This window comes from Peromyscus leucopus, chromosome 1, assembly GCF_004664715.2.
Source record: "Peromyscus leucopus breed LL Stock chromosome 1, UCI_PerLeu_2.1, whole genome shotgun sequence".
NCBI lineage: Eukaryota > Metazoa > Chordata > Mammalia > Rodentia > Cricetidae > Peromyscus > Peromyscus leucopus.
This window is the reverse complement of record NC_051063.1, coordinates 58,416,433-58,487,342: the sequence shown is the minus strand read 5'-3', so window position 1 is coordinate 58,487,342 and position 70,910 is coordinate 58,416,433. Positions and strand designations below refer to the sequence as shown.

The following is a 70,910-nucleotide window of genomic DNA, read 5'->3' as shown; positions in this document are numbered from 1 at the left end:
GCATCCTGGAGGCACATGCTGTTCCAACATTCCCTAACACAGCACATCTGTAGATCCCAGAGTGTGGGAGGGATGTGATGGCAGAACCACTTACTGAGATTAAGTAAAACAGAGGGCTGGGGAGACGGCTCAGGGGGCAAAGCCCTTGCCTGGGAAGAATCAGGGCCCAGGTCTGGGTCCCCAGACTCCACATAGAGCTGAACAATAGTTCGCATCTGTAATGGTGGAGCTTCTAAGGTGAGATGGGAGGCTAAGAGAGAAGCCCCAGAAGCTCACGGGCCAGTCACTCTGGCACATGCAGCAGCGAACAGAAGATCCTGTCTCAAACAAGTTAGAAAGGTAGACCATGAGGACCAACTCCTGAAGTTTCCCTCACCTGCACATACGCACAGCATGGCATGCACACAACTACATTCACACATTGAAATGGGCATGTGCACATACATACACAAAGATAAAAAGTATTATTCTATTATATATTTTAATTACTATCTCATTTATTCTTATTATATTTTAACTATATTATTATTGTTGTTGTTGTTCAAGACCAGCCTAAACAATTTGAAACCCTGTCTCCAAAAGATAAAGTAAAAGCTAAGGGGTCTGGAGAGATGGCTCAGTGATTAAGAACACTGGCTTAAGCGTCTTGCAGAGGACCAGAGTTCGATTCCCAGAACCTACATGACCATTCACAACCACTTAAGACTTCAGCTCCAGAGGATCCAGTGCCCTCTTTTGGTCTTTTCAGGCACTGCATGCATGTGACACACACAGATACACAGATACAGGCAAAACACCCATCCACATACAATAAAAGTAAGTAAAACTTTTAGGAATAAGTAAATAATACTTAAAAAAAAAACATAAACCAGTGCACCAAACAAAGGAAAACAAACAAACAAACAAACAGCAGAAGAATGTGTGACTTTGTGTGCCCAGACAGGATAGGTGGTCACACAGCCTTTGTGATTTCCTGTGACCTAATCCCTGGGCCTCTTCACATAACCAGACATGGGAGCCTGGTCCTGCCCTTGCCTATCTCGGGGCAGAAGTGACTTAGGACGTCACCTTGGGTGAAGGGCTGCACACGGAAGTCCCTCCAGCCCATGAGTCTACCCTGCGAGAGCCATCACCATAGATGAGAGCAGAGGGAGTCTATGGTGATCGGGGGGCAGAGTGCATGGGCTTGGACCCAGGCAGGACTTTCCCTCAATGCAAAGTGCCAGGCAAGTGGCCAAGTCCGCAGGAGGAAGCTGCTGTTGACATGTGACAGCAATGTTTGCTTACTCGGGGCCACCCATCAGAAGAGTTAATATTCAACTTCCTCTAGACCCTGGAGCTGCATCAGGGACTTAGGTGGGTGACAGAGACATGAGTCAGCTCTTGCCTTCTCGAGTAGGTGGCTCAAAGCTCACAGGAGTCTCTCATGAGTTCCTTATCACTGTTCCAGAAGAAGGAATCTGAGCTCCAAAGTGGGACATGACCTGCAGGCGCTACTTCACAGACCTGCTGCAGGCCTGAGATCTGATGATCTCTGTGGGGCCCTGGTGGGTTGGGGCTTGAAGTGTGGTGCTGGTTGAGGTAGATGCGGAGCACAGTCCTGAGACCACCCAATCATAAAGGCCTTTCTATCGCTGTTCTCTGACTGGCACCGTCTCAGTATCACTTCTGAACCATGGCCTCCCACATCTCGGGTCTTTCAAACCCACTCATATCCCTCCACTCAGTTGTGATATCACAGGATACACAGAGTCCTTTGGGCCTGGCTAGGGCTGGGCCCAGGGAAGCCAAGGCAGGTTGGTACACTTGCATCAGGATACCTTCACTGAGGAAGGAAACCCCCAGCTACCCCAGCTATCCCAGCTACCCCAGTGTCTCAGCACCGTAGCCTGGCAGGGCTCAGAGAGACCTGGAGTTAAAGCCTCATAGGTACATGGTTAAGCTCCCTGCACCTACCATTGCCCCTCTGTCCCAGGGAGGGAGTGGTTCGGAAAGCCATCCTGGATGAAGGACTGTGCCCAGGACTCTTTCCAGCCTACTGAATCCCAGCAGAGGAGAGGTTGGAAATGGCCCGAAGTTTGCTCTGTGTTGGGCCCTGAGGATAACTTCCTGCTTCACACTGCCGCTGGCACAGCCCTGGGCCCTGAGAGCGAGCTTGGAGGGAGTGGGGGTTTGGAATGCAGTGGCCTCTGTTGGCCCCACCTCGACATAAAGACGCTTCTTTCCTGGGAATTTCACAGTCTCCAAATCACTGAGCTTGAAACCCAGCATCGTCCAACTACAGGGAACCCTCTGGGCTTGCCTGCCTCTGTTTATAGCCAATAAACACAGAAGGGGAAACTGAGAGCAAGGAACGGCATGCAGCAAGTAGGGGCCGAGCCGGTGGCAAACCTGCTCTCTATCCTCGGCCTGAATCCTTTCCCTGAAGCAGGAAGCAGGGAGTGTGGTTTTGTATTGGCAAAGCTGTAGGCCGTGAGGCAGGCATGGCCCTCAGGCCATGGCCCTCAGGCCCTCGGTCACTAGGTCAGGTAACTAGAATGCAACTGGGGTGCAGAATGTGATTGCCACATGATTCCCAAAGTCACATGACTTCCAAAGGCCTCTGTGTCTGCTGGACTGATGGGAACCCAATTAGACAGGCTGACCTTGGGGATGGCCTCAGGAACTGCAAAGGACAGGGTTCTCCCTCTCCCAGCTTCTGACTGCAAAAGCTACAATTGCCTGAGCTGACGCTGTCAGCAGGTGTATGCAAGTGTTCCTAGGCTTGCGTGTATGTGTGTGTGTGTGTGTGTGTATGTGTGTGTGTGTGTGTGTGTGTGTACACATTTGGTGATGTTTGGTGTCTTCTTCCATCACTTTCCTTCTTGTTTTTTTTTTAAGACTTATTTATTTTAAATATGCGTTTATTTATGTGTATGTGTTCGTGTGTGTTTATGTATACCACATGTATGCAGGTGCTGAAGGGAGTTAGAAGACAATGTTGGATCCCCTGGACCTGGAGTTACAGGCAGTTGTGAGGTACCTGATGTGGGTGTTGAGAAAGAATCCGGGTCCTCTGCAAAAGCTGTTCAGTGCTGTTACCCGATGGGCCGTCTCTCAGGCTTCTTGGTTTTATTTATGTGTTCGAGCATTTTACCTGCATGTGCATCTGTGCACCATGTGTGTTCAGTGCCGGGAGGTCAGAAGCGGGTGTTGCATCCCTTGGACCTGGAGTCACGGATGGTGGTGAGTCACCCTGTAGGTACTGGGAACCAAACTCAGGTCCTCTGAAAGAACAAGTGCTCTTAACCAGTGACCCATCATCCCTCCAGCCCCTCCGCCTGCACCGTGATCTCTCACTGAACCTGGAGCTCACGCACTCTGCTGGCTCACATGTCCGGTGGGCTCCAGGGATCAGCCTATCTCTACACCCCCACCCCCACTGGTATTACAATCATGCATGAACACCCGGCTTTTTATGGGGTTCTAGAGATTTGAACGTAAGCCCTCATATTAGTTTGACAAACATTATGTACTGAGCCATCTACCCGAGCCCCTGCCTGTAATATGTATTATCTTACTCCATTTTAGTGCTGTGGGCTAAATCCAAGGTCTCAGGCATTGGCCTGTTAGGTCACTGAGCTGCATCCTGTCTTTGGATGTCAGTTTTGCTTCTGTGCATGCCAGTGGCTTCAGCTGTGAAACAGATGCTTGTGGTTCTAGGTGAGGATGAAATGAGATGATTCACAGCCCCGAGTTTGGCATCTGATCAGCTGGTGGAGGTCAGAGAGACAGGCAGCCAGGGAGGGTTCTCATTCATAAGGAAGGAGACAGAGTGTCCCTTCCTCAGGAGGACATTGCTTCTTCCTGTCTCTTGGACTTGGCTCCAGACCACACCGCGCAAGCTGGTAAAGAAAACAGGGTAGCCACAATTAGCAGGGCTGAGGAACGGAGACTGGCTCCCAGCCTGACTTCTCTTTTGGGTCTTGATTCCTGGGCTCCCCCTCCCCCTTCTCTGGAAAAGTCACAGCATCATTCTCTTGATGTGGTTTGGAGCAGACCTTCCCACATGCTTGGCTTCACTCCAGGGCTGGCCAGTGGGTAGGTGTATCACTTAGGCACCATGATTAGTCCAGGGTTGAACAGATGACCAACATGGGCTAAACAGATGCTATCTTGGGACTTTAGCAGGGCCTCTGAGGCAGCAGAACTCTTTCCTCCTGGGGTTCTCTGCTTCCTAGCATTGAGCCTTGAATGCCACCACCAGGGAGACCTTTCACCTGTGTTTGCAACCAGCCCCGGTGATGGGATTCAGAAGCCCAAGATCGGCCATAGGCCAGCCTAGATATTGATTGTCTGTGCAGTTCAGAGCCAGGCAACGTCCTGCCCCGAAGCTCTGTCAACAGTGGTCTATGGCCCTGTCCTGTGGAGTACACAAGGCTCAAAAGGCCTGGGTGAGGTGCGTGGACTGGGGCTTGTTGATGTTCCCAAATAGAAGGAGGGGATAGGGAGAGTCAATAGCTCCTTCCTAAAGCCAGGACCAAGGTGGTAGCCAGGTAACAACATTTTGTAAGCTCCTTCCTTTGGTGGAACTGTGACACTTCACATCATTACCAGTGATTTACTATCTAGGACTAAGGGAGTTTTTCTCTATATTCTTGCCTTTCTGGCCCATGGAGCCCTGGTTTAAGCCATCACCTGGCCTTCTGAATACTCCCTGGTTACCCTAGCAACAACCAATGTGGATCAACAAAGAAATTTTTCAGCCTCCTTCCCTGCCCCTATTTCTCTGGATCTCTGCAACACGCTCTGCTGCATGGGCCTGATTCCTCTGCAGCTCCCCAGCCATGCTGCTGGTTGCCTGCCTATGACGTTAAACTTATTACTAATTAGAATAAATTTCTGATGAAAAGGACAGTGCGGGGCTGGAGAGGTGTGGCTCAGGGGTTAAGAGCACTGGCTGCTTTGCAGAGGACCCAGGTTCAACTCCCAGCATCCACATGATGGCTCACAGCACCTGTGTCTCTACTTCCAGGGGATCTGATGCTCTCCTCTGGCCTTGAAGACACCAGACGCACATGTGGTATGCATACATACACGCAGGCAAAACATTCATACACAGAAAATAAAAATAAATAAAAAACAAAGAAAGAAAAACCCGAGTTTTTAATTTTTTTTTTTTAAAAGAACAATCCTTCTCAGTGTTCCCCTTGAGCCCTAGGCCCAGAACCTTTCATAAGGACTCTGATCATTTAGGGTAATAATCCACAGGAAGATTCCACCCTGACAGAGGTCATAGGCATAGTGTCACATCTGGAAAGGTCCCCACTTGCCCCCTCTACCACCCATCTCCGGCTTTCCAGGGATCAGGCAAGTGCCTCTGGATAACGGGCTCTAAGAACACTGCTGTGTACTGCAGGGGATGCTGGGAAGTGTGGTTCACTGGCTTCCAGGCCTTGCAACACCAACAGCTACAGAGAAGTTGCTAACAGATCGTCTGGCTCTACAAGGTCTATAAAGTGTCCTCCATCAACCTGGCACGTGAGTGTCTCCTTGTGTTCCCTACACTTGGTGTCCCGGCCAGGTGGCCAAATTCTTCTCTATCTGTCTGGTTATCGGGAAAATCAGAATGGCAGCCTGCCCTCCCCACAGGGCAGAGTGAGGATGGGTGTTTAACGTGTATGGCAAGCTGAGCGCAGGGCCTGGTGCCTCCTGGGTGCTCAGCACACACCCACTGCTCTGCTGGTCAAGTGACCGAGCGCTCTGGCTAGGAGCCTCCGCTGCTTTGTTTGGCTGCCCCACTTCCAATGCCCTTGCTGCCGTGTGGAATTCTCCACTGTGCTGGCTTTGGGGGTGAGGACCCAGGGCAGTCAGACTTTGATCTCTGCAACGCAATACTGGCGAAAAACAAGGCAAGGGAGGGAAGGCTCCTTTGGCTCATGGTCTCAGAGATGTCTGTTCATTTTAGTTCTGTTGTTCTGGAGACAGAAACAGGGTATGGGCACACAGCTTCTCACTTTATGGCACCCAGGAAGCAAGGGGGCAGGAGGGACAGAAGGGTCGGGGCAAGATAAACCCCTAAGGACCATGCCCCAGTGACCTACTTCCTCCAGGTAGGTAGGCCCCACCTCCTACTCTCCAGATGCTCCCAACATAGTGCCAGAGGTGGAGACCGAAGTCTCAACATGTAACCTCTGGGAGGCATTTCGCACGGAAGGAAACTCCTGCAGGAAGCGACCTGTTCCTCCATTCCTGCTGGAACCAGGACCAACAGACAAGGAGAGTTCTTGCTGGAGCTGCAGATGCAGTGGTCTACAGGCCTGCTGTTGTGGTTTGGCTATGGACCATCCCCAGCACACCGTTCAGAGGTCGTTAGTGCCTCGGTGAAGGGCCTGGAACCTTACTGCTTCAGGTTTGCATCGAGACAGGATCTCACACAGTCCAGGCGGACCTGGAACGCAGGGTTCCACTGGCTTCTGCCCCCTCAGTGGCCGGATGAAAGGGGTGTGTGGCCACCCCACGCCCTGGATTCCCTTTATAACTTGAAGAGGAACAGTTTTTATTTTGCCTCATGGTTTCATGGGGCTCTGTCCTTCAGGGGAGGGAGCACAGAGCCGTTCACACCGTGGCAACTGGGCAGCAAAGGGCTACAGCAGGTGGCAGTGCCCAAGGACACACGTCCTCCTTCCCAGCACCTACTTCCCCTCGTAAGTTTCACATCTCTGGTGTTTTGTCTCGCGGCAGCAAGCCGACTAACACACAGTGTGTAGCAACCAGGGCAGTGTGAGAACCACACCAAGTTTCCCATCAAAACTAGGTACAACTAGAGCAGGCATCGTGGTGCACACGGGTCTCTGTGAGTCAGAGGCCAGCTAAAGTTACCTGGTGAGACCCTGTCCCAAAAACAAACAAACAAACAACCCAGTAAAGTAAAACTAGTTTTAACTGGTTCTAGCACATTCTCCAGGATTCTCTTTTGGATTCTCAGTTATCTTATTGATTTATTAGCATTTTACCAGGGTAGACTGTGAGCCTTGGCAGCTGCGTGGGGGAGGGAGAAGGGGTAGAGGAAGAGAAGGCCATGTTGTTCATCAGCAGCCACATGAATGGGGGTGGGGTGGGATGATAGCTCCAGGGAAAGAGGGAGACAGCCCGGAACACCAGGGAAATCACACTTCGACTTCGAGAGAAGATCAGAAAACAGAAAAGAGAGAAGGGTGAGGTGTCTTTGGGAAGGTGAGTCTATGACCTTACTAGGGGATCGTTATTCTTGCTGTCTCCTTAGCATGTGAGTCAGCCTTCCTGAGGAGTGGTTTCCTAGTTAGGTGATTGACAGGCCCAGATAGATGAACCTAAGAGATGAGACAACAGTATGTAATGTTCTTTTCGGAATAGGTCAGAAGGTCAGACCTGTTTCTACACAGGGCCAGAGGTAGTAGATTCCTTTTTTTTTTTTTTTTTTAAGACAAGGTTTCTCTGTGTAACAGTCCTGGCTGTCCTAGAACTCACTTTTGTAGACCAGGCTGGCCTCAAACTCAGAGATCCACCTGCCTCTGCCTCCTGAGTGCTGGGATTAAAGGCATGAGCCACTATGGCTGGGCTGATTCCATTCTTTTGACTTGGAGGAAACATCTTTCCCTTAATGGACCTCTACAGAGCCCTGTTATTCATCCTCAGTGATCTCTAAGACTAACAACACCCCCTCCCCAAGAGAAGAGACCCTAGGAGATGGGCTGAAGTTGGGGGAAATATATAATTTATTTCTACCACGACAGTTTAGAGACTCAGTTCCAAAGCTGTACACCCAGAAGGGACCAGGGACTGCACTTTTAATCACACCTTTGCTGAAAGCCTCCAGGCAGAATGCTCACTTGGACAGCAACCAGGGCTTCCTTTTAGCATTCCTGGCCAGAGAAATAAGGACATTTCCTGCTTTTCCCCCAAGGTCAAAAACAAAACTGAGGGCTGGAGAGATGGCTCAGAGGTTAAGAGCACCCACTGCTCTTCCAAAGGTCCTGAGTTCAATTCCCAGCACCCGCATGGTGGCTCACAACCATCTGTAATGAGATTTGGCGCCCTCTTCTGTATGTAGTAAATAAATACATCTTTAAAAAAAAGAAAGAAAGAAAGAAAAGAAAAAGAAAAAAGAACAAAACTGCTCACTCTTAGAGTCCCTGTCTAGACTGCCTGGCCAGTTTCTGTTTCCTGTCCTCTTCAGTTGAGAAGGCAGAGAAGAAAGCAGACATTTCACCATGGGGCCAGGTGTGCCAGGTGGGCGTGGCAGAGGAGGGAATCCTGTGTCAGTGGAGATGGGTCAGCTAGTGGAACTGTAGCCAGGAGCCCCGGTGTTAGTGGCTGAATGCCACAGACCTCTGCTTTGGCTCACCCAGAATCTCTGCAGACGCTCCTGGCCGGGTATCTCTCCTCCACGTGGTGACTCTGAGTTTCCTCATCATGACGCTCATTCCCTTCATCTTGTAGCTGCCTAGGCCACCTAGAAAGGGAAGAATTAGGGGAAGCATAACAGCTCTTGCCCCTGAAAGGGCATAGGTCACCTCTCTCCATCAGTCCATTCAGATGGTGAACGGGTACTCTTCCATGGGGTGGGCCCTGGGTTCTCAGGGCTGCCAACTCTTAGGTCCCTCCTTTCCCACCCTCACTGGTCCTTGCCATCAAACACAGGGTCTGGTGCATGCGTGCTAGACAAGCACTCTGTCGCTGAGCTATACCTTCGATCTCTGTTGACACTAGAGACAACAGAGTCAAGAGGGCAGAGGTGTCTGCCAGGAGAGAGAAGCTGACCCACACAGCAAGCCACGTGGTATGTATGTATGTCTAGTTCCCTGCAGGCTGGGAAGGGGGCCATCCTCTGGTAGGCTCAGAAAGGAGAAATGCACCCAGAGAGAAGTCCCCACAGCATCTCATCCGGGAAGGACGACGGTGTTTTTCAGAATGGAATAAGGATGTGAGGAGGACAAACGGAGACAGTGTGGGAGTGCATACCTGTAATCTCCAGTATTCTGTAGTCACAAGCTGGAGACCGGCTGCATGGTGGAGGGTCGGTCAGGGCTATGTACAAAACTGTCCCATCCCTCCTCATCCACCCAGCCCCCCTGAAAAGAAAAAGAAGAAGTGCAGAGTTGAAAAGGGTCAGAGAATCCTAGCCAAGGAGAGACCTGGAGGATCAATGGGCAGGGGAGGGGAGCTTGAAACCACATCAGGCTGGGGGTACCTCTGGAGGTGAGGACTGCCGGGCATGGCAGCGGGGCTCCGTGGATGAGTGTAACTTAGGGTATCAAGTCAATAGGCAGGGTGCAGCCTGGAGAATGGCCTTGAGTTCCCGGTCCTCCAGTCTGGAAACAGCAGGGATCCTTGGGTAATTATGCACCACAGCGCCTAGTTCCTTTTCTTCTTTGGGCACTTACAATGCTTAGGTACTGAGGAAGGAAGAGGGACTGGGGGTGGTCAGCAGGGGTGGGATTTGGGTCACCGCAAGAGTGCTGGGGCCCGGGGGAGAGGACTGGCAGGGGTTCTTGGTCAGTCTAGGGGGGCTTCTTCCAGCCTCTGGGGATGGAGGGGTGGCCAGGAGCACCTTGCAGGAACCTTTGCCCCAATAAAACAAGCTGCCGACCTCATCAGCCTTGTAAATGCATACTCTAACAGCAAAGGCCCACCGTTAGTCCCTCCCCCAACTGGGTCCTTAAACCGCTCAATCTGACTCTGCCCTTCACAACTCCTCCACCCCCATCCCCCACCCCACCTCCTTCCGCATCCCCAGTTCTTCAGTGTCCACTCTACAAGATTTCACCAGTCCAGTAGCCCTCAGGGAATTGGAATCCGGTTGGACCGGATTCCTCCTCTCTGCCATCCTGCTGGCTTTGGAATTCAGCTTTGAGAGTGAAACCCTTCCCTTCCCCCATCTCCTGTGCCCATCTTCCCCTCCCTGCCCTACAGGGACTGGCCTAGGTCACACAGAGTGGGGAATGGCACTGACTCTTTGGCCTGCTGCCTTGTTTGACTCTAAGAGTTTTTGAGGACAGGACTTGAGTGGGTTAGAAGTCTCCCCACAACCAAACCAACAACGGCAAATGTCTTTGGGATGTTACAGGGGAGTTCACCAGAGATGACCACACACACACAATTTATAGCCAACTGCGAGTCTCTATTCAACCGGGCGGTGGTGGCGCACGCCTTTAATCCCAGCACTTGGGAGGCAGAGCCAGGCAGATCTCTGTGAGTTCGAGGCCAGCCTGGTCTACAAAGCGAGATCCAGGACAGGAACCAAAATTACACAGAGTAACCCTGTCTCGAAAAAAGAAAGAAAGAAAGTCTCTATTCCAGCTTGCTGGGACTACGCCCAAGTGTTAGGGGACCTAGTTGTAGCCAGAGCCAGTGTCTAGCGCACAGGGTTTTTTAAGACAAAAATCACTTCCTGGCATCATGGCAGCCGGAGGGGTTCTGCACAAACAGAAGCGAAGCTAACTGGGACATCCTGACCTTTGGTTCCTAGAATAGGGCTGGGTGATTTTCCAAGGGATTCTCCATCAAGGAGATCAGAGTGTCATTAAACATGAAATGACCCCAGCAAGAAAACAAGATGGAGGAGCCCCTGCTCTGTCTAGCCCTGCTGCTGACAGAGAAAGCAGATGTCCCCAGGGTGGGCCAGGGCATTCCGGGTAAGCAATCATTGCCTCCTGCTTACCCCAAGACTCAGCTTACCTATCTGTACAGGGGGTTCTCTGCCGTGGGAGGACCATCTCAAGGGCACCAGGCCAAAGACAAACCTGTAGGGCCCATGGCTGACTGAAGAGAGAGGAATCCAGAGCCTGAACTAAGATTTTTCCATTTCCAGCCCAGAAGTCTCATTTCCCAGTTTGACCTCATGGTACCTGGAACCTTTTTTAAAGTTATATTTATTTAATGTGTGTGTGTGTGTGTGTGTGTGTGTGTGTGTGTGTGTGTGTGTGTGTACATGGTGTGCATGTGAAGGTAAAAAGACAATTTGTAGGAGCTGGTCCTCTCGGGCCACCACGTGGGTTCTGGGGACCAAGCTCACGTCAGCTGGTTTGGTGGCAAAGGCTTTACCCACTGAGCAAGCTCATTGGCCTTCGAGTCTTCAACAGTGTGCTTGCTCTGTTACAAGGTAAGGTGAGCTTAGCCAACAAAATCCTAGGCAGACTCTCATCTGATTGGACACAGGCAATCACTCCAAAGGACTCAGGGCTCACCTCCAGTACAGGGACTGCCCTTATTGCCCAGGGTCTGTTGTAGGGGTCTTATGTGTCCCAGGGGCCTCAGATTTAGTTTTTTCGGCGTCATTTCTCAGTATAGGTAATTGAAGTGCCACCAAGATGCAGTGTCTGAAGGATTTATTACCTAGGAGCCTCGGGTGGACTGAGAAGCTCTGGACAGGAGAGCTGATGTGACTGACAGCCCCTGTGGAAACTTCTGATCAGGGACTCCACATACCTCACCCGCTGGGATCTACCACTTCCAGGCTGGAGGGGAACTGACCTCAAGACGGACTCTTCCCGTTCCCAAAGTTCTTGCTTTTTTCATCCTGGAAAACCCCAAGCCCCGACCATGCGGCCCCGTCTCCCTTCAGTTGTTCTGAGGATCAAGTCTGTTCTGGAAATGCCTGGCTACTTTCTTTTGTTTCCATGTTGCCTGCCTTAATCCCAATCCAGCAATGTTGAGCATGAAAGATGCTCTTCAAGCCATACATGGAAGGGGCACATAGCCATCACTACCTTAAGCTGATGGGACAAAGATCACTACCATTCATGCAGCCTTTATATATGTGGAAAGCATTTGCCTATTTACAGGGGTTGGTGGCTCACACCTGCAGGATGCAGGATCCAGGAGGGTCAGGGGTCCGAGGTCAGCCTTAGCTACATATTGAGTACAAGACCAGCCCAGGCTACATAAGACACTGTACCAAAACAAAATGAAACAAAAGACATTTGATTGGTTTAGTTTAGACCCTTTTAGCATGCCCCAGTTGTAACCCTGTTTATTCATCTGCATTTGAAGGTGCCAGGACCTCAATGAATGGATTGGTCTCTTAAAAGGCCACATGGCCAGGGCTTCTACAGGCTTTGCTTCTGCTGACACTGGGGATGAACTGCTTCAGGGCAACTTTAACAGGCCACAACCATTCAGTCAGCCTCCTGGAATCCTGCAGAAAATAAGTCGTTGGGTATTGCTATCCTTCATGGAGCCCTGGATCTGCACCCAGCCCTCTCAGGGCACCTTCCCAACAGCCTATGGGTAGGAAGGCATCATTTTCCTACCTGGTGCTGAGGAACATTTGACACAGAGAGTTATGCCTGTAACCCCAATACGCAGTAGACACAAGCTGGACAGCTGCTGCCAGGTGGTGGGTCAGTCAGGGCTACGTATAAAACTTGCCTCACCCCCATCCACCGATCCTCCCCCAAAAAAAAAAGAGAAGTGGAGAGTTAAACAGAGCCAGAGAATCCTAGCCAAGGAGGGCCTGGAGGAGAGACTTCCTTGTGAAGTCACACAGTTCATGCAGGGTCATGGTGGCAGACGTCTGCCTTTAATCCCAGCACTCAGACAGCAGAGGCAGCTGAATCTCTGAGTTCGAAGCCAGCCTGGTCTACAGAGGGAGTTCCAGGATGGCCAGGGCTACACAGAGAAACCCTTTCTCAAAACAAACAAGCAAAACAGAAAAGAAGTCATACAGCTCATAGGAAGGAGTATGGCCTCCAAAGACAGATTTATCTACATAATATTATGCTTGGGGTTCATGCAAATGAGGTGTGAGAGGAGTAAGGCCCCCTCCTACAGACTTCTGGGCATCATGTCACGTGTATTCTTTGAGTTAGCCCTGGGCCCCCGCTGTGGTACCAAGATTGTGTGTATGGCAGGAGGATACCAAATAAGACCATACTTGGGCTCAGAGAGCTGCTGGTGCCCAACCTGAATGCTCAGCAAAGGGTCCCTGTCGCTCTGCTCGCTGGGGCTGTAATTCAATCCTGAGCATATGGTATTCCAGCCTGTTGGCCTCTTTGTGTTCTCATCAATATTTGAAGGCTCAGAACTGGCGCGGTGCCTGGTCCTATGTGACCTGGGCCAGGGCTCTGGCCCTCTGGAGAACCTCCTGTGCCAAGTGTCTATGGCCAGTGTTGCTGGACCAGGAATGCAGGGAGATAAGGCTCCTTGAAGGAGGCCTGGTGGGGCCCGAGGATCTGCTGGCCTTGGGCAAGTTTCACTCCCCAGTGAGACTCCTTTGTGGTCAGGGAAACAGCTAAATAGATTCAACTTTTGCTTGTCAAGGAAAAGAGCTCAAAGCTGCTCCTAGAGGCAGACTCACAGAGCCCTATCTGTTTTTCGTGTTTTGTTTTTTTCTTTTTGTTGTTGTTATTTTGCTTTGAGGGTGTGTATGGGAGGGGGTGCAGAGATCAACATTGGCTGTCTTCCTCGATCTCTTTCCACTTTATTTTTTGGAAATATGGACTGTCACTGAACCTGGGATCTTACCAGTTCACCTAGGCTGGCTGGATTGCCAGCCCAGGCATCTTCCTGTCTCCATCTCTGAAGCACTGACTGGAATTATCTCCTGGCGTGCCGTGTACCTAGCCTTTCAAATGGGTGCTAAGGATCCAAACTCAGGTTCTCCACGCAGGTAGCACTTTGCTGACTGAGCCATTCCTTACCTCAGCCTCTACCTTCAAAGAACTTTTTTTGGTGGTGGGGGTGGGGTGGCACTCTGTGCTGGGAACAGAACACAGGGCCTGTGAATGCTAGATGAGACAAACACTCTAACTCTGAGACACATTCCCAGCTCCCAGAAAACCTTTCTGGGGGGTAGGCCTTGCAGGTGGAATTGCGAGCAGAGGAAAAGCTCTTGGGTGGACTGTGTGTTCTAGAGAGTACTGGTCTTCCCCAAGACAGCAGGCACTCCTGTCTGGCCCTCGGTCTGGGACAGAAGAAACAGTCACAGAGTAGTGAACCGCACCCATCCCCCACTTTCTGCACAGTCTTCAGAATTCAGCCCCCATCACAACCCTGGAAACACTTCTTTGGTCTTTTTGTCCCAGAAGAAAAGGTCGTGTAGCTTGAATAACCTCTTCCCAGAGCTAGAGCTTGAACAGCCAAGCGTCTGCCAAGCCCTGGTCACTTGTGTGGGGCACTGACACTTGGGTAAGCAGACCGACACACCACGCCGCCGCCGCCGTGTACCTTCCACTTCTTTTTTTCCACAACACTGTCTCCCTTGCCCAGGAGATGCTATAATTGCATTCATTATTCATCTTGGAACACTGGCCCTGGGAGGCAGGCGGCACTAGCTACACTGTAGGTAACAGCAGCAATGTTTTCATGTTCACCGTGCACTTGGCAAGTATCCCTGCTTGGTCCTCTGGACCACCCTGCATACCTGCTGTGCTAATCCCCACTTCAGAGCTGAGGAAACAGCCATAGAAAGAGTCTCAGCCATAGAAATTCACGGATTTATTCAGTCGGCAAGTGTCGCTGAGGGTTGGCAAACATCAGGGCTCCTTTGCTTTCTCAGAGGCTCCAGTCTGGTGGGAAGACAAGATAATATACAAACCAGGGGTGAGGAGAGGGGTGAGGTGGGCACTTTGCCCATCTAGATTAGAGCAGGAGCCAGAAGATCTGCTTCCTTGTACCTATGCTGCCAAGCCCTAGGGTGGGCACACAGAAGCCACAGAGACGTGTGGAAAGTGGCCCTGCGCTCTGTTCTTACAAAGTGACTTTAACCTGGCTAAGCAGCCTGCAGGGGCTGGGCTTTTCGGTTCACTTCTGGCCAATTAGAGATGATGTGGCAATGGGATATTTTATGCATGGGAAAGTTTGCTTTTGATAACTTTTCATTCCTAACTCTAAAATACATGTTTACTTAAATCTGCTTGTTTATTGTGGGAGAGGCGCATGTGGGCCATCGTGTGCATGTGTGGGTCGGTCAGGGGACAACCTGTGTGAGTTGATTCTCTCCTTCCATCTTGTGAGTCCTGGAGTTCAAACTCAGGGTGTTAGGCTTGGAGGCATGTGCCTGCATGTGGCTGCTGAGTCACCTAGCTCACTGGGTTTTTTAAACAGGGTCTTTTTGTTTCCTTCCCCTCCTCCTCCTCCTTCCTCCTCCTCTCCTCCTCCTTCTTCTTTTCATTTTTTGAGACAGGGTTTCTGTGTGTAACAGCCCTGGCTGTCCTGGAACTCACAGAGATCTTCTTGCCTCTGCCTCCAGAGTTCTGGGATTAAAGGTGTGCACCACCATGGCCAGCCTTTTTAAAGTTAAAATGTTTTTTATGCGTGTGGGGAGGGGCCTGGAGGGGTTTCTGTGATTGGTATGTAGGAGGGAAGAGGGGGATGTGTGATTGGTATGTAAAGTGAATAATAAAATTTCTTAATAAAAATGCTTTTTATGCCGGGCGGTGGTGGCGCACGCCTTTAATCCCAGCACTCGGGAGGCAGAGCCAGGTGGATCTCTGTGAGTTCGAGGCCAGCCTGGGCTACCAAGTGAGTTCCAGGAAAGGCGCAAAGCTACACAGAGAAACCCTGTCTCGAAAAACCAAAAAAAAAAAAAATGCTTTTTATTAGTGTGGCATGTATACGTGTGATAAAGTCAGAAGGTAACTTTGGGAGCTGGTTCCTCCTTCCACTGTGAGTTCCAGGGACAGAAGTCAGATCTTCAGGATTGGTTGCAAGTGATTTTATCTACTGAGTCATTTCCCTGGCCCAAATAACACTTTTCCTTGGGTACAGAGTTTTCAGTTCAAGCTCTATGAACATGCTTGAAGATGTTGCTGTAATCTCTGGAATGTTCTGACTGCCAGGTGAATGCCTTCTCAGCCTTTCAAAGGTCTCCAAATGTGCCCCAGGGACACTTCCCAGTGTCTGGGGACATGGTTACCTTTTCGTGCAAGCCCATTCTTTCAATGTTAAAGTATGTCAAGTTCAGGCGGAACTGACCACCTGTGCTAAGGATGCATTAGGGTGTCTATTGCAGCGATAAATACCATGATCACAAGCAACTTAGAGGAAAGGGTTTTTGTTTGTTTGTTTTATCATCTTACAACTCTCAGGTTTCTCTCCATCACTGAAAGTGGAGGCAGGAACTAAAACAGAGACCATGGAGGAGCGCTGCTTACTTGCTCAGCTCATTTTATATACAACCCAGGACCCTGCTGTAGGGGTGGCAGGGTCTAGAGTGGGCTGAACCCTGCAACATCAATCAAGAAAATGACCTATAGACATGCCTACAGGTCAATTTCATAAAGCCTTTTCTTAATTAAAGTTTCTTCTTCCCAAATGACTTGTTTATGCTTTTAACAAGAAAATTTATTACAACCCTTCATCCTTGTCATGAGCTAGGCTATTATAGCCATTTGATAGACAATGAAAAGACCCAGACAAGGCCTGCTGAAGGCAGATGCCAAGGAAGTAAAAATGGCAAGATTTGTATCAGGCTGCCAGACTCCAAGGCTGTACCTCTCCTTCCCTGCGGTATGCAGGTTCTAGAAGGGGGCGGGGTATACCTCCAGGGTGTGTTTGTGACAGGAATGAAGAACTTGGTCACACTGGCCTTCTTCAAAGTAGGGATTTGTGTGTGGCACAGGTCTGTTACGGGAGCTCCACCTAAATTCAGAACTGCCCCAGGTACTAACCGTAGACACCTGTCCTGGAGCCAGTCCACAGTGTTCCGGCAAGCGAAGCTGGTGCTAGCCACTTGGTGCTAGTTGATTGGACTAGGCCTGGGCACCTGACTCAAGGGCACTGAGTGTTGGTCTAGTCACACATACCATGACAGGACATGCACAGAGGAGCTGGAGCTGGACCAGACAATCAGATATTCATTCTCTCTCTCTCTCTCTCTCTCTCTCTCTCTCTCTCTCTCTCTCTCTCTCTCTCCCTTTTATCTCTCTCGTGAATTGGAAAGCCTGGAATGACAGAGGGTAGAAGCTGCTTGAAGTGGCATTGACTTGATCCTGTATTCACACTGCCTAAGTTCAGATCCAGGCTATCATTTCCTAGCTGTGTGGTCTTGGGTGAGTTTTGTGTGTGGTGTGTATGTGTGTGTGTGGTGTGTGTGGTGTGTGTGGTGTGTGTGTGTGTGTATGTGTGTGTGTGTGTGTGTGTGTGTGTGGTGTGTGTGTGTGTGTGTGTGTGGTGTGTGTGTGTGTGTGTGGTGTGTGTGTGTGTGTATGTGTGTGTGGTGTGTGTGTGTGTGTGTGTGTGTGTGTGTGTGTGTGGTGTGTGTGTGTGTGGTGTGTGTGTGTGGTGTGTGTGTGTGTGTGTTGTGTGTGTGGTGTGTGTGGTGTGTGTGTGTGTGTATGTGTGTGTGTGTGTGTGTGTGTGTGTGTGTGTGGTGTGGTGTGTGTGTGTGTGTGTGTGTGGTGTGTGTGTGTGTGTGTGTGTGTGTGTGTGTGGTGTGTGTGTGTGTGTGTGTGTGTGTGTGGTGTGTGTGTGTGGTGTGTGGTGTGTGTGGGTGGTGTGTGTGGTGTGTGGTGTGGTGTGTGTGTGTGTGTGGTGTGTGTGTGTGTGGTGTGTGTGTGGTGTGTGTGTGGTGTGTGGTGTCTGTGTCTGTGTGTGGTGTGTGTGTGTGTGGTGTGTATGTGTGAGGGGGAGGAGTTGTGCTCACGTGGGAGTGTCCTCACATGGGTGCATATGTGTGTAGAGATCAGGAGGCAGCCTCAGGTGATGTTCCTGAGTGCTGTTTGTTCAGCGGGAAGCCACACCTCAGTCCCACCCCTCCCCTTCCCAAGCCCCACCCCTCTCAGAAAACCCACCGAGGGAACCCTTCCCTGGAGCTGTTCAAGCCCGAGCCTACAGGGTATTTAAACTGCCTACTTGAGAGCGGCCACTTGATCGCCCCCCACCTTAGTCTCCTCTCCCCATCTCATCTCTGGGGGCCGGAAAGGTCACCAGGGAGCGTTTTGCTCAGTAAACCTGGTCTTTTATTTTTAATTCCACTTGATTTGGCTTACTGCGTAGTCAGAGAAACTTAATATTGGGGTACCGGAACCTTTCACTGTCCACCTTGTTTTTTGAGACAGGGTCTCTCCCTGGCCTGGAACTCAACAAATTGGCTAGGCTGGCTGCTGGTGAGCCCCAGAAATCCACCTGACTCTGTCGCCCCAGCACTGGGATTTTGATCTAAGCACATGCCACCACACCAGCTTTTTGTTTTAATGTACATTTGGGGATGGAGCTCCTGTCTTCATGCTTGTACAAGAAACACTTACGCTGTGCGTGCCTTTAATCCCAGCATTGGGGGGTGGGGGGTAGGGGAGGCAGAGGCTGGCTGATCTCTGTGAGTTCAAGGCCAGCCTGGTCTACAGAGTGAGTTCCAGGACAGCCAGAGCTATCACAGAGAAACCCTGTCTTGAAAAACCAAAAAAAAAAAAAAAAAAAAAAAAAAAGGCACTTTACCTACTGAGCAATTGAGCAATCTCCCCCGACTTGGGTAATTATTAGCTACTCTGAGCTTCCATTTCTTGACCTACTAAATGGAGATTTCAAAGCTGAATTGCAGTTTCTTTTTCTTTAAAAAAAAATTAAAATTTGCCGGGTGGTGGTGGTGGCGGCGGCGGCGGCGGCGGCGGCGGCGGCGGCGGCGGCGCACGCCTTTAATCCCAGCACTCGGGAGGCAGAGGCAGGCGGATCTTTGTGAGTTCGAGGCCAGCCTGGTCTACCAAGTGAGTTCCAGGAAAGGCGCAAAGCAACACAGAGAAACCCTGTCTCGAAAAACCAAAAAAAAAAAAAAAAAAAAAAAAAAAAAAAAAAAAAAAAAAAAAATTAAAATTTATTTTTATTTTCTGTGCTTTGCCTGCAAATAAATGCACTTGGCTCATGCCTGGTGCCCTCAGAGGCAAGAATCAGGCACCAGATCCCCTGGAATTGAGTTAAAGTGGGAATTGAACCTGGGTCCTCTAGAAGAGCAACCAACGATGTTAACCACTGAGCCATCTCTCCAGCATCTTTTTTTCTTTCTTTTCTTCTTCCTTTTTTGTTTTTGTTTTTGTTTTTGAAGACAGGGTTTCTCTGTGTAGCTCTGACCATCCTGGAATTTGCTCTATAGACCAGGCTGGCCTCAAACTCAGAGATTTGCTTGCCTCTGCCTCCCGAGAACTGGGATGAATGGCATGTGTCATCACCGCCCAGCCTTTTTCTTAATTTTAAAAGCTAATATCAAAGTGATAGTCTTCATTACGGCAATTTTATACATGTGTCATTAGGGTCCTCACCCCATGTGTGTGTGTGTGTGTGTGTGTGTGTGTGTGTGTGTGTCCTAATGTCTTACTCTGGCTGGACTTTGTATGTGGCCCAGACTGCCCTCAAACTAGAAAGCATCACTCTGTCTCAGTCTCTCAATCTACCAAGCTTTAGAGTCACATGCCTACCCATGCCACCACTCCCAGCCAGGCTATCTGTAAATTATACAGCCATTCTTTTGGTTTTGACACAGGGTTTCATTTTGCCCAGGCTGGCCTCAAATTCGTTATATAGGTGAAGATGGCCTTGAACTCTTGATTCTCCTGCTTCTGCCGCCCACGTGCTGGGATTCCAGACCTGTGCCACCCAAATGGGCCTAAGAGCCATGTTATACTTTGACTACCAAGGACTGTCCACTGGTTTGCCTTAAATTAACACCAAGGACTTAGGCTTCTAGAGGGGGAAGCCGAGCTTGCAGAGGCTTCAAATTGTGCTAGTGTCTGTACTGCAGTCTCAGCTCCGTGAATCCCACAGCCCTCCCATCTATCCCACACTCCAAGTTCATGGACTTTCCAAGCTTTGAGTCCTGGGAACCTTTCCAACCCTTTTACTGGGGCGACCTCTTACTGCCACAGAAGGCGCCTGTGGGTTCTCATAGTCTAAACCAGCAGAGGTCAGAGAGAAAGTTACTTCAAATTACAGAGCTCTCCTTTCTTCTGGAGCAGCTTCTCCTCAGCCAGCTCTCCAACATTCCTCTGAGATTATGGGGATTGGTATGAGGACAAAGGGCCAGTCACCTGAGCTGGCCAGGGACAAGGCTCCGCCTCCTTCCACATGGGCTGGTGTTTTCAAAGTCCTTGGCTCCCTTATCTAAATGCCTTCCTGAATGGAGACCTTGATTTCTCAGCCTTCCTAGCAGCCAGTGGAGCTCCCACTTCAAGCTAGGCCAGGCCTCCTTTTTCCCCTACTTCTCTGGAGTTCAACTCCAGGCCTGCCAAAGTCTTCTTTCATTTACTACGCCCCCACCCCACCCCCCACCCCCCACCCCCCACCACGGAGCTGAGGACGGAACCCAGGACCTTGCACTTGCTACCACTGAGCTAAATTCTCAACCCGATGTTTTCTGTTTTTTTTTTTTTTTTTAAAGACAGGGTCTGGCTATGTAACTCTGTCCGGTACTCACAGAGATCTTCCTGCTTCTGCCTCTTAAATGCTGACATTAAAGGTGTGTGCCACTATGCACAGATCATTTGCACTCTTTTGTTCAATAAGATCATTTTTTGGGGGGAAGCATGTTCAGATATGTACCCACTCTTTTTGAAGACTGTGAACCCATTTAAAAAAAAGCCATTTTCTGCATGCTCGGGTCTGGATTTCCTAGACCTCTGGCAGTTGGGGAAATCTTTTTCCCTAGTTATGTCCCACCACACAGACCTGTAGTTTATATTTTCTACACTTCAAATTACTTCCTGGAAGAACTGAACAAGGAGGCCAAAGAATGAGGCAATGTGTGGGTATACAGCGAAGGGGCCTTGGCCCCCCTCCATGCCCTACAGCAAAGGTACATTAGTCATGGTCACGCGATTGGACATCCGGTAGAGGAGGGGGGGCAGATGACAGCGTCCGCAAAGCCAGGAATCGCGAAGCAAGCACCTTTGTATATTAATCCTGGCGGCTGCCGAGGCCAGGCTGTTGGGAAGATGTCCTGAGATCTAGCCGACATCCTCAGCACCACGGACAGGGAAACTGAGGCTGCAGGCGTGTAGAGGGAGGCTTCTTCGGAAACAGGGAGTGCTTCCAGTTGGCAATGATGTGTGTGGCCTTGACTCAGTCACCTCCCTTTTGATATCTGAACCGCGCATAGTAATGCCTCCGGCCCTGAGTTGGACCTGGCGTGGATGCATCTCGCACAGCTCCTGGGAAATGTTGTAGAAACACACCCACGGAGCTCCTTCAGGAGCTGCCTTGCCCCAAGGTCACGCGGAAAAAGCAGACAGCCTCCAGACACCAATTTCCTGCCAGCCCCTGTAAAGCCCCCGGATCCTTTGAAGTCACCGCTTTCAGACGTGGGGGCGTCTAAGGAAAGGGTCCCTCTCAAGGCCCACTCTAGAGTCTGCCAAAGCTGCAGAGGCTTCTCCTCTCCTGCCTTGGGAGGCCGGAGTCCGCAAAGACGCCGCCTGGCGAGCGCCGACACACGAGATGGCTGGTCTTTCCCGGACCCCCGGGACCCCTGCACCAGGCCCCGCCCCTTGGTGCGCGGGCCCCTCCCTCACCGTGGGCTCACCGCCTGAGTCGAGGAGGGGCTGTGCCGCAGCCAATAGGAGAGCTGCGTGGCGAGGGCGGCGGCGGTTGTGATGCGCCGCAGCGTCCAATCAGCGGTGAGCGCGGGGGCGGGCGGTGACGCTTGGCGCTCCGCGTGCGGCGCTGTAAAGGAGCGAGCGCCGCGGCCCACTACAGCAGTCGCCCGCCGTCAGCCTTCCGCGCTCGTCCCTCGCCACCGCTGCCCGCCATCCATTGCTGCCTCTCCCCGCCGCCACCGCCACCGCCTCCTCCCCGCGCGCTCCCACAACCGCCGCCCGGCCAGCCAACGAAGCCGGGGAGCCATTTCCCGCGCCCGGCCCCCCGAGGCGGGCATCCAGTCGGACCCTGAGCGTCGCCCTCTCGCGCTGCGGCCGTCCGCGCCTTCTCGGCCGCCTGTCCGACATGAAAACCAAGTTCTGCACCGGGGGCGAGGCGGAGCCGTCGCCGCTCGGGCTGCTGCTGAGCTGCGGTGGCAACGCTGCCCCGTCGCCCGGCGTGGGGCAGCAGCGCGACGCCGCAGTCGAGCTGGAGCCCAAGCAGCTTGGTGGCCGGACCCAGCCTCTCGCGCTGCTCCCGCCGCCGTCGCCTCCCCTGCCGCTGCCCCCGCCGCCATCGCCGCCGCTAGCGGACGATCAACCTGAGCCCCGGACGCGGCGCCGGGCCTACCTGTGGTGCAAGGAGTTCCTGCCCGGTGCCTGGCGGGGCCTTCGCGAGGACCAGTTCCACATCAGTGTCATCAGGTCGGTGGCTGCGGCGCTGCGCGGGGGGCGGGGGGGGGGACGACGGGGCGGGGCGGCGGCCGGGATAGAGGTGAGCGCCGCGGGTCCGCAGCACAGTCCCGGAGCGCGGCAGGCGGCCTTCAGGAGAGCTTTGGGGAAATGTATGCTGGGATGCCCCTCGGTCCCCTGCGGGAGAACAATACTATGCAGTCACACAAGTACATTCTTTACGGAAGCTCAAAATAGATGTGTCTAGGAAGCCGTTTCCTTATGGAGGCCTTGAATGAAAAAGGGATGTTGTGGCTGGGCTTTAGAAAGAGAGGGGGCGAATCTCTCGCCGGGTACCTTTCCCTTAACGTACCTCTAGTCTGTTGTTTGATTACAACCCTCTCCCCACCAGAAATAATCCTTTGGCACTTGGGAGGCCGAGGCAGGCTGGTCTCTGAGTTCCAGGCCAGTTTGGCCTACATAGCGAGTCTCAGGCCAGCCAGGGCTACATGCTGAGACACTGTGTCCCGAAGTGAGGGAGAGGGAGACAGGAGGTGATATGTGTTGATGGAAGGTGGCAGTCACCTACTCATCTCCTGAGGTTCTTAAAACTTCGTGTACCTGTGTTACTGGCCAGTGTCTGAAGGCGTGGCCCCAAAAGTAAGTGTGAGGTAGAAGGAATTCCTCCTCTTTTGAAAGATAGGGTCTCTTGTAGGCAAAGTAATCTTGGACTTCCTAGGTATTGGAACCTGGCCTTGAATCACTGATGATCCTGCCTCTCCCTCCCAAAGTGCTGGATTATATGCTCCACCATGCCTGGTTCCTCACTCCCTGTCGGAGCCGTCGGGGGTCTCCCACCCCCCCTCCCCCGCTCCACTGTAGCTCTCTGGCAGTCCTGGAACTCACTCTGTAGACCAGGCTGATCTCAGACTCACAGAAATCCGGTCTCTGCCTCTCGAGTGCTGGGATTAAAGACATCTGCCACTCTGCCTGGCGTTCCTTACTCCTTTTAAGTTTAAATATTTCATCTTAGATTAAAAATACATAGATTTTTATGTACTCAGACTTAATAGAGAAGTGTAGCTATCCCTTTGCCATTATTGTACAAGTGCTCGGCTTTCAGTATTGAGTACGTTCGGGTCCTTTTGTTTGACCTTTAAAAACCCATTTGGTCATTTTCTACTAGCTTCTGTTTGGTTGACCCGGTTGAGTGCCAAGTGTCTAGAAACTGGCTGGCTGGCTGGCTGGCTGCCATCAATAATCCTCAAATCCAGTTCTAGTCATTCGATTCCTTTGCCACGCCCAGTCTTTCACCAAGAGTCATGAATGCAGCAAAATTAACTCTTTGTGTTACAGGCCCCTCATGGATATGTGGATGTGTCAGATATGTATGTCTATGACCACAGATGTTCAAATCATTGTTGAGTGTCCTAGAAAAACTTGTCCCCAAACTTAAACCCTGGCAGGCCTGACAGTTCTCACCCAACAGAATGGTAGAGATTACTGTGGCACATTCTCTTCCTAGAGAAGTAAAGCTGAAGCCGAGCATGGTGGTGCAGGCCTTTAATCCGAGCACTCGGGGGAGGGAGGCAGAGACAGGCAGATCTCTGTGAGTTTGAGGCCAGCCTGGTCTACACAGTGAGTTCCAGGACAGCCAGGACACAGAGAAACCCTGTCTTGAAAAACCAAAAAAAAAAAAAAAAAAAAAAAAAAAGTAAATCTGGGCCTAATGTTTTTGTGCTTATCCCACCACTGGGGAGGGGGAGGTAGAGTATCAGGAGTTAAAAAAGTTGGAGGCCAGCCTCGCTTACATGAAACTGTTTCATCAAACCCAAAACTCTAGTTGAGTGATTTGCCTGAGATCTGTTGACTTCTCTCTGGTGTTCCCTCTTACACACTGGCCTAGGGTCTGTTTGGACAACTCTATCCAGCCCCAGGTCTATTGGTAGTTCTCTCCAGGGAGCTTTCACTATCAGTTAAATCTGCTTTGTTCAAACCAGTCAAAAGCACTGAGAATGTCTTGTTTTTTTGTTTTCTTTTTCTCTACAGCAGTTAGTCATTTTTTTGGAGTGGGGCATGTTTCAAGACGGGGTTTCTCTGTATTGTTGACTGTCCTGGAACTCACCCTGTAGACCAGACTGGCCTCAGACTCACAGAGGTCTGCCTGCCTCTGCCTCCTGAGTGCTGGGATTAAAGGCCTGTGTCCTGCTCAGGGGTTAGTCTTAAAGAGAGGGCTTTCCTTTTGAATTTCAGTACCTGTTAAAATGTGGCATGCTGCTGGGCATGGTGGCTCATGCTGTTAATCCCAGGTAGATCTCTGAGTTCAAGGCCAGCCTGTTCTATAAAGTGAGTTCCAGTACAGCCAGAGCTGTTACACAGAGAAACCCTGTCTTGAGAGGAAAAAAAAAAGAAAGAAAGAAAAGAAAAAAGAAAAAAACTGTGCTTGGGAAAGACTGTAGTTATAGAACATGTTGAATAAGGAGAAAAAGTGATTTAAGATGTGGGAAGTGGGTGGGAACTACTTTTAAAACAAGCTTAGTAGTCTGGGTCTAGTTGAAGCTTTGTGCTTCAACTCAGTCCATTTTGCCTGTCCCAGGTTTAACCCTTTGGCTCCTCCCCACCTCAGAATGTACTTCTTTCTGTCTGTGCCTTAACAGCAGTCTGGCTTCAGTCCCTCCATCTTCTTTACTCTGTCCTCTCTACTGTGGTCTCCAAGGCCTAGGGACAGCCCAGAACTACCTGTCCTTGCTTAGACACATGGTAACAGGAGGCCCCAAGGGATCTAAGCATTTTATGTGTTCTAATCTCTATCTAGTTCATTCTGTAGCCTGTTGCCAGGTGTTTCTCAAATGTCATCAGTTGCTTCCATGGCTTTTGTAGCTGGAAAATAAAAGTTAAACTTGTTTGCAAGGTCTAAACTTGGGCTCCAGTCTACCTTTGAAAAGAGCTGTTTTGTTACTCTTTTAAAACGGTCCCTTCTTCCAACTGCAGTGACTAACTGAGCCCTCTCCATTGGGCCCAGTGCTTCTAAGTGAGCTTTGTGTTTCAGTACCAGGCCTTTCTCTGCTCAGCAGTTCTTTTCCTGACTACTGCTTTTAAAAAAGAAGGAACCCCTCCCCCATCCATGTTTTCTCCCCAGGACTGCAGAACTAGTCCTTGAAATCAGCCCTTACTTACCATGCTTGGGGTTAAGTGTATTTCTACTTTCATGTGTAAGGCTGGTTTCTAGAGAGCATTTCATGTTCATTCCATTTGGGGTTAGGATTCTCATGTACTGAAGGGTGACCTCTAACTTGCTGCAGCAACCGTTCTGCTCAGTGTGGCTTTCTTTTCAGTCTTGAAGGAGAGGGCAGAGACTCATTCTGTATAGCTCCGGCTGGCCTCAAACTCGTAGTAATTCTCTGTCCCAGCCTCCAAAGTGGTGGGATTACAGGTATGGACTTCTGAGCCTGGCTTTTCTTTTTTTGTCTTTATTTTTCAGTGTCAAGGATTGAACTCAGGTTTGAGCATGGTCTCCTTGCCTATCCCTGGATCTTGCCTTCATTGTGTTATCTAAAAAATTATCACCAGACCTAACATCATCTAGATTTTGTGTTGATGTTGAAGTTGATGTGCAGAAATTTGTTTTGCATTTTACATTTAGGTTTGTGATTCCTTTGAGGTTTATTTTCTTGGAGGTGTAAGTCTGTTTAGATTCTTTTGTGTGTGTGCATGTGGATGTCCAGTTACTTCAGTACTAGTTGTCAAAAGTACTGTTTTACTCTTTGGTACTGCCTTTGTTCTTCTTGTCAAAGATTACTTCTGTTTATAGGCTCTCCATTCTGTACTTGTATTGATTTTTGTGGTCTTTTCCAAATTTACTTTTATTAACATTTTTTTTTTTTGTTGGTTTGTTTTGAGACATAGTCTTGCTTGTGTATCCTTGACTGGCCTGGAACTCACTATGTAGACTAGACTGGCCTTGAACTCACAGAGATAGTCTCAAGTACTGGAATTAAAGATGTGCTCCAAAACACTTGGTTTATATTTATGTTCATTTATGTGTATGAGTAGTTTGCCTACATGTATGCCCATGCATGCACTGCCCATGGAAGCCAGAAGAGCTGCCATGAAGGTGATGGGAGCAGAGCCTGGGTCTTCTGAAAGAGTAGCAAGTGCTCTTAACTGCTAAGCCATTTCTCCAGCCCTAATTATTGTAGTCTTAAACGTTGATAGTGTTAGCTCTCTGATTATCTTCACTTTCAAAATTGTGTTGGCTAATGTGTGGCTTTTTACTTTTTATAAATTTTATAATTCATTTGTTGATAACCATGAAATAACTGCGGGGGTGGGGTGGTGGGGTGGGGGGTGGCGTATCCTACTTTACTATAAAGTCTTCAACAGTACAAAAGAGGAGCTTGCAACTCTAGAAGGAGATAGGATTCTCTTATTTTATTTATTTATTACTTTTTGTTTGTTTGTTTTTCAAGACAGAGTTTCCCTGTGTAGCTTTGGTGCCTGTCCTGGATCTCGCTCTGTAGCCCAGGCTGGCCTTGAACTCACAGAGATCCGCCTGCCTCTGCCTCCTGAGTGCTGGGATTAAAGACATGCACCACCAACTGCCCAGCTGGATTCTTTTATTTTTTTAATTAAAAAAAAAAGATTTTTATTTTATGAGTGTTTTGCCTGAATGTTATGTATGTGCACCATGTGCCTATGATTCTTTTGTTTTAAATAAATTTTTAACTCAGGTCCTACATGTTTGGACTCCAGGCCCACTTGGCAGAGATGCCTTGCTTGTGAACTTTTAGTAGGGTCGTATTCTTCCCACAGAATTCAGACATGTAGTCAAGAGGCCAGTGATTGAATATGATCACAAGCCCATTTTTTTTTTTTTTTTTTTTTTTTTGCTTTTTTCCCCCCTTCTCTGTTAAAGGTTTGCTTTTTTCAAGACAGGATTTAGTACAGTCCTGACTGTCCTAGAACTCACTCTGTAGACCAGGCTGGCCTCAAACTCAGTGATGCCTCTGCCTCCCGAGTGCTGGGATTAAAGGTGCATATGTACCACTGCCCAGCAAAAGGTTTTATTTTAGTGGGGCGTGCGTGCGTGGCACGTACCACATCATACCTGCAACATTTTATCTGATCGTCCCCTCTACTGGGGACTTGTTAGCCAGCTTCTCTCTAGGGTTTGCTGCCTTCTATATAAGACAGAGAGGCCCTTATTTTTAGTTTACCACAAAGAGATTATAATCTGTCTTTCACAATGTATTTTCTTATACTTCTCATTGTGTTTAGTATTAGTATTGCAGGAGCCCTGGGGCTGATGGCAAAAAATAAAAAATAAAAATTAAAAATTAAAAAAATTTACAAAGTAAGGACTGGCGAGTGGGCAGGGGTACAGAGATGGCTCAGTGGTTAGGAGTACTAATTACTCTGGCCAGAGGACTCAGGTTCAGTCACAATACCTAAATGGGTGCTTACAACCGTCTGTAACCCCAATTCCAGGGAATCTGACACTCTCTTCTGACCTCTTTGGGCACCAGGCACAGCACATACATACAGTGCACATACATACAGATAAAATACCTGTACACACAGAATAAAAATAATAAATCTTATTTATTTATTTATTTATTTATTTATTTATTTATTTATTTATTTATTTAATAAGGACTGAGAGGTCAGCTCTGGGGTTGGGCTACATGGGATGTATATGGAAGTTCATTGTGAAAGGCGGGGAGTACTTCTGAACCCTGCAAGATGGAAAAGTAGTCAAAGCCAGGCTACTTTCTTTATTTTCAAATAAAAGTACACTTACTGTCAACTGAAGTATGCGAATTAGGAGAGAAGTCCTTTATTCTGAATAGAGATAGAAAAAAGTTGAGAATTGAAGGTCAGGTTAGAAAATAGATTGCTGTTCCAGTTTGGGGGAAAGAAAAAATATATGAAAACTGTAATGAGAGGGAGATCTCTGTCTGTCTGTCTGTCTGTCTGTATCTATGTATCTATCTATCTCCATGAATTTGTTTTTGTTTTGTTTTTTGGTTTTTCGAGATAGTTTCTTTTGTATAACAGCCCTGGCTGCCCTGGAACTCACAGAGATCTACCTGCTTCTGTCTCCCGAGTGCTGGGCTTAAAAATGTAAACCTCTACTCCTGGCTTCATGAATTTATCTATAGACCAGGCTGGCCTCAAACACAGATCAATAACCTCTGCCTCTAGAGTGCTGGGATTAAAGGGGTGCAACACCACATTTAGCAAATTTTGTTTTGAGATCTCTCTCTCTCTCTTTTTTTTTTTTTTTTTTTTTGGTTTTTAGTATTTGAGGGCCGGTTTTTGAGACAGGGTTTCTCAGTGTTGCAGCCATGGCTGTCCTGGAACTCACTTTGTAGACCAGATTGGCCTTGAACTCAGAGATCCACCTGCTTTTGCCTCCCGAGTGCTAGGTTTAAAGGTGTGTGCCACCACTGCCTGTCTAAGAGTTCTGGCCTCATGTTTGCAGCCACCTTCCTGCTTCAGCTCTCCCAAATACCGGGATTTTAAGTAAATACTACAGTTACTGGCTCTAGACTCATTTGAGGCTTTTTGGTTGTTGTTGGTTTGGTTTGACAGGGTTTCTCTGTGTAGCCCTGGCCATCCTGGAATTTACTCTGTAGACCAGGGTGTCCTCAAACTTAGAGATCTGCCTGCCTCTGCTTCCCAAGAGCTGGGATTAAAGGGGTGTACCACCTGTTCAAGAAACTATTCATAAGTGCCTATAGTTACCACTATATGCATGTCATCTTCCATGTGCTCAAGGGTGTTTTAATGTAGGTCATATGATGTAGATTAAGTCATGCTTATTTGGGTTTACTCTTAGGATTGTGAAAGTTTGATGTCAGTATTAACTCAGATCTGACTTCCTCTTAGATGTGGAAGATATGTATCATCTGTGAACTTTTCAGAGCAGCCAAACTTGAAAAGCAGTTTTCGTGGCCAACCTGATCTGAGAGTGTCCAGTGGGTGGTGAGGAGGGGGCATACTCTGCCAAGGTTTGAGAAGCTATGAGTGTTTGACTTTCCTGTGCTTTGGCACCAAGGTGACAAACCCGTGCCTGCAGAGTGCTTGCTGCAGAGGAACAAAGATTTAAGAGCAATGCTGTGGTGTCTCATCCTGAAGGGCTTCAAAACCGAGACAGAAGGACATTATTTATTTATGGCTGCCAAGGGCACGGCCATCTTTTCTTATGTTCCAGCTGGGATTTTGTTGTAGTGTGCAGGGCTGGGGTTGGGGATCAATTTCCACTCCAGGCCTTCTTGGTGAACTGACAGTACTTTTGAAGTTAGAAGACAGGTCTCTACCTCTCAGGGAGCAGGCTATTTCCCCTCCTGTAGTCTTGAGAAGGACAAGTGGGGAGAAAGAATCAAGCTGGCCAACTCTAAGTTTTGTGGGGTTTTTTGTTTGTTTGTTTGTTTTTCTTTTTTTGGTTTTTCGAGACAGAGTTTCTCTGTGTAGCTTTGTGCCTTTCCTGGATCTCACTCTGTAGACGGGCCTCGGAGTCACAAAGATCTGCCTGCCTCTGCCTCCCAAGTACTGGGAATTAAAAGGCTTGCGCCACCACCGCCCGGCTTTGTTTTGTTTTTGTGATAGGTTTTCTGGCTGTCCTGGCACTTGCTCTGTAGAACAGATGACTGGCCTCAAACTCAGCAGCTCTAGTTCTTTTAAGTAGGAGGATGGGAGAAGCTCTGAGAGTGCACTCAGTCCTTACAGACATATGAATGAAAAACCAAGGGCTCACTGTGTAGCCCGGGCTGTCTTGGAGCTCACAATGGACCAGGCTGCCTTCAAACTCAGATTCTCTTGCCTCTGCCTCCTGAGGGCTGGGCCCATTTGAGTGTTGGGACTAAAGTCATAGGCCCCATGGCTGGCAACATTGTGGTTTCTAAGAGTTCTTGTTAGGAAATCCTAAAAGTCTTGGGAAGTATCCAGAATGTATCAAGTACTGTGTAACTGGAGGAAGGAAATTTGCTTAGGTAATAAGAGCCTAGTTCACAGTCTCTTTCTCTCTGACCTGGCTGGTCTGGAACTCAGATCTTCCTGCCTCAACCTCCTGAGTGCTGGGGACATGCAAGGGGGCACAGTAAAGACATTGCCAAAATGGCTCTATAATTAAGGGGAAGGTTTTTATTGTAGATAAGAGAGAAAATATCCAGAGGCTTCTGGAGAGTCCAACACAGAAAAGAAAGCAGACTGGATATGGCCAGGGCCATCTTCGAGAGAAACGAGAGTTCAAGTTGATCAAATCAAGTGGGTTATAAAGAGGATGAGTAGCTGCAGAAGGAAGCCCTGAGATGGAGGGAATTTTAGGATAGGGAAGGAGGTGAGAAGACCAGGTTGCTAGCTTTGACTTTGAAATGTGTAACAGGTACTTTTGAGTATGGACTGAGGAACCTGAAGGTCCGAATGGGTTTTGGTATGCAACCATAGGTATATCAATGGAGAGCCATATAAATCACTTAGGTTTCTCTCTCTCTCTCTCTCTCTCTCTCTCTCTCTCTCTCTCTCTCTCTCTCACACACACACACACACACACACACACACACACACACACACCATACCCATGGTGTATTGTGTGTGTGTGTGTCCCCCATTCCATAGTACATATGTGAACAACCTCAGGTTAGTCCTCAACATTCAACATTTGCCTTTGTTTGAGGCAGGGTTTCTTTGCTGTTCATTGCATGTATACACCAGGCTAGCTGACCCATGAGCTTCCTGGGATCCTCCTGTCCTTGCTTCTCATCTTGACAGAGGCACAATGGGATTATAGAAACTTTCTAGCTTTTACATAGGTTCTGCCAGAGGCAAGGGAAATGACTCCTTTTGGGAGACATGAACCTGTTCCACAAGTTCTGGAGGAATGCTATCTTTTAGCTAACCACTAGAAATCCTTCTATAGTTCTCCATATATGTAATAGGTTTTCTGAACCCTGGTAATAGGTTTCTCCCCTTACACAGTAAACCAGATCAAGCTGAATTAAAAAGTAAAAGACCAGGTTTATTTGGGCAAACCACTCCTGGGTGACCCTCCAGCCCCCAGAGATTGAGGTGGGGAAGGGGTCAGGAGAAAAACCACATGGCCGATCTGAAGCAGGGCGTTTATGTACCCTGTAGTTGCGGGGTGATGACATGTCGGCCACAGGCTGAGTTTGTGCCCAATTATAATGTGTTGGGTAGAGACTTGGAGCTGGCAGCTTAAGAGAGGAGCCACCACAACTGCCAGGAATGTGAAACTAGACTTTTTAGTGGTTTTTTTGTTTGTTTGTTTTTTGTTTTTTTGACAGGGCAGTGTGTTTGGAGAAAGAAATGGGGCTGAGCTGGAGATTCTAGCTGAACATCCCAACCTTCTTGCGTAGATGGGTACTAGTTCAAATCTAGCTACTTCCTGTTGGCATGGAACAACATGGGGAGGGGGAATCAGGAGTCGGTGGGCTCACATTCAGCTGTAGGTATGGTGAAGATGCATTCAGTTAACTACCACCCTGGAGACCTCAGGAATTTGTTCCTGAAGGAATTGGAGAAGGCAAGTTGCTAGGAGAAAAAAATGATTATTAACACCAGCCCTATGAACAGGGCTAGCTATGGGAAGAGTCAAGACTGCCAGAAGGAATGGAATAGAAATGTGTCCTGGTTGTATTGACGAAGTTCTTCAGTTTGTGGGGTGATTCAGTATTAGTTTCCACCAGGCCAGATTCCTTGATACAGTAGCAGCACCCTTTCCCCAGGAACATACAGGTGTCTCTCAAACAGCTGGAGCAGATTTACACCTTGGTGTCATAGCAAAGGCTGTGGCTTTGGGTTTAAAGGCACGAACATTTTTCCTATGTCTAGAGAGCCTGGTTTTAGCCCAAATGAAATACACTTCTTTAAGTCTGTACTTAGAAGACAACCAGAGGAAATTTAAAATCTTGAACTTGGGACTGAATAGTAGATATTGCTTTATCAGTTTATCAGAACTCCATTTATCAATGCTAAAACTCTGACCCTCCAAAGTTCCAGTATAATAGCATAGAGAGGGGACAGAAGTCCAAAACATTTTTACATACCTTAAATCATTTATTTATTCCTTTATAATTTGCATTTATATATCTCAAATTTCCTGTGTTCCTTTAGTAGAATGTTACATCTGAAACCTGTTTATCTTTTACTATGAAGCCTACAACAGAAGGCAAATCTGTCTATTTTTAGTAAGAAACTTAACTAATGAACTCCCAAGTAGCCTTGAGGGGAGAGCTGTTAACCTGGCAAAGCCATCCGTACCCTAGTCATCAAATGTCATCAGATCTGAGAAGGGTAAATTTCACCTGAGTAAGCAGAAGTGAAACAGCTTCCAGATCTATTAAAAATGACAGGGACCTGGGCTGGAGAGATGGCTCAGAGGTTAAGAGCACTGACTGGGGTTTGGGGGTTCAGCTCAGTGGTAGAGCGCTTGCCTAGCAAGCGCAGGTCCTCAGCTCTGAAGAAAAAAAAAAAGCACTGACTGCTCTTCCAGAGGTCCTGAGTTCAATTCCCAGCAACCACATGGTGGCTCACAACCATTTGTAATGATATCTGGTGCCCTCTTCTGGCCTGCAGGCATACATGCTGTATACATAATAAATAAATAAATCTTTAAAAAAAAATTTGTTTAAAAAAAAAAATGACAGGGACTTACCGGCTACTAGACAGCTACCCCAGATTCTTTCATGGTCTTTTTCATGGTCTTTGGGGACAGAGACCCCAAGGCAGCATCAGTCTTCAGCTGCCAGGTCCAGAAGATATGACAGACTTTCCTGTGGAGTAGGAATTTGGGGAGACCAGCCTACTTTGTCTTGGCAAAGTGGGGCAACCAGTTCCCCAGTGTCCTGCTTCTTCACATTCTGGACTGGGTCTTGGCAGCAGTTGAAGTGAAAAGGCAGGTTTTTTTTTTTTTTTTTTGTCCGTCCCCCCCCTCCCCTGTAGATGGCTTTGCCACATTTAAAGTAAGGTGCAGGTGGAAGTTTTTTTGTGCCCATCTATTTTCTTTGGAGGAGATAGGGGCTTCCAGGAGCTGGCATGTCTCTATTTTTTGGGGGAGTGGTTTTTGAGACAGGGTTTCTCTGTGTAGTTTTTGTGCCTGTCCTGGATTTCACTCTGGAGACCAGGCTGGCCTCGAACTCACAGAGACCCACCTGGCTCTGCCTTCCATTTGGATTAAAAATAACGCTGGGATTAAAGGTGTGCGCCGCCCAGCAAGAAAAGCTTTTTTTTTTTTTTTTTTTAAACAACCAAATTCTTTTTTTTAAAAAAAAGATTTATTTATGTTCTGTCTACATGCATGCTTGCAGGCCAGAAGAGGGCATCAGATCTCCTTACGGATGGTTGTGAGCCACCATGTGGTTGCTGGGAATTGAACTCAGGACCTCTGGAAGAACAACCAGTGCTCTTAACCACTGAGCCATCTCTCCTATTTTTAAAATTAAATTTTTTTTTTTGGTCCTGGAGATGGAACTTTCAACAAAACAAAACAAACAAAAAACCCAGTAGCTACATATTATTACACAGAATTATTTTTTTCATTTTCTTTTTGTTTTGTTTTGGTTTTTTTAGACAGGGTTTCTTAGTATAGTCTTAGCTGTCCTAGAACTAGCTCTGTAGAGTAGGCTGGCTTGGAATTCACAGAGATCTGCTTGCCTCTGCTAACCTAGTGTTGTGATTAAGGGCATGCTCCACCACTGGCCTGTTTTTTGTTTTTGTTTTGTTTTGTTTTTCCGAGACGGGGTTTCTCTGTATAGCTTTGTGCCTTTCCTAGAACTCACTCTGTATCCCAGGCTGGCCTCAAACTCACAGAGATCCTCCTGTCTCTGCCTCCTGAGTGCTGGGAATTAAAGGCGTGCGCCACCACCGCCCGCTGTTGTTTTCTTTATGTCTCATTATGTATCCCTGGCTGGCCTGGAATTCAGAGATCCGTCTACCTCTGCTAGTTTTTGCTGTTTCCTTTTGGTTCTGCTGGTGTTTTTTGTGTGTTTGTTTGTTTGTTTTTAGCTGAGTATCTTGTGCTTGCTATGCTGAATTGCAACTCATTGGTATTGATTGTAAAATGCTATTCAAGGTGCTAAGTCTGGCTTCAAATCTCTTTGAAGTCTTTAGAGAGAATACCTGGATTTTTACTTGTGATGTTTTGACAACTTTGTTGGCAGCAAATCTTGTTGCCAGTCACAGGATTTGACTAGTTGGTCACTGTTTCTCGGAGTTCTTAGGCCACTGGTGTAATGACCCTGTTTCACTCATTTTGATTGACATCAAACTGTAACAGACAGCTTATTCATTACAGCCTAACACAATAGACCAAGGATGTCTGAGTGGTGAGCTTTGTTTCTGGCCATGCTAGCCTGCTTTCTGTGGGAATATGGAGACAAACTTGGAGTCAAGTCACACAGCTTAGAACAGTAGTTCATCTATTTTCATTTGACTAAGCTTTGGAGAATATGTGACAGGAAGAAAACTGAGGGCGTGCCCTGTTGCTTGGTAGTCAAAAGCCCCTGTTGGCAGTGACTGCACATGGTGGGGGAATTGCAGTAAGCCCTGCAGAGAAGGGTACTACCAAGGTTAGCTTAGGAAGAGGAAAGCTGCTTGTTCCTCCTCTCTGCTGACTTCTTTCTGAGCTTTTAAATGAGTGACACTTGCTTTGTCTCCTAGGAATAGGCCTGTACGTACTCTTGCTGTCATTGACATGTTTTTTAGCAGCCTACTGAAAAACTTCTTCAGCCGGTGTGCTGCCACTCCCTATAATCCCAGGAGCTTTGAGAACTGGGAGTTACCTTAGCAGAAAGATCAGGAGTTCAAAGCCAGCCTTGGTTACATAGTGAAGTGAACTTGAGACCAGCCTGGCATAAATGAAACCCTGTCTTCAAAAACCTAACCCAAACAGACAAAAACCCAAACTGAATACTGTTGTATAGGAGTACTTAGAAGTTCTTAACCAATGAAAGGGAAAAATAAATCAAACTGGGTATGGTGGTGTGTATCTGGAGGCAGTTCTAGGCCAGCTCAGGCTTCTTAGATCTTCTTGAAATGGAGTCAGAATAGAATTTGGGACTCTGAAGGTCCACAAAGGTCCACTGCAATTGAAGTCCCTCCTATCTGTGGCTCATACGGTAAAGAATTTTGTGTCATCTCTTCATTTAAGAACTCTCTTCTGTCTGGGTCTCCTCAGCCCAGGCAGTTGATAGGCCCCAAGGCTGTTTACTGTTTAAAGGGCCTTTGTAATTTGCTTTTGGGTTTAGCAGTGAGAGCTGAATGTGGCTGTAGGTTATTGCCATTTCCTGAAAGCCCCTTAAACAAGTTCATGTTGTAAGTATTTGTTTTTAAAAACTTAGTTAAAAATGGTTGACTTATACTGGGTGGTGGTGGTGCACACCTTTAAGAGGCAGGGGCAGGTGGTTTGAGACCAGCCTGGTCTACAAAGTGATTTCCAGGACAGCTTGGATTGTTACACAGAGAAACCCTGTCTTGAAAAGTTAAAAAAAAAAAAAAAAAAAAGGTTGAGGTATTTATACTAACCTTGGCATAAAAGGGATAGGTCTTAGACTCACACACTAAGTGAAAAGCTCTAGAGAAGTTTAAGGTTGTCCCAAGAGGGCAAGGAGCATTCTGGGTGAGGTGAGGTGACTTACCTCCAAGTCTACTGACTTGAGTGATTCCTGAGACCACCCATATCATAGAAGGATAGAACTGGATTTTGCTTGTCCTCTAACTTCCACATGTACTCGGTGGCAAACCCCCTACCAATGAACAACAACAACAAAATTGTTCCAAAATGTTGATAGTGATCAGGACAATATAATGGAAAATAGGCTAGAAAAATCCTGGCTTGCAGTGAGGCATCAGCATTCCCATTCTTAGTGCTGAGGAATTTTCTCCTTGGTCCTTATTACTTTTAAGGTGCATAAGGGCAGAAATGGTCCTGACTCTAGAGACAACAGATTAAGGATCTGCCTGTTTGTAATTGGACTTGTGGAATTTGTTTGAAAATGGGAGTTCATCATCAGTGTTTTCAAATATCCTGAGCGAATAGACCAAGACTCAGATGAGCACAGGTGTATCATCTGACATTAAGTCTGTGTTCACCAGAAAGAGTGGCTGAGCTTTTCCTTCTGTGTTTTCTCTCACAGGGGCGGTCTCAGTAACATGCTGTTCCAGTGCTCTTTGCCAGACTCCATAGCCAGTGTTGGAGATGAACCTCGGAAAGTGCTCTTGCGATTGTATGGGGCGATTTTAAAGATGGTGAGTTCAGGGGTCTCCTGGGAGAGGGTGGTCCACTGACATTTTCACTCTTTTCTAAGATAGCTGCAAAGAGATCCTAAATGCTGTTCACATGTACTAAAGATACTTACTGCTTTTATTTTATTTGGGCTGCATACATGGCTTATTGTTTACAGCCTACTACTTGTTATTTTTTAATCTAATATTAATTAGTAAACTAGGACTCTAGAGAAGTCCTAAGATTGGCCTGACTGTGATAGTGATTTCTACATTGAACTTTTCAGCTCAGACTTAGATGATAAATTCTAACATGAGGAAGGCATTTTAGATGAATCAGCAATATTTTATTCTATATGTGCATTTTTCTTTAAAAATTATTTTATGCATAGAGTGTTTGCCTGCATGTATGTATGTCTGTGCACCATGTTCATGCAGTGCCTGTGGAGGCCAGAAGAGGGTATCAGAGCTCCTAGGACTGGAGTTTCAAATAGTTGTGAGCTACTGTGTAGGTGCTGGGAATTTAACTCAGGTCCTCTGCAAGAGCAGCTGCTCTTACTGTAAGTATGTATAATTATTAACATGCTGTTTGAATTGTTTCAGAGTTTTAGAGAATGTTATAGTTAACAAACAGTTAACTGTGACCTCAGTTGGATTTATTAACACTTCTGAGAGTTCTCTAAAGCTTGATTTGTTAGATTCATAATCTTTGAGTTTTTTTTTTTTTTTTTTTGGTTTCTCTGTGTAGCTTTGTACCTTTCCTGGATCTCGCTCTGTAGACCAGGCTGGCCTCAAACTCACAAAGATCTGCCTGCCTCTGCCTCCCAAGTGCTGGGATTCAAGGCGTGTGCCTCCACCGCCCAGCTATAATCTTTGTATTTTATTTGTTTTGGTTTTTTTGAGGCAGGGTTTCACTCTAGCCCATGATGGCCTGGAACTCACTATATTAGTCCAGACTGGCCTTAGACTTTAGATCCTCCTGTTTCTGCCTCCTGAGTTATTTGATTACAGGCATGTATCCCCAGTTCTACTGGCAAACTGAAAGGTTTTTGTTTTTGTTTTGTTTTGTTTTTAAAATCTATTTTTCTGTGTATCGGTGCTCTGTACGCATTTATGTCTGTGTACCATGTATGTGCCTGTTTCCCTTGGAGGCCAGAAGAGGGCGTCACATCCCCTGGATCTGGAATTAAGAGAATTTTGTGGGCTTCCATGTAGGTGCTGGGAATCGAACTCTGATTCTAAAGAAGATCACCAGTGCTCTCAACCTCTATGTTGTTTCTATAGCCCCAAACTACCTTTTCTTTCTTCTTCTTTTTCTTATTTTATATTATTATTATTATTATTATTATTATTATTATTATTATTTTGTTAATTGTTTTTCAAGATGGGGTTCCTCTGTGTAGCCCTGGCTGTCCTAGAACTAACTCTGTAGACCAGGCTGTCCTGGAACTTACAGAGATATCTGCCTGCCTTTCCCTCCTGAGTGCTGGGATTAAAGGCATGTGCTCCAGACTACCATTTTAAAGCATAGTTTTTGAAATAATTGGTGTCCTTTAGGCACATTTAATGAATAAGTCTTATTTTTTCCCCTTTGATTATCACAGTCTGATGTTCCATTCTTGATCTTTGTTACCGTTTTCTATTTCAGCAGTACTTTTTGAATACTTTAATAAATAGCTGCTGAAATCACTTGTGTTAAATCTAATTTGATTATTCAGTCTGCCATTTCTACACACAGCTTAAGTAGCACTTTTTTTTAAATTATTATATGTGTATGGCATACTGCCTGCATGTATGCGCACTATGTGTGTGCCTAGTGCCCAAGGAGGGAGACCAAAGAGGGTGGCGGATCCCTTGAAACTGGAGATACAGGCATGTTGTAAGCTGCCATGTGGGTGCTAGGAGTCAAATCTATGTCCTCTGGAAGAGCAACTAATTCCCTTAACCCCTGAGCCGTCTCTCTAGCCCTAGTAGAAGCATTTTAAATGCTCACAGTATGTTCTTCTATGTGTTACACTAGAACTTTCATTTTCTTTTTTGAGACAGGATCTCCACATTGTAGCCCAAGCAGGCTGGCCTCAAACTCACAGCACTGCTATTGTCTTGGCCTCCTAAATGCTGGGATTATAGGCTAGAGCTGCCATGCCCAGCCACGCTGCCTGCAGTCATGAGAACTATGTAGTGCTCTACAACTGGGTTTGATAGTTTGTCTAGTACGATTGTCACCACCCAAGTCCATGTGAATGTCAGGCACTGCAGATGTGGCCGATGACCTGACTTTTACATTCTAGTCAAATTGATACTGTCCCATGTAGTTGGAGGTTAGTATACTGGATAGCTGAACTCTAGTGCTGGGTACTGAATGAGTGATTTTGCAGAAGTCAGCTGCCACCTTTCCCCTATTAAGACTTCACTGTTAGTTCTTAGTCCAAACCTGGTGACTCAGGCTCAATCCCTGAACCTCCATGGGGAGAAGTAGAGAACTAAGAACTGAAGATTGTCCTCTGACCTCCATATGTGCTTTGGCACATAAGCAACAACTTACACACTAAATTGAATGCAAGAAAAAAAAATTTAAGTAGCAGACTAGTTAAAGCTATTTAAGGGAGAATTAACTCTTATTGTCTAATAGAGTAGAATATTTTACACACAGACCATTCGAATTTGGTACATTTATCCAGTTATTTTTTTAAATCAGGAAAATGTTAAATCATCTTCCATTCCTGAAGCCATATCCCCTTATAAGAGGTGGAGACTACCCTTGCCAACCTCTGGGCTGAAAAGTCCACGTGGTTTCTTAGCAGATAAAGAAGCACCTACTGCTCACTCGGCATGGTGACAGATACCTTTAATCCAAACGCTCAGGGTTGGGGGCCAGGTAGAGGCAGGCAGATCTCAGAGTTCAAGGCCAGCCTGGATTACATAGTGAGTTATTCTAGGATAGCTAGGGCTTTTTGACACAGAGATACCTTGTCTCAAAAAACAAACAAACAAAAACACATACCAAATAATCTCACTTGTAATAGACACTAAACCAATTTTTGATGAAAAAAAGTTATTCATTTTTGTTTCACAGATGGGAACCTTTATTTCCATAAAATTAGCTTAAGTGTAGTTTTTTCATTGAAGTTTAAATGAATCATGAACCTACAGCTTCAGATTACAACTTTTTTTTTCCGGGGCGGGGAGGGGTGGGGGGTGGGGTGGGGGGGAGTGTCTCAAACTCTGTAGGGTCTAGCAGTGATACTTGCTGCCAGCCTGGAGTTTTGGATATTAATAGCTGTTGGCCATGGGGGATACTATGAGAACATAAAGAGAGGAATCAAACTCAGGGATGCTGAAATGACTGGAGGAGGAGAGAGGAGAGAGGGAGGAGACTGAGGAACACATAGACAGGAGCCAAGCCCAGAAAAGTGGAGCTTCCACCATGCCAGACATTTCAACAATTACATTTTTGTTGTTGTTTTGTTATTTTTAATTCTGGAGCTTTCAAATTACAACTTTTTGGAATGAGTTGAGCTATCATTGAAGGAAATACTTAAGGTCCACAGTGAGGGCTTTCTTGTTATCACAATAACAACATTGCCAAAATTCATAGGAAATTGTCAGGATTTGCATTTACATATGTAGCTGAGAACATAGGAGTGTCATTACTTTAGTAAATAATAAATCCCATTGCATTAGTAAACCTCTTTACTAAAGGACAATTTTAATAACAATAGGATTCAGATTTTTCTGTTTTTATCTCTATCTCAGGGAAGCCAACATCTTTTGTGTGTTTTCTCCAGACATAAATAAGGTGTCTCCCCAGCCAGCTTTGTACATGCCATGGTAGCCTTTAAGGGTTCACACCCTATTCCTTCCTTGAAGACTAGTGCACATAATAGACTTAATATTTTTCAGAAATTTTTTGATGTTTTGCTTAATTGTAGGACTGATATAATTTAGTATGTTCTTTCCCTATTCTTGTTTTAAACATTTTGAGCTTCTTCCCTCTGAGAATCAGATACTAAGTGGAAATATTTCTTAAGCTCCTTCTTTGATCAGTAACTGTTTGAAAAATGCTTTGGTTTAAAATAACTAGCTGCTTCTTAGCTTTTTCATTTCTCTTGATGTTTGGAGATTCTAACGTCCTTTATTTCTGTAGTGGCAGTGAAGTGGCTGCTCTTTGGTGCAGATCTAAGGGTTAGGACCAGGAAGCCAAGGTAACACCTTCTGACTGGGTTAAGGCCCACAGTGTCCCCCCAAAACATCTCTTCTTACTCCCCTCATTCTTTATTAGATGAGTCATAAACAGACTTCCCAACTGTGTCCTGCAGGTTCTGTTTAGGATCTGTGTGAGTTTTAGGGGCTTATGTAAAAGTCCCATGTTTAAGAAGGGTGGGAATATTTGCTTTTGAAAATAGAAGCACAAGATGAGACAAGGTGCATACTGTACAGTATTTGTAGGAAATTGTCAAACACGAACAGACTGGGTTGTTCTTACCATGGTAGCACAATGGAGCGGCTTCTACATAGCCTCGCCTCCATTTCAACGAGAGGCTGTTTTAGCAGTTGGACAGGTGATGAAAACGAAGCTCAAATATAAAATTACTGTTAACTAAAGTTTAACAGAAAAGTTGAAAAGTAAATGTTTCAGCCTTTTTCACTTTGGATGGCGGTATAATTAGTAGAAGAGAGTTTATAGACATCTGAAGCCAGCTCTCAGTGTAACTTGGGATTTTTCCTTTCTGGTACTGGGAAGGAACATGAGCTCTGCAGCATCCTTTAGCATAGAAGCAAGTATAACAGTTTATTTATCATAAATTGTGGCAGACACAAATGTCAGTATGGGTTGTCCATGTGGTGTAAGTTGTTCCAGGTGACTCAGGAGTGCCTAGTCCTCTCTGTGTCAGAACAGTAAATATTAGGCCAGGTCCTCTGAATGGCAAGACAGGCCTCCACTCTGGAAAGCCTGGGTATGAGCATCTATAACACACCAAAGAACTCCTTCGAGTACTGTCTGCAAAAATGTTTTAGTTTGTTTTTTGAATAACAGAAGGCTAATATTGCTGTTTGTTTGAATACTAACTATAATATAATTAAAGGTATCAAGGCACAACGCAGATATGTATCAATGATCCAAAGATTACAATTTGGGACACTTGTCCCTTTTGAATTCAGAAGAAAAGAAAATGTCTTATTTTCTCTTAACTACAGTTTAAAAATTAAACTGCAGTAAAATAAAGAATAGCTGGTAGGTAATCAGTACAGAACTATTGGCTACTGAGAAATCACTTGCCCATGAATATTTCTGTGAAGAATTGAGGTCATACTTTGTGCAGTGACTTAAGCACTGAGGTGCCTGGTGGAGAGCCAGGCCCTGGCTTTGAGGCCTGGGAACTACCATCTCTTCCTTGTTACATTAATGTCCTTATGAGTTCAAGTTGTTTGGGTACCTTTGCTTTACAAAGACCCCCTGTGCTTTGAGAACAGTATAATTAATTATATCTGTTTCTGAGGAGAAGTGGAACACAGTCCCATTATGGGCACCCGTTTGTCCTGACTAGCATTTCTTAGCTAATGTTCTCCGGATAGAGTTGCCAAGTCACTACCTATTGTCTTTCAATACCTGCTTTGGTGCCTTTTGGTAACTAAATAAACCACAGACTGACGTGTCTAATTTTGGCCTATTCAAAGTGTTTTTTGTCTTACTGGTTGTAAATGTTTGGGATTATAGCACAAAGCCAGTGCAGATCTGGTCTTGAATGATGACTATACCACAGCCCACCCTTCTCTGGGAAGGAATGTGTTGGGGGAGTGAGGGTGTGGGGTAATGTACCACTTTAGCTGTGTGCATGTGTTCTCTGCTGCAGGCTTGTCCATGCGATCGTGCCTGGAGCACTCTGGTTTCCAGGTGACAGACACGATTCACGGTATAGTATGAGATCTCTGAAGATGGAGCATTCTCTACAGCTTTCATTTCTTTCTTTAGTTTTTGGATTCAAGAAATGCTTTTTTAAAAGAAAATTGTAATGCTTGTTAAGTAGCACCAGCTTCAGTTTGTGCTGTGCTTAAAGAGGTGTAGTGATTTAAGATTTCATAATGTTATATATTGAAATATCACCTTTAATTTTTTGCTTTTTTTGTCCAAGGCAAACCAGACCCCTATCTTCTGTTTCCTCAGTAGAAAATGACAAACATTTAGTAATCTTCAAAATTCATGTCTTTAATTTGAGAATGCAGTTAAAGTACTTGGGTTCTTCCTTCAACTGCAGCACACTATGCACATATATCTATTGGGAGTGGGGTCACTCTGTTTCACCCTCAACATCTTACCCTACGGTTCCAGTTCTGGTATGAAGTCCAGCAGTGCTCACCCAACCTGGAAGTGTGCCAGACTGGAGAGAGGAGACTCCTGGAAAAAAGTTGCTTGCAAACGTTGAAAATGCAAGAAGTTTGAGGTCAGTCATCAGATTGACTGGAAAAGACGTGAACCCTGAGTTAAAGATAGCTAATGTCCAGGAAGGTAGACTAGATAATAAGATACAGTCATAGAAATGACTTGTTTAGATTCCATGAGGTAATTATATAAGCTGAACTTTAAACCATTGCACTGAGAACCTTTTCTGTAAAGTACAGGTTTTGTACTTTATAAATAAATTTTATTAAAAATAAATAAAAAATTGTTTTCTTTATTTCTTCATTGAAAGAGAAAGGCTATGACCCATGATAATACTGAGAAGTACACATGCTATAAAATGCTGAGGGCTAGCAAATGGACCAGTGGATAAAACACTTCCCAAGAAGCTTCATGAAATGAATTTGATACCCAGAATCCATGGTGGAAAGAAAGAAATTATTCCTGGAAATTATCTTCTGACTGCCACAGGGATACCATGAATTGTGAGCTTATACATTCATACACACACATGTGAATAGACATAGTAATAACAAGTAAACAGTAAAAACATGTTAGTTGAGTCACATGGCTTTGTGAGCTCCTCAACTATTGTGTTTGGGTTTTTTTTGGTTTTGGTTTTGTTTTTCCTAGCCTCATCAGAGATGGAGCAATAACATTAATTGGTAGCAGAGACTGAGCAGGATTATGGTGGCTAGGGATCACAGGTGTTGCCTTCCATGTTAATAAGTCTCTAACCAGCCGGGTGGCGGTTGCGGCGGCGGCGGCAGCGCATGCCTTTAATCCCAGCACTCAGGAGGCAGAGCCAGGCGGATCTCCAAAGTGAGATCCAGGACAGGCACCAAAACCCTGTATGGAAAAAAAAAAAAAAAAAAAATGATGTCTCTTGCCAGGCATGATGGTGTAAAGCCTTTAATCTCAGCATTCAGGCAGCAAGAGGCAGGCAGATCTCTGAGTTCTAGGCCAGCCAGGAACATAGTAAGATCCTCTCTCAAAAACAATTGGAAAAACAAACAATAATAATTAAAAAAAAGTATGTCACTTAAAATTGAGTGTGGGGGCTGGAGAGGTGGCTCAGAGGTTAAGAGCACTGGCTGCTTTTCCAGAGGTCCTGAGTTCAATACCCAGCAACCACGTGGTGGCTCACAACCATCTACAATGACATCTGGTGCCCTCTTCTGGCCTGCAGGCATACATGCAAGCAGAATACTGTATACATAATAAATAAATAAAATCTTAAAATTGAGTGTGGTTGGCTAGCTGGGGTGGAGACTGTAAGTCATCAAAACCAGGCCTGGGCTGTACAGTAATGAAGCCTAAGCCACTGTGAGGGCTTCTGGCACTCAGGCATTTCCTCCCTTCTCTCTTGGGATCCTAGTAGAGCATAGACCAGGAGATGCTCAGGTTCTGCTTAGTCCTGCATTGGGTGTTGGGTGTTTTTCCAGACTAAACAGGCTGTCTATTCTTTCTTAAGCCTCCATAGGTCCCAGGCCATTTTAAAAGGCTACAGTTACCGGGCAGTGGTGGCGCACGCCTTTAATCCCAGTACTCGGGAGGCAGAGGCAGGCAGATCTCTGTGAGTTCAAGGCTAGCCTGGTCTACAAAGTGAGTTCCAGGAAAGGCGCAAAGCTACACAGAGAAACCCTGTCTTCAAAAACGAAAAAACAAAAAGGCTACAGTTTATATTTTATAGAGAGACTTGTTTAAAAAGAGGCCATGGTGTCTACTCACAACTGCCTGTAACTACAGCTCCAAGGGATCTGACACCTGGCCCCTGTGAACACCTGCATACATGCAGATACCCACACATACTTTAAAAAAGAAGACATTGTAAGTGTTCCAAACAGTTATCTGTCACTTCACACCACCTTCTCTATGCATTTCACTAATTTATTTATATCCACAAACCCAGACTCAGGGCACACCAATGTGCTACTGTTTCAACTCACAGATAAACTCTGTTGTTAAAGTTCAGTTAAATCCATTTCCCTCATTAATTATTTGAGGAGTCTTATTAAGAACTGGCCAAAATTAGATCTATAAAGTCAGTTTGTTTTATGTGATGGTTTCAGTGAGCTTAGAGACAGAAACTTGTTCTAGTATGAAACTAAAAATAGATACCGTGTGTGCATGTGAGTGCTGTCGATTGAGCCCAAGGCCTCCCCTGAGCTACATAAGGCTTCTGCCACTGAGCTCCAGCCCTAAAATGTAGCTGAAGGTAACCAGTAGAGTCGGGCAGTGGTGGCACACGCTTTTAAGCCCAGCACTCAGGAGGCAGAGCCAGGCGGATCTCTGTGAGTTTGAGGCCAACCTGAGCTACAGAGTGAGTTCCAGGAAAGGCTCCAAAGCTACACAGAGAAACTTTGTCTCGAAAAACAAACAAACAAACAAAGATATCCAGTAGCTTAGTCAAGTGATCTGTCACCCTGTGCTCCAACATTACCTGTTCTTGCTCCTTTTGTATATTTGGAAACAGCTCACCGTGTAAACCTGACTGACCTGGAACTCACTATGTAGACCAGCCTGGCCTTGAACTCAGATCCACCTGAGTACAGGGATTAAAGGCATGAACTGCTGCACACTTTTCCATTTTTTTTTTTTTAAAATCAAGGCCCTGGGATAGAATGCTCTGAAGATCAATATTTGGTAGTAGAAACAGTTACTACTTTCATAGTCTGATTTAAAATATAAAACCAACCTGAGGATTAGCTCAGTGGAAGAGAATTTGCCAACCTTGGGGAAAAAACAAGCAAGCAAGCAAACAAAAACCCACTTAACCTACAAAACCAAAGGTGTTTCTCCCTGGAAACCCTCTTACTCTCCACAGTTCGTCATCACTTTTTTTAATCAATCTATTTGCCCTGGAGAAAAAAGAAAAAAAAAAAGGCAACCAAAACCATAAAGCCTTAAGTGTGATTTGTGTTAGATAAAAGGAACATTTGAAACCTGACTCCAAGTGTGTTGCTTACCTTCAAGACATTCCTAAATAGTAGACGGACAGAAGTGAAAATCTATTCTCTCACTTTAGCTGGCAGAATTTATATTTTAAATTTAAACAAGATCAATAAACATAATATTTTCAGGGACAGGAGAGACGGCTTAGTGGTTAATACCACTTATTGTACTTGCAGAGGATCCAGGCTCAGTTCCTAGCACCTAGGTGATTGCTCATAATCAAGTGTAACTCCAATTCTGGGGCATCCAACACCTGGCCTCAACAGGCATTGCACACACATGTTCAAATCCACATTCCAACACACATGTATACACATAATTAAAAATAAAAACATAGGCCTAGAGGTGGTGGCGCACTCCTTGAATTCCAGCACGCAGGAGGATCTCTGTGAGCTTGAGGCCAGCCTGGTCTACAAAACAAGTTCCAGGATGGGCTCCAAAGCTACACAAAGAAACCCTGTCTGGGGAGGGGGGGGACCACCAAAACAAACAAACAAACAAACAAAAATATAGAATAATAAAAAAACACTTAAAAGCACAAATAAGCTGGGCGGTGGTGGCTCACGCTTTTAATCCCAGCACTTGGGAGGCAGAGCCAGGGGGATCTCTGTGAGTTCGAGGCCAGCCTGGTCTACAGGGTAACATCCAGAATAGGCACCAAAAACACACTGAGAAACCCTGTCTGGAAAAACAAAAACAAAACAAAACAAAAAAATCCACAAATAAGTAGATATTAAATATGTTCAGTAAGAGGCTCAATGAATATAAGCATATGTCATGCTGACCTGACATCCTGAGTTCAGTTTCTGGAACCCACAGTGGAAGGAGAGACTCAGCTTCCAAAGAGTATTTTCTGACCTCCAACACACACAAGATAGTAAAATAACTGTTAAAATTTGTTTTATAACTTGAAAAACAATTTCAACTTTATAATTAGAGGAAAATGTAAAGTTGTGCTAAATGTCTATACAGTGTATTTTAATCCTTGCCTTAAATAAAATATGCCACTAATATAAATTACTACAGATTCAAAGTCCTAATTTGCTTCCTGTCTTTAGGACAGTCTTTGGGACTTTCACAGAGTAGGTGTCTCACACAGAATAGGTCTGCTTGACACACCGGAAGAGGTGTCTGCCTTAATTCATGACTTCATGGCCATCTGTCTTCCTGCTTTGAGGTTTCCTGTCCCTTCTCCTGGGTTCCAGCTCATTTTGTACTGAGGAAACAGAACGTGGGACTGCAGAAGTCCGTCTTGCCTTTGCGATGGTGCTCTTTCTTATGTTAAATCATAGCTTCATTTGGAATGGGATGGGGCGGGTGAGTGTGGGAAAGTAGCAATGGAATTTATGTCCACTTGTAACAACATGCTAAAAAACTTGTCCTGGGACTAAGCTAGTTTGTCTTTTTAGGTCAAGTGACTTGTTTTGGAGAGCACCATTAGACAGGGAAAGGACTTCTGTTAGCTAACAACCTGTTAACTGTCTCCCTAAGATACAGTTAGAGCAGTAACAGAATAGGAATAACCATAGTCATTTAGGGCTTTGTACAGGTCAAATCCCGTTACAGCAAATTTCATAGGATGTCCAAATTCCTTATTTGTCCCGACTTTCTACAGAGTATTACTATGTAATTATCAGACCAAGGAACTTGTTTTATTTGTAACTTTCCTTGAAGGAAAAAAAAGCACAGAGACATTTAGCTCAATTTGTTCTCCTGATTCACAAGCAGCCAGGTCCCCCATTTCAGGCACTAGGTGACTCCCTGAACACATTTGCCATGTGCAGCACAGCACAGTGCTTGCTTGCCCATACCAGCCACAGCAAGAAGCACCAGGATTTTCTTTGTGCTTTGGAAGAACACTAACAATAAGAAACAGAGCCCCTCATTCATGGGGAACCTGTAGATTCCTTGAGATAGACTGCTGTGTGAGTCAGGCAGTGGTGCCAGAGTGTTGGGTGTGAGCCGCAGTAACTCTCTGACACTTGAGTCACTCTCAGCAAGAGCCAGGGCTTATTGTTACACTTTGTTTTTGTCCTTTCATTGTAGCGGGATTTCACCTGTAACATCTAGATGTTCATCACAGAACTGCAGATTACACAGATGAAAATGTCACGCCCTGTTTGTACTGACCACCCTCTCTCAAATGTACTCACCCGCATGTTATGTTTACCATTGCATATGTGTGAATACGAGCGCTAGGAACCTTTTGCAGGTAGCTTTATGAACATGGATGTTTATTTTGTCTGCTTTAATAAAGAAGTAAGAAATGTACTTTTTTTTATACCAAGCACATTAAGATATCTGTGGAATGTTATTTGGTGTATGATGGTGAGAACAGTTGCTATAATCACAGGGTGTTTTGAATGCTGTTAGAGTAGCCAGTGTTGCTTAACGTGGCGTTTTTTTTTCCTGTCCACACTTTCCACCCTTGGTACAGGTGTTTTTGATAAAGCTGTGGAATGGCAAGGTATGTTTTTTATGGGATGTTCAAGAATCTGTTAGCTTAAAATTCTTTTACAGAGGTTTCCTTTACAGGATTCCTTTTGAGTTTGGCTCAAGTAAACCTGATGTAATTGTAACATAACAGTTTTGAAGTCAGCTGAGTGTACAATTTTGACATAACCCTTAAATTTCTGGTTTTATTTTTCCCCTTACCCTTACCAAAGGACAGTGTTTCAGTTTTAAAGCACTCGGGGTGGGGGTGGCTTGGAAATATGTGACCTGTAAGAAGTAGCCCAGGCTCTATGCCTGTCAATGGTCCAGTATTTTGTTATTGTTAGAAGCTTGGTTGCCAATAATTTTCAATTTCAAGAGGAAAGTGATGTAAAAGTAGCTCCTAATATATCAGTTATCAGATAATCCTAGGGTTTTGTTCCATGAAGTCCTCTGTTTGCTAGAGGAACAGTTGAGATTGAACTTGGACTGGTTGGAGTGTTGAGCTGGTGGCAGGTGTGCAGAGCTCACACTAACTTTCTGCCTGCTTAGTGTTTTCCTCTCTGTCCACATTGTCTGCTGCCTGGAGCCCTCCACAGGCATGTTGACATTCCTGTTTTGCAGGTTCCCTTGAGAGAACCACATAGCTAATTCAGGCAGAGCTTAGAAGGCTCCATTAGAAGGGAGCACTCACTCTCTAGTGACTTTCCTCTAATAATGAAATTGTGGAAGGTATATGGGGATGGTCTCCAGCAGCACATCCCTTTCCTTGTAGAAAGATGAAGCACTTTGAAGGTGTTGGTACAAGTGCTGGAGGAGACTGCTGGTGCCTTTAGACTACGCCGGTCACCTGGGGGGCCAGAAAGCCCTTGTTAAAGAGCTGAGGTGCTTTGTGAACACCCATTCTGTGGTTGCAAAGTTAGTGTCTGCTCAGTGTGCTCCATCTCACCGGAAGTGTTTGCTTTTTCTCATTCATAGAGGTCCTGTAATAAAGAGGGATCCGAACAAGCTCAGAATGAAAATGAATTTCAAGTAAGTAATTGAATCCATTCTCATCTGCATGAGCTGTAAACTGGTGGTGTCCAGCCTCTCCAAATTGTGGTTGCAGGCTTGGTCTCTATCCGTGGAAACTTCTGATCTTTGATCTTTCTCAAAAGAATGCCTTTGGACCAGTTGGAGCCAGAGTTCACTGAGGCTGAGCCACAAGGGGCTTCCAAACTCCTGAGGGTAGAGAGTCAAATTGTCTGTGGTGGCCATTTCTAAGCAGTGTTTGAGATGCTGAGAGATGAGGCTTAGGAAATAATCTCTGATACTCTGATGTGGAAGCACCTGACTTCTCTGGCAGTGTCTCACCACTTCCAGACGTTCCCGCACCATCGTTAGGAAGCAGATCACTGCCTCGTTGTCTCACTGGCACTCTTCCTTTGAGGAAATGGCGGTGCTTGTTCTGGGTATGGTAGCCAGGTTGGAAAGGCTTCTTCCCAGATTCTGAAAAACGTGCATTCAAGGGAACTTTGAGACCCCAAGTACGGAGCAGTGGAGAGTGGGCACCTTGTGAGGATTCTCTTGTCTGTTTAGGCTTATAGGAAGAGGTTCTTGTGTGCATAAGATGGCCAGTGTGACTGACAGCCAGCGGGCCACCCCTAGGAGCTTCTGAACTGGGAGATGGTGCTTCCTGCTTCCACTGTTAGGTCGTAGCTGCAGTAGCAACCCAGTAGCAGAGCCCCCCATCCCAGCAGTACCCTGCTTTGCCTGCTGGCACCACATTCTTGTTCATTCCTCCCTTGGGTTTCAGATGCCATCCTCAAAGACAGTCCCAGCTGCCCCTCCCCTTCCTTCTCAGGGTCTGCTCCTCAGGGAATCTGACTTTACTGTGATCTTTGGGGGTCAATGTGCACACAGTTGGGTGCTGAGTATGAAGGAGTTGGTTTCCATTCCTCATTGAGTCCCTTTAACATCTCCCCTCCTTGGTGAGATAACAGCAGGTAAAGGTGCTTGTTGTCAAGTCTGGCCACCTATGTTCTGTCCCCAGAACCCACATGGTAGAAGGAGAGAACCAACTCCCACAAATTGTCCTCTGACCTCCACATGTGCATGCACACACATAGAAACACATGCATACATAAATGCAAAAATAATTGCCATCTTCTGACTATTGCTCAGGTCCCACAGGATTTTCCCTCATGCCCTCTGTAAAGGAGGACGTTTTCTATCCAGCCACTCACAGGTGGGGCTGCTCTCTCTGCTTCTTCCATCTTGCATCCAAACATTTACCAACAGAAATCCCAGCTCTCTAAGACTCACATGCTGCTCCCCTCCCATTCACCCTGGTCTTTGGGCTGTCTGCTTCTTGCCTTCATTGTGTCAAGGTTCTACAACAACCTGTTGGAGTCCATTCCTTCTCTTGGCATCTTTCTTTGGTCCAGATAGTATTGTGTTCTCCACTGCTTCCCTCCTGAACTCTCCAGTCTCTCCTCCTGCTGTCCTCTCCAGTAAGTGTGCCCTGACTGTCTCTAGAAGGTGATAGGACCCTCTTGGTCGTGTAAGACTTCAGCAGTCCACCTCTGCTAACCTTCCAGCTTCCTTTGGCTTCTTGGAGATCTGTAGTCCAGAGATTGCTGCTACCTTCTTACTCCATCAGCACTCCTGATCACCCAGTTGTGCTTCTAAGACCTTCCCCTCCGTATATCCTCAGTTCTTTCTTCCACTGTCTCTTCTGTGCTTACCTTTAACACCTGCCATGCTGAGCCTAAGCACCTCAGTGCTTGCTTGCCTTGTACTGCCCCCCCCCCAGCTGTTGAACGCTAGAGAATCACACAGTTGGGAGAGCTGGTGCTCCACCTCAGGAGTGCTTGCTATATGGCAGCCTGCTGAACTTCACCCTTAGGCTTGCCTTTGGGGTCTAAGGGCTGTTTCAGATATCTGTTTTCTCTTCCAGCTTTCCTGTCCCCACCCTAGGCATGCAGTTTGAAGCTCATTCTTCAGCTGCACATCCCTTATCTGACATCGACTCCAAGCCCTATTCTGTGCCGTCTTTTCCACTGGCTGCCCCTGTGAGGAAATCTTAGTTTGCATTCAGCATGTCCACTCCTCTTCATTCTTTCGGCTTCACTTCTCAGCCTGTTGTCATCCTCCTCCATTCCTTCTACAGGGAGCCAGGTGCTCTTCCGGATGTCCTTTCCACCTCAGTGCAATGAGGCCAGCCTGCGCTACAGAGTGAGCTCCAGGACAGGCTCCAAAGCTACACAGAGAAACTCTGGAAAAACCAAAACAAAACTGATTCACTCCTGTAATTTCAGTACTTGGAGGCTGAAACAGAAAGATTACTGTGAGTTTGAGGTCAACCTGGGCTGTGGAGTGAGATCTTATCTAAAAATCCTGAAACTTCCCCCACCTCTGTGCTAGGGTTAGAACTCAGGACCTCCCTGCCTCTAGGTGGGAATGGCAGCATATGACTGCAACACCAGCCCTTGAGAGGCTCAGGCAGATCATAAATTCAAGGCCAGGGTTACCTCATTTCAATCAAACAGAAGATGGATCTGGTAGCACAGGCCTAGAGTCTCAGCTACTTGGAAGGCTGAGGCAGGAGAATCACAAGTTGGCCTACAGAGAGAATTCAAGGCCTGCCTGGGCAATTTAGTGAGATCCTGCTTCACAATACAAGGTGAAAAGCAGAAGGCTGGAGAGATGATTCAGAAGTTAAGAGCACTGGCTACAGAGGACCTAAAGTTTGCTTCCCATCACTCACATGGTAGCTCACAATCAGCTGTAACTCCAGAGGATCTGACACCCCCTTCTGGCATCTACAGGCAGTAGGCATACATAGGCACAGGCGTACACAGAGGCACAGTACCCACATATTAATAGATAAATATAATCAACCCCCCTCCCCCCCCCACAGGATTTCTCTATGTAACAGTCCTGGCTGTCCTGGAACTCACTCTGCAGACCAGGCTGTCTTCAAACTTAGAGATCCACCTGCCTCCGACCTAGTGCTGGGATTAAAGGCGTGTGCCACCACTGCCCATCTAATAAATAAAAAAAATTTAGAGGAAAAATTTTGGTGGGGCTATAGCCTAGTGATAGAATGCTCACCAGACATTATGATAGCAAGTGCACACCACCATACCTGGCTTTTCATCTAAGTTCTGGGGGCCAACTTAGAGTGTCATGCATGCATAGTAAGCATTTGACCAACTGGGTTCTCCCTATGGAAGTGAAATTTTATAGATATAATTAAAAGTCTTAATTTGTTTCCACACCCCATCTAGGTATCTTTCTCTTCTGTTCACCCTTTCCTATCTAATACTTGTCCCCATCATTCCTCTGAAGCTCTTGTTTTTATCACCAGCAACTACATTGTGAAGTCCAGTGGCCACTTGGCTTTCCTCCTGTTTGACCCTCAGCGGCATCTGTAGCTCCTCCTTCCACAAAGGCAGCCATTTTACCTCCTCTTTTCCATTCTCTTCCTTCCACTGCCCAGCTTTGAGTCAGTGGTTTGCAAGTGGTAGGTAATAGGAAATGTTAGAGCTTTTAGTTCTTTGGGCTTTTTAGTAGACAACGTTTTGGTATGTTGTCTAGACTCTTAGTCTAGCAGAGGACTAGGGTGTACATGTTGCACCCAGCTTGCTTTTTAAATGAGATGGATAGGAAATATAAGGGAGCATTGTACAGTTGTGAGAATGAGTGTTGATAGGTATAATGTTCAGTTGTATGTATTGCTGGGTAAATGCTATCTTTTAGGGGGTGGCGGTTGGTTTTTTTTTTTTTTTTTGAGATGGAGTTTTTTTGTATAACAGCTCTGGCTGTCTTGGAACTCCCTCTGTAGTTCAGGCTGGCCTCTAACTCATAGAGATCAGTGTGCTTCTGTGTCCTGTAAATGCTAATATTAAAAAAAGTCTTTTTCATTCCTTTATAATTTCAAGCATGTATATGATGTATCTTTAAAAAAAATTTCAAATTTATGTTTATGCTTGCATATATGTATGTGCATGTGCCCTGTGTGTGAGCCTTGTGCCCTCAGAAGTCAAGAGAGGGTGTTGAATTCCCTGTAACTAGAGTTAAAGATGATTGTGAGCTATCATGTGGGTGCCGGGAATCAAACCAAGGTCTCGTACAAGAGCGACAAGTGCTCCATTCCCTATATAATGTATCTCAATTATGTTAACCCTTTATTCCCCTTCTAATCCTCCAGACCTAACCCATGTCCTCTTTCCACCTTCTTTTCCTCTTGAGTCCAGTTAGTACCAACTTCATGCACTTGGATGTGGGCCATCCATTAGAGCATGGGGACCAGGCAGGGTTCAACACTTGGACAGATTTGACTCTCCCTCCCCAGGAACCATTAACTAGTAGCTGCTAACACCCCCTCAGCTGAGAGTGGGATGTTGTAAGCCCCTCTCCCTGGATTGGAATGTTGACTGGCTTGATCTTGTGCAGGACTTTTGTAGGTAACACAGGTGCGTAAACTCATGAGTGCAACAGCCATGTTTTGTCATGAACACATTTTTTTACGACGTTCTTACTCACCACCTGGCATTATACTCTTTCTACCTCCTCTCCTCGATGTTTCCTGAGCCTTAGGGACTCTTACTGACCCGATTACTGCAAGGCCATTGCTGTAGTGTGGGAGTTCTCAGGAACAGGCCAGTTTTTCTTTTACTCTGGGAGTTTGCTCAGTGCATGAATTTTCAGTGTATGTTACTTAACATGGTCCTTTCTGGCCTGGTTGATCGCCCTATTCTAGCTACAGCCACACTGCCTCACACTTCCTTCCCTGCCCCAGACTTCCTCCATCAGAACAGCTCATAGCTCCTTTGCCCCCTGCACTCTGGGTCCTGGGTCAGTTCAGTGTTGTCTCTTTGGAAATCCCTGCCCTTTCATAACCTGTCTTTCCAGCCTTCTGTCCCTTTATGGCTTTGACTTTAGTCATTTCCTATTTCTCTCTGTGGTTTTGTACAGATGAGGCCTGATGGGGCTTATTCTTTGATTCCTTGACACTTAGCACTAGATATATACCAAATATTTCTGGTGTTTGTTTGTTTGTTTGTTTGTTTGTTTGTTTGTTTGTTTTGTGTGTGGTTTTTCAAGACAAGGTTTCTCTGTGTAACAGTTCTGGCTGTCCTCAAATCAGCTTTGTAGACCAGGCTGGTCTCGAACTCTAAGAGATCCACCTGCCTCTGCCTCCTAAATGCTGAGATTAAAAGTGTGTGCCACCACTGCCTGGCCACATTTTGTTTTGAATGAATGAATGAAAATTTTTTTTTTTTCTGAAACCAAAGTAAATAGTTGAGGCATTGATTTCTCCAAAAAGTAGCACTAGCCTGTGGCTGACCCAGATGGCTGTGTGGAGGGGTGGGCTGTGGATCAAGCCCTGGTTCTGTCCACTGCTCAATTGCTTCAAGAAGCCACCAGGGAAACCATCAGGGGCTTAGAAGTGCTTATGTCTCTGTCTTGGCACCATGTCTGTGTTTCGGCTGATGGGCTCTGTAGGAATCTAGACAGAATTCCAATTCAGGTCCCAGCGACAGTGCTATCACACACACACACACACACACACACACACACACACACACACACACACTCGTGCTAAACTCACAGAACTTTAAGTCTACACATGAGACCAGGTATTGTATTGCTGCCTGCAGTCAAGGACTGGAGAGGTTGATACAGGGGGATTGGGAGTTTAAGAGTAACTATCATGGAAAGATTTTGTCTCATAAACCAACCAGGAAAGGCTGGTAAGAATGCTCAGTGGATAAAGGCAACTTACCACTAAGCCTAATGACCTGAGTTCAGCCTCCAGTGCCCAAGTGGAAAGAGAAAACCAACCCCTGGAAGTCGTCTTCTGATCTCCATATTGTGGCATGTGGGCAGCCACACATGTGCAAGCTCACATTCTCTCTCTCCAATTTTTTTTTAAAGTTGATAAAGTGCTTGCCCAGCATGTACAAAGCCCTGGATTCCGTGTGCAAGCATTGCATAAACTGGGCACGATGGTTCACACTTTTAATCCCAGGATTAAGGAAATGGAGGAAGGAACATCAGAAGTTCAGGTTAGCTATAACCAGTTCGAGATCAGTCTGCTACGTAAGACTTTGAACCCTCGTGATCATTTTAGTCCCTCTGCAGCGTGGAAGGTTGCAAAACGAATTGTAATCCTAACAAAGAAGATTGGAAGTCAGAGAGTGGAGGTGTGGGGGCAGTTCTACAGTGGCATATAGCTACAAGGCGCTATCCCTGCTGGAGTGCCTGCTCTAGAGCTTACCCCAGGGTCCTCGTGTTCAGTTACGGTCAGGCTCTGCTTGCTTTTGCAGTTTCCACTGTAGGCGGCGCCGAGGAGACTGCTCCCAGCCCACAGGGGAGAGGACTGCAGCAGAGGACACCTTGAGGGCCTTCGCTTGAGCTCCCCTGAGAGTCTCTGCAGTGTCGGGCTTCAGGTCAGACAGGGCCGCAGTGACTGTGCCTGCTAAGCCAATGTGTTAAGAGGGTCAGATGAGCAGTGAAAATATTGCATCTGCTAACAGAGGTGTTTGGTGTTATCAAAAAGATATGAGTCCGTGTAATACCTGATTCCTTAATCTGATCAAATATATATATATATATATATATATATATATATATATATATATGTAGTCAAATACACACACTTGAAATTAGTAAATACAGATTGAACCTCAAAAGATATAATTAGACATATATAATATTACAGGGATTATACAAGATTATAGTTAAGCTCTAATTGTGGGGAATTAGGAACAAGCACTTGTTTACACACCAGGGAAGTGACTGACTTATGACTTTGTGTACTTTGACACCTTTGGAAACAGCTTTTCTTTCTTTTGTCTTACTAGCTATAGCATTCTACCATTGTCCAATGAGCTTGACCTCAGATTCTAAGTTCAGTTTTTGCCTTTGTTTAAAAAAAACAAAAAAAAAAAACCCTTTGGAGCTGAGGACCAAGCCTAGGATCTTGCACTTACTAGGCAAGTGCTCTACCACTGAGCTAAATCCCCAACCCCCCTGAGTTTTGTATTGTGAATGCTGTAAGCATGTTTTTCTGGGATCATTCCTCCACAGCACATTTCTTAACAAAGGGTGATCAGAATCCCCTGAGAGCTGGGAAGAAGAGTTGTGTTTTCAGAATGAGCGACACACCTATTGGTGTCGACTTGGGGCCAAGTGAGAACTCAGTGGGCAGAGGCACTAACACACAGGTCTGGCCACCTGAATTTGAGCTCCAGACCCCATCAATAAGGTAGTAGGAGGGAAACAACTCCATGAAATGTAAGTGCCTGCATATAGAAAATAATTTTTGAAATGTACTGGAATCTGAACTAGAACCGAGAATAAATGGGTAATGTTATTTGTGAGTGTCGAGGTCCCTTTCACCCTGCCATTCTAACAGATGACACTCACATGCCCTGATTTGCTGTTTTGGGAGTAACTGAGGAATGACTGTCAACTGGGAAAAAGGATGGGTTTTGAGTCCTGATTACTATACAGCCATGACTAAAGATAGAAAATGGAGGAGGAGGCTGGAGAGATGTCTCAGTGGTTAAGAGCATTTGTTTCTCTTGCAGAGGACCCAGGTTCGCTTCCTAGTATCTCAGTGGCTCACAACCATCCAAAACTCCACTTCCAAAGGATCCAGTGCCTTTTGACTTCCTCAGCAGCAGGCCATGCACATTGCACATATATTTATGCATAGAAACACTCATACACACAAAGTAAATAAATCTAAAGAGCAAAGCAGCTTTATAGAGAATTTAGCATTGTCGTTAGAATTGAAACTCAAAACCTGGCACCCACAGACTAGGCAGGAGACCTTTGGAGCATTCAAGTGCACTTGACACTCAATGGAGAATCAGGTCATCTTCATTAGAATGGAGTGTGGTGTCTTTGAGAGGCCAAGGGTAAGACTTGAAAAGTTAGGTTGAGTAATAAATAATAGTAAAACAGTAATAAATAATAGTAAAAAATAAATAGACACAGTAAAAACAGTGGCCCTTAACAATAAAAGAGGCCCTTAAGCCAGCTTGTAACTGTAGAGTAACTTGTTTTGGGAAGCATTGTTTGACATGAGAAAGGACTTATGTTAGCAGATAACCCACTGTCTCCCAAAGATATTGTTCACATGCTAAAAAGCATAGGAATAGCCACAGACATTTAGGACTGTGCACAGGTTGGGGCTGGGGATATAGTTCCACTTGGTAGAGTTCTAATGTAGCATGTAAGAAGTCCTGGGTTGGGTCCCCCGTAACAAAATAAAGTGAGCATGGTGGCACATGCCTGTAATCCCAGCAGAGGCAGGATAATCATCTGCTACATAGGTAGTTCATGGCCAGTCTGGGCTATCTGAGATTTTCTCAAAACAAGCAAACAAAAAATGTTACCACGACTTTTTTAGTAGGATACCAAATTTTTGTCTTAAAGTATTTTTTACAGAACATTAATGTGTAACATTGTATTATAAAACTTTTTCTTCTTAACTTTACTTGGAGGGAAAATTGTATTTTTGCAACTAGTGACCTAAATTAAAATTTAAACATATATATATATAAAATGCTGTGAGCTAGATCCTGTACAAGTTGGGGGGGGGAAGAGTGGGGGGGTGGGCTGAGAATCATTGTCCATACCAAAGAGTGGCCTAGAGGCCTGGAGGAGCCTGCTCCTGAGAAAGCCTTTCTGCCTAGGAAAACACTAACACCTGCTCTGTTCACACCTGTTCTAGGGGGCCGAGGCGATGGTTCTGGAGAGTGTTATGTTTGCCATTCTTGCAGAGAGGTCACTTGGGCCAAAACTCTATGGCATCTTTCCCCAAGGCCGACTGGAGCAGTTTATCCCGGTAAGATTATATAAATCACAGGCAAGAGGTGGACTTCGTTCCTCCTAGCAGCAAAAGCCTAAAATCCTGTCATTTGAAATAGTAAATGTAGGATTTATATGTTTGAGAAATAGTAAGTGGGAGATATCTCAGCAGGCATGAGCTCTTGTTGCTCTTCTGAGGATCCGGTTTCAATTCTCAGCCAGGTGATGGCAACACACGCCTTTAATCCTAGCACCTGGGAGGCAGAGGCAGGCGGATCTCTGGGTTTGAGGCCAGCTTGGTCTACATAGTGAGTTCCAGGACAGCCAGAGCTACACAGAGAAACCCTATTTCAAAAAACCAAAAGGAAAAAAAAAAAGAAAGAAAGAAGGAAAAGAAAAAATGTTAAGCCAGATTGGCTCATACCTGTGATGCCAGCAGGCTGAGGCAAAAGGATCACTCCAAATTTGAGGCCACCCTGAGCTACACAGTTGAGACCCTGTCTGTAAAACAAGCAGGAAGGCTAGGCATGGCGATACATCTTTAATTCCAGTACATAGGAAGCAAAGGAGTACTTGGAGACCACAGCCTGCTCTACATCTTCAATTCCAGGCTAGACAGTGAGATGCTGTCTTAAAGCAAGCAGAGGAGTTTCCTATAATGAGTGTGTTGTGTTCTGTGTAAGTCTGGCAGCAGCTGCTTAGGAGTAGCCCTGAATCTCTTTGTTGCTTCATTTCTCTTGTGCTTGATTTAATCTTGTACTGTTTTGCTCCTTGTGGCCTTAGGAGCAACAGGTTAAAACACAGTTTAAGTGTGTTTGTTAAGTATATTGTATGGTTCCAGTAGCCTAAGAACACATTTCTAGGAGTGTTCCTTTTGCTAAGTGTTATGTGACTGTAGTAGCTTTTTTGTTTTGTTATTCAAGACAGGGTTACTCTGTGTTGCCCTAGCTGTCCTGGAACTCTCTTTATAGGCCAGGCTGGCCTCAAACTCACAGAGATCCATCTACCTCAGCCTCCTGAGTGCTGGGATTAAAGGTGTGTGCCACCATCCTGGCTATAGTGGCATTTTTGAAAGCTGAGTGAGCTGTCCTCAGAAGTCCTGAGTGTTTGATTAGTGAAGCTGATTCCCCGTCTGTGTAATAATATGGCTTGTTGAAAATGCTGTAGAGAAGATTCCAGAATCGAGGAGATTGAGTTCCATGCATGGTTCTTAGTGCTAGGTGTCAAATACCTTCAGTTGTTGAGATTGACACAGGATTAGATAGCATCTCCTTCACCTGGAAGCTGTGAGAGAGTTGAATGTTGTTTCTGTCCAATGCAACAGGAAACGAGGCCCTGAGGAATGAAGTCACACACCCAGCTCATATCTTTGAAGCAAGAATTTGAGCAGGATTTCTCTAACTGGGCAGCACTCCCTGCCCTGTGCCTGCTGCTTTGTACCTTCAGGGAGCCCCCACCTTGAATCCTGTAGGGGTACAGCTTGTGTGGAGAAGCCAAAGGATTCCCTAGACCACCCTGTGGAAGGGCTGTCAGGATGAGCCAGGTCTCAGGCTACATCAGCAACAGCACAATGTCTACAGCTTAGTGTCTGACCTTTATGTCCACATGTGGCACATGTCTGCTCCATTTCACTCCTGGTGCTAAGGACACAACAGGAGCAGTTGGCAGTCCTCTTGAACCTCCGGCTTCTCTAGTAGGATATTCAGCTGATAGCACTGAGGACTACTGAAGACAGGCTATCAGTTTTGATAAGTGAGGAGGACACCAGCTGCAGCCATAGAGATGCGGCCACAAGTCACAGGAATGGTGTTTCTAGTTGATTGAAGGAGATACTTCTTCAGGTCCTCAGTGAAATAGACCTGCTCCTCTCTGTACTCCACTCCTCTCTGTAGAGTACCATGGGACTTACTGGGTCATCACCTGTGGGAATGCTCTGTCTTTATTTTGTAGAACAGGGTCTCACTGTAAAACCAGACTGGCCTTTAACTCACATATCTGCCTGCATTGGCTCTTCAGTTACTGGGATTAAAGGCATAATACTGCCAGGCCTGACTTCATGCCCATTCTTAAGAAAATTGTGTGCACTGGGTAAGACTTCAGTAACTTACCCAGACTCGTTCTTGGTTTTAATGTGGTGTGGTCTCAATACAATTGTTAGATGGCATGGGTAAATGGCAGCTTCTGAATCCCTTTTCCATTTTAGAGCCGACGATTGGACACTGGAGAATTATGTTTACCAGATATTTCTGCAGAAATAGCTGAGAAAATGGCCACATTTCATGGAATGAAAATGCCATTCAATAAAGAGCCAAAATGGCTTTTTGGAACAATGGAAAAGTAAGTGTTGAGATTATTTGGTTCTCATCTCTTTTTACCTTGTGTCTTCGGCAGTAACAGAAGTGGGTGCTTCCCTTCATCTGTCAGGGTGGTCAGAGGCCCCTTTTGGTTCATTGGTGTGCATACCATCCCTTGTGATGTGTCTCATGATAAGCCTTTCTTGCATGAATCAGTCAATTTTTGGACCAAGAAAGAAGACTTGTTTGCAAAATTGCTGTTGGCTGGGTGGAGAGCCAACCTCCTTGAGTACTGTAGGTCCGATCATCCCCTCCCTCTTTCCTGGAGCACAGGGATTCCTTGGGACTGGGACTGGCTGGAGTTGGATGATTGAGTGAAGCCTGAGAATGCACCTGCTGAGCTTAGCTCTGCTCTTTGTCTCTCCTGTGACAGATACCTGAATCAAGTGCTAAGACTTAAATTCAGTGGGGAGGCCAGAATGCAGCAACTGCACAAGTTCCTCGATTACAACTTGCCTCTGGAGCTTGAGAACCTGAGGTGAGTGTATCTACCCTGGGGTGGTAAGCTCCTCATCTACAGAGTAAATGTTCTCTTGGTAGTAAGTGCTGGTGAATTGGAATCTGCCTTTTAAAAAAAAAAAAAAAAAAAAAAAAAAAAAAAAAAAAAAAACTTCTTCCTGAGGCAGGGTTTCTCTCTGTAGCCTTGGCTGTCCTGGAACTCATTCTGTACCAGGCTGGCCTCATACTCAGGGATCAGCTTGCCTCTGCCTCCCTGCTGGGATTAAACGTGTGCATCACCACACCTGGCTTTGGGGTGGGGGGTAAGTTTGTCTTTTTAAGATTTTATTTTTATTTTCAAATCTTAACTCAACATCATCTGCAAGTATTTGTTCTTAGTCACAGAGTCATTAGCCCTGAATGTAGATGGTCAAGTGAGGCTTTTCCTAGGATGTGAATGATGGGTGGAGGTAGTAAACTAGGGAGATGGAAGACTAAAATTAAGTACTGGAAGACATTAAGAATCTTGAGATTATGGACTGGAGAGATTAGATCACAGCTGTCTGTAACTCCAGTTCCAGGGGACCCGACACCCTCACAGAGACACAGACACACAGACACACACAGACACAGACACACACACACACACACACACAGGCAAAACACCAATGTACATAAAATAAAAATAAATAAATTAAAAAAAAAGATTCTTGAGATTCTGCTGGGTGGTGGTGGTGGTGGTGGTGGTGGTGGTGGTGGTGGTGATGATGATGGTGGTGCACGCCTTTAATTCCACCACTCTAGAGGCAGAGGCAGGCGGATCTCTGAGTTCAGGGCCAGCTTGGTCTGCATAGCAAGTTACAGGACAGCCAGAGCTACACAGAGAAATCCTGTCTGAAAACCCAAAAAAGAATCTTGAGATTGGTTTCTGAATGGAAACCCCTGTTGTACCCTCTTGGTGAGCCTGGGTGCAGGCATGTGCTGTGCCAAATGGAAATGGTACCTGAGACCTTTAAAGAGCTCTGACTTTATTTGGACAGGAAGCAACTGTCTAGCTCTGATACATGCTGTGAAGGAAACTACTCTGTGGTCATCTACTCTAAGTCACTGGGCAGGCTCTTGTGCAACAGTTGTATGTGCCAGGACAGTATGATTCGAGTGTACAGTAGCAGTGGGGGAGAGTTTGCAGTACAGAGAGGCTGGATGGGTTCTCTGCTAAGACACACAAGATACATGGTTTTCAGATATGAATGTGTGGCTCTGTGCTGGCCACATGAGTATGCGTGCACCTTACTGAACTAGATTGGTAACAGTGAGCTTTCTTTTTCCAGGTCATTGCTGCAGTATACTAAATCTCCAGTTGTATTTTGTCATAACGACTGTCAAGAAGGTAAGAATTGCCATGGCATGCTAAAGATAAGGCTTATGTTACACTCAGAAGACCACTGATGAATATGTGTGACGCATGTAAGATGGCGGCACAAGTGTAACTTTATACTAAAGAAAACCCTCAGTCGGGTGGTAGTGGCGCACGCCTTTAATTCCAGCACTCGGGAGGCAGAACCAGGTGGATCTCTGTGAGTTCAGGCCAGCCTGGTCTACACAGTGAAATCCAGGACAGGCACCAAAACTACACAGAGAAACCCTGTCTCAAAAAAAGAAAGAAAGAAAGAAAGAAAACCCTCTAGATTATAGGAAGAAAAACAAGATCTCAAAAAATGAGTAGAGTATTAGTTGTATTTATAATGTTAACATCTATATAATAGAGAGATCTGGAATGAAACTACATGCATCAGTTGATGAGTAACTCCTTATGGTAGATATTTCTACTTCTTTAGCCTGCAAAGCAGAAGGCCCAGATCACGTGGGCTCCGTGTAACTCTCTCCAACCACCTTCCCGAGAACAGGCGCACACACAGCTAAAGCTTTGCTCACACTGCTTCTCTTGAGAAACATCGCAGTGAAGACGCTGCTGTCACAGAGTTTGACTGGATCGGTTTAGAAAGCACCCAGCCGTCCAGCTCCTTTGCCCACATCGTCTGCCTACCTTCCTTTGATATTCCATCTGTTGTGTCACAGGTGGCTGTAGTCCTGCTCAGAAGCTTTATTCTGTGTTGTTTTTGGTTTTCTGTTTGTTTGGTTTTTTGTGGGTTTTCAAGACAGGATTTCTCTGGAGCTCGGGCTGTTCTGGAATTCACTATATAGACCAGGCTGGTCTCAGCCACAGAAATCCTTCTGACTCGGCCTCTTAAATGCTGGGATTAAAGCTGTGCTCTACTACTGCTCAGCTCTTCTCTGTTTTCAAGACTGCATCTTGGCATGTTGTCCAGACTGGCCCCCAAATCTTGAGATTAGGTAATTGTACCTCTAGTTTTCTAGTGCTAGATTAGTTTCTTATGAAGTCTCTTCATCTATAAGCCATTAATTGGAGCCAGAATACTTTTCTGATTAGTTGGATCACTGCTTGGCCACTAGTGGGGTAGAGCAAGGTATAGGAATTTCAGCACCAGCTTGGTGCATTAGCCATACCCATCTGGTCCTGATGGAGGATGAGGTGTGCAGACCATCATCACCAGAGAGAAGAATTGTCTAAGTGATGGCCAAGTGTAGAAAGGATAGAAATGACAGCTTGCATTTATTTTGTTGTACAAGTTTGGGTGTCTACCCCATTCACATTTTCCTTGCTGTTGAAAGCAGCAGGAGTATACTGCAAAGCCTAGAAACTACCTCCACTAGAAACCCTGGGAGAGGAGAGTGGCCAGAGTTAGCAAAGGACAAGACTGCAGGCCCACTCACGCGCTCCTGAGCTGCTGAACACATTAGTGGGGGATCTAGGGAAATGGGCTGGCACAGTCAGGCTGCCAGTCACCCACTGCCTAGACTCATTGTGGAGAAACCTCATGGTGATTGTCCGTGGTCTTCTTGGGTTGAAACAGTATGCAGGGACAAATCAGTTGGATACCAGTTGGCCAGATGATGACAGCAGCCCAGTTCCACGGCTCCAGGAGATTGAGTTAAGGAGACCAGATGCACTCTAACACACACACTGTGTGAGGTTTTTGGAAAGTACTGCTGCAGACAGTGGTGAGGGGTCTGGCTATGTTCTCTAGGAAGTAGAGTGCCCAGAAGGACAGGGACTGGGGACAGATGGTCTTGGAGCCTCCCTGCTTAGAATCAGGTCATCCTGACAAAACTTGTACTACTCCGTCTGCCCCTGTGATGTCTTTAAGACCAAAGCTGAATCATTCAGAGCCACAATCACTCTCAGCTCTGCTGCTGCCCAAGGATGTGAGCCTTGTGTTTAAAAAGGGTCTTGTCGTCGGATGGTGGAGGCTCATACCTGTAATCCCAGCACTTGGGAGGCAGAGGCTGGCAGATTTCAGTGAGTTTGAGGTCAGCCTGGTCTAAAAAGCAAGTTCCAAGACAGCTAGGACTTTTACACAGAGACAACCTGTCTTGAAAAACCAAAACTAACAAACAAATAAATAAGTAAATGTCTTGTCATCCAAACCTTTTGTAGGTAATATCTTGTTGTTGGATGGCCAAGAGAATTCCGAAAAGCAGAAGCTGATGCTCATTGACTTTGAATACAGCAGTTACAATTACAGGTAATGTGTTACAGTCAAATGCTGATTTCAGTACAGTTTCATGATTGTGATACAAAGCAGTTTTAGGTACAAACAGCATACAGAGCAGAAAGGAAGGTGTTTCCCCTGAGGCAGCTCAGCACAGACCTGCCCATGTAGTTGGAAGCAGGCACTCACAAACAGTTTGCCTCTCTCTCTGGACTGCCAAGATGGCTCTCCTGACATGAGTACTGATTGCCAAGGAAGCACTGTGCTCGGGTGCCCAAGTAGCATTCGGTAGCACTTTGGATTTGCAGTCTGCTATGGTTCTGATGCTCACCTAATTGTCTTCTGTGCATTAAAGCTGCCACACTCTTGTCTGCTCCAGAAGCCTACCTCGGGGACCAGAGAACCCACTTAAGGGTCATTCAGCTTTTTAATATATTTTTTTATGAGTAGATATGTACATGGTGTGTGCGCCTAGTGCTGAGGGCCTGCAGAGGCCACCAGATTCCTGGAACTGAGCTGTCTGACATGGGCCCTCTGCAGAAGCAGCCAGTGCCCTTCAGCATTGAGCCCTCTCCTCAGCCCCCATTCAGCATTTCTCCTTTCTGCTCAGGCAGCCTGCCGGTCCTGTAACATGCCTCACATCTTACCTGCACTGTTTTCTCTTTCAGGGGATTTGACATTGGAAATCATTTCTGTGAATGGATGTATGATTATACCTATGAAAAGTATCCTTTCTTCAGAGCAAACATTCAGAAGTATCCTACCCGAAAACAACAGGTAGGAGACTCATTTGTATTGATAAATTAGCTTTGTGTGTGAGCTAGCTTTATGCAGTTAGGATTACATGCTCATTTTTTAGTATTTTACTTATATTTATTTTGTTTTGTTTGTGAGACAGGGTCTCACTGTAGCCCTGGTTATCCTGAATTCACTATGTAGACCAGGGTGCCCTTGAACTCAGAAATCTACTGACCTCTGACTCCTGAGTGCTGTAAGGATTAAAAGCCTGTACCACCAACCCTGGCACATACTCATTATTAAAAAATATTCCATACATTCATTTAAGAGAGAAGGAGGGGAGCGAGAGTGTCTGTCTGTGTGTTTTGCTGGGGACTAAACTCGGGCCTCTTACATACTGGATGAGCATTCTACTTAGCCACATCCCATCCCTGTGATAGGTCTGCTTAAATTATGTCAAAGAAGAGTTAGGAAAACCCTTTTGCTCATGTTAAAAACATCATGTTGGCTGGGGCTGCTTAGGAAGAAGGGGAAGAGGATTATGAGCCTGGGCTACACAGCATTAACATGCATCGAGTCATAGAGTGCTGTAGATGAGTGGAAGGAAGCACGTGGAAGCATGTAGGAGGCTCTGGGTTCAATCCCTAATAATAGAAATAATAGTGGTAAGTTTTTTGTTTGGTTTGGTTTGGGTTGGGTTTTTTCCAAACAGGGTTTTTCTGTGTAGCCCTGGCTATCATATAACTCACTCTGTAGACTAGGCTGGCCTGGAACTCATAAAGATTCACCTGCTTCTGCCTCCTGAGTGCTGGGATTGAAGGTGTGTGCTGCCACCACTGGGCAATAATTAAGTTTTGTTCTGCTGATGTGGAGTGCATACTGGACATCTGAGTCTATCTTTTGGTTACTTCCTATGCTGTAGACACCTGGTTCAGTCAGAGAGGTATTAGGCTTCCTGTGGTTCCTCTATGTTTGTCAAAAGCCCCACTTCTTAGGCAAATGGGGTAGGCTGAGCATCATGCTTATTTCATGAACCTGTGTGTAACTGGAGGAAAAGCTTTGCTGTGAGTGGTTCCTTTCCTATCCTGAATCTCAGGAGGAGATACTGGTTATAGGGAGAATCATTTCTTCTGGGAATTTCTTCCTGGGATTCTCTCATTTCTCAGCTCATCTCTGAAGCCTGGGTTTAACTTGATGGGGTTTGGTCCTGAAAGTGGGCAGGCGGGGGTGAGCAGGACAACTTACCTAGAATTTCACCAGCTGCAGGATGGTGGCTCGATTGCTTCCTGTGAGGACAGATATGAACAAGCCACTGCTGCAGATCAGTCAAGGAGCATCTTGAGCCCTAGAAACTACCTCCACTAGAAACCCTGGGAGAGGAGAGTGGCCAGAGTTAGCAAAGGACAGGACTGCAGGCCCACTCACGCGCTCCTGAGCTGCTGAACACATTAGTGGGGGATCTAGGGAAATGGGCTGGCACAGTCAGGCTGCCAGTCACCCACTGCCTAGACTCATTGTGGAGAAACCTCATGGCGATTGTCCGTGGTCTTCTTGGGTTGAAACAGTATGCAGGGACAAATCAGTTGGATACCAGTTGGCCGGGGCAGATTGTGGTGGTCCAAGACAGTGCGAAAACCATTAGAACAGTGTGCAAGTTTAAGGAAGTTGCTCTCTAGTTACATTTTTCTGACTGGTTGAGATGATGTAGGGGATGTCTGTCTCAGTAGGAGAGAGCTTGACCAACGTGTGCAGAGCCCTGGATTTGATCCCCATCGCCACATAAACAAACAGGAGGAAAGATAGTGTGAATGTGGGGCTCTGTCAGACATTAGCTCTGTGTATGTTGAGGTAATATATAATATAGTGCTTTTTTTTTTTTCTTCTTTAATCCATTGTGGTGTGGCCTTCTGGAGTTCTAGTTTTGAACTAGAACTATGTGTAAGGGTGTTTACTCTGCATGAATGTCTGCTCACTGTGTATGTACAGTGCCTACAGAAGCCGGTGAGGGCATTGGATCCCCTGGGACTAGAGTTTGGGAAGCTTGGAAGCTACCCTGTGGGTGCTGGGAACCAAATCTGAGTCCTTTGCGAGAGTAGCCAGTGCTCAACCACTGAGCCATAGTCTCCCTGAATTGTGTCATTTTGTGATGCTCATGTAGAACCTTATGTAAACCCCACTTGATGAAAGCTAATGGATAGATGCCGTGGATGTCAGGGTCAGAAGGCACCATGGCCTTGCTGTTCTCACTCTGGCAGCCTGTGTGATAAGCATGTTGTAGCTGTTAGTGTTTTAACCATCATCTATCCTAACGCAGTTAATTCTTTTTTAAGCTCCATTTTATTTCCAGTTACTTGACTGCATTCCAGAATGATTTTGAAAGCCTCAGTAGTGAAGAGCAGTCCGCCACAAAAGATGACATGCTGGTTGAGGTCAACAGGTAAGCTTCTTCTTGCTCTGTGGTAAGGAAAGCCGCTCCCAGTCAATGGTGGTTGGCGTGTGTTTTGTACTGAGGCTGGAGATGGTGACATGGCTCTACTCATCTGCTGTTGTCCTCATGTCAGCAAGAGAGGAAGGTGTGGGTGAGTGGGTCAGAGAAGCCTCCTGCTCAGGGAGCAGCTTCCTGCTGAGTGCATAGGGCAGGTTTTCGGGAGCTTCTGACAGCTGGTGGTTCTGTATATTCTCTGTAGCAGAGCATGGCCACCCCAGTGCCCTGTGTGCCCTGGCCAGGCTGCTGGGTGTATTCACACCAGTAAGCATTTCCGTGGTCCAAAGTGGGAAGAGTCCAGTCTTCATACGGCCCCACAAAAGGGCCAAGGCAGGCAGCACTTACTGCATAAGAGAGCTGCCTGGTAGCATGGCCATGGGTCTAACGTGACTTCTTTCTTCTCTGACTGACCTCACGTGGCTGATGTGCTTCTCAATCTTGTGATTACAGATTTGCCCTTGCCTCCCATTTCCTCTGGGGACTCTGGTCCATTGTACAGGCCAAGATTTCATCCATTGAATTCGGGTACATGGTATGTTTCAGGGGCTGCAAGTAAGAGCTGTCGTGTATGAATGCTTGGCAAGGACGTTTGGTGACCCGGTAGCAACCGGTTAGTGTAGCTCTGGAAGCCCTTAGTTGCCTCACTTGAGGGCCATAGGTGCTGCTTGCCAGCTTCAGCCAAGCGTAGCTGGGCCTGCAGTCTGGGGCAGAGGAAATCTGGACTGGTCTGTCTACTCGATTGCAGCCCTTTGGACACAAGGGCACTAAGTGAAGAAGGTGATGCCCCCCATGCTAAGGCTGTGTTCTTGTCACCACGCCATCCTCCACCTGGTTACCCCAGCTTTGTTGTCCGTCAGGCCGTCATCTGCTCTAACACTAGGGCTGTCTGTGTTCTCGACTTTTTCTTGGGACAGGTCACACCCATACGAGGGTGGTTGTACTTTAGGTGGGAGGTTTGGTAATGATGCCATCAGGCACCGACAAGAGAAATTTGGATATTTAAAGCAGACTTGGGGGTCAGTGAGATGGCTCAGCAGGCAAAGGCATCTACTACCGAGCCTCCTGATACCTAGGATCTAGTACCCATGTGGTGGAAGGAGAACTGACTCTTACAAATTGTTCCTTGACCTCTACACATGCTCTGTGGCGTGAGTACCCCCTGACAAGTGAAATGTAATTTTAAAAATCTGATTTGATCAGATGATGCTGTTAGATAGAACAGACAGACTTCAGAACAAGGAAGGGCACCAGAAATACAGATATGTTTTTGTTAGCATAGTGGTCCACAGTAGCACTCTAGGCACTTAGAGGTGGAGGCACAAGTCTCAAGGTGTTTGCTGTCTTCCAGGAATATGCCCAAGCCAGGTTCGATGCCTATTTTGACCAGAAGAAGAAACTTGGGGTGTGAATGGGATGACTCCACTCTTCACCACTGGACTGCAGGAGGCGGCTGCGCCAGGCCCTCGGTGGAGCTTTGCTGTGACCACTGCCCTGGGGCAGAAGGCCTGGACGTCTCACTACTGAGCACCGATGTATATGATACTACAGACTATATTAAAGTGGAGTAACATTTCTCTCATCTTTGTTTACGCTCTCACTAGGACTCTGAACCATGATTGGAAGCAGAAATATAGGACTATAGTGCAATAGCTCAGAACCCACCTAACCTGGAGGCCTTTGGCTGCATGGCGACAGCTCTCAGCCGCATATGGCCCCAGCCAGACAGAGCAGTGCCATTTGGGTACTTCAAGCACTGACTTAGGATATTAATGTGCTGCAACACATTTGTGACCAGGCTTTGTGGTGACAGTGTGTTGGAGTTCCTTCTGAAGGGTGAGTGAGCAGACATGCTGTGAAGTTGGCGCAGCGGGATGAGCTGAGTCATGGGGTCTGTGGATGGGCAGACTTGCTGGAGAAGCAGGGTACACTGAGCTACAGGTGTACATCTGTAGAAAGTAGCTGTAGCCTGTGTACGTGTGACTACATGGACCAGTGTCCATGGCTGGCCATGGTGTCTCCTACTGGGGAGGAGCGGTGGGGCCAGCTTCCTCAGCCTTTCTTTCTTGCCTTCCTCTGCTGCCTGGAACTTGGCATCTGCCCAGGACTCTCCAAAGCTGCTTCCCATCCGGTGTTACTGGGAGACAGCAGCTGTATGTAGGGTACAGGGTTGCAGGTGGACTAGAGCTGTGAAATCCATGTACATTAAATACCCAATGGGATAAACTTAGAATTTTTTTTTTTTTACTCTGAATTCTGGATTGTTTTGTGCACATATTTCTGCTACCACCGAGACTGTATTATACAGAAAAATAAACAACTTGAAAACCATCATCAGGCTGTTACCCTGCGTATGTCAAAAGCCTTGCTTTCTATGTGACTAGTGTCGGGTTGGGTATCCTCCTCATCATACCTCGTTTTCTGTGCCACCACACCACATGCTGGTGTCTTACGGGTCTCCATGACTCCAGGTAGCTAAGGTCCCTGTCTCCATGACTCCAGGTAGCTAAGGTCCCTGGGACCTGCCACCCTCCCTGCTTCACCAGGAGCTAAGGCCTAGACAGCAGCCGAGGAAGCTGCAGGCGTTCCTGGTGCTCTGACCAACAAAACTTCAGCCAGAACACTGGCATCTGGTAGAACTCTCCACTGAAGCATAGGGTAAACATGACATGGCTGCTTGTCCTCAGTCTATTAGTGGCTTCACGACAGCTGACTGTCAGGTCCTCAAATAACAGCTCCTCCACCGTCTGCTTGATTATGTCTCTTTAATTATGTGGTGGGGGAGGGGTATGTGCACCTGAGTGCAAGTATCCCAGGAGGCCAGAGGAGTGGGATGTCCTAGAACTGGAGTCACAGGCAATTGTGAGCTGCTCAGTGAGTGCTGGGAACCCAAACTAGGTCCTTTGCAAGAGCAAAACAGTTCTTAACATGCTTCCCTAAACCTTCCTGTTGGTGATAGTGCCTTTCCCAAATCACCTTTGCAGCCCTACCTCCCTGCCTGCTGCTTCCTAGTCTGCCTGGGTGAGCCTTCCCAGCATTTCTGACTGACTACTGATTTAGTTGTTTCCTACCCAAAGGAGCAGGGATCAGATCCATCCCGTCCTGATCACACCCTTTAGTGGGAATGACTGCCAGGACACTGCTTGCTGGTGCCATGGCATGCTGTTCCCATGGCAACTGGAATACCCAGTCCAAACAGGCAGGTGTCAGAACTTGGGTAGACCTACTGGTGTCTCCTAGGGATCCTCCACAACTTCTGCCCAGCTCTGTTACATTCTCTTAGCTTAGTCTGCCAAG

At 46.3% G+C, this 70,910-nt stretch overlaps 1 protein-coding gene across 3 annotated transcripts; it reads left to right on the top strand.

Moving 5' to 3' along the window:
• Window positions 1-21,790: 21,790 nt before the first annotated feature.
• Window positions 21,791-69,947, top strand: Chka (choline kinase alpha). Of its 3 annotated transcripts, XM_028871657.2 has the most exons (13): window positions 21,791-22,220; window positions 36,341-36,452; window positions 48,221-48,250; window positions 49,195-49,248; window positions 57,950-58,063; window positions 60,230-60,363; window positions 60,754-60,858; window positions 62,150-62,208; window positions 64,339-64,426; window positions 65,062-65,170; window positions 67,462-67,568; window positions 68,067-68,148; window positions 68,965-69,947. In XM_028871657.2, exons 1-13 carry the CDS (start codon window positions 21,883-21,885, stop codon window positions 69,022-69,024), a joined length of 1,392 nt encoding a protein of 463 aa, XP_028727490.1. In that variant the 5' UTR covers window positions 21,791-21,882; the 3' UTR covers window positions 69,025-69,947. The 3 variants fall into 3 exon arrangements, with proteins under 3 accessions (XP_028727490.1, XP_028727498.1, XP_028727506.1); XM_028871665.2 differs by lacking the exon at window positions 48,221-48,250 and having other exon boundaries at window positions 21,792-22,220; XM_028871673.2 differs by lacking the exons at window positions 48,221-48,250; window positions 49,195-49,248 and having other exon boundaries at window positions 21,792-22,220.
• Window positions 69,948-70,910: the final 963 nt, after the last annotated feature.

What these genes read in the sequence shown, in the direction of transcription:
- Chka (XM_028871657.2), top strand. Translation starts at nt 21,883, where the DNA reads ATGAAAACCAAGTTCTGCACCGGGGGCGAGGCGGAGCCGTCGCCGCTC. An exon ending in GACTGGAGCAGTTTATCCCG is followed by an intron (nt 58,064 to 60,229) that starts GTAAGATTATAT and finishes TTTCCATTTTAG; the next exon opens with AGCCGACGATTGGACACTGG. An exon ending in ATGCTGGTTGAGGTCAACAG is followed by an intron (nt 67,569 to 68,066) that starts GTAAGCTTCTTC and finishes TTGTGATTACAG; the next exon opens with ATTTGCCCTTGCCTCCCATT.